At 36.2% G+C, this 69,974-nt stretch overlaps 6 protein-coding genes and 4 long non-coding RNA genes across 17 annotated transcripts; 9 read left to right on the top strand and 1 right to left on the bottom strand.

The window, feature by feature from the left end:
* Positions 1-1,023: 1,023 nt before the first annotated feature.
* On the bottom strand, positions 1,024-3,701 carry LOC126589275 (uncharacterized). The gene is made up of 6 exons (XM_050254527.1): positions 3,684-3,701; positions 3,579-3,587; positions 2,925-3,103; positions 2,744-2,842; positions 2,404-2,468; positions 1,024-1,400 (listed from the first exon to the last, which is right to left on the bottom strand). The coding sequence occupies exons 1-6, from the start codon at positions 3,699-3,701 to the stop codon at positions 1,396-1,398; spliced, it is 375 nt and encodes a 124-aa protein (XP_050110484.1). The 3' UTR covers positions 1,024-1,395.
* Positions 3,702-19,381: 15,680 nt separating this feature from the next.
* On the top strand, positions 19,382-24,833 carry LOC126588872 (uncharacterized). Its single transcript, XR_007611652.1, has 2 exons — positions 19,382-19,887; positions 24,652-24,833. It is a non-coding gene; the product is annotated as an uncharacterized LOC126588872 (long non-coding RNA).
* Positions 24,834-26,143: 1,310 nt separating this feature from the next.
* Positions 26,144-29,374, top strand: LOC126588857 (serine/threonine-protein kinase STY13-like). Its single transcript, XM_050254010.1, has 7 exons — positions 26,144-26,467; positions 26,876-27,071; positions 27,649-27,770; positions 27,961-28,172; positions 28,267-28,423; positions 28,645-28,779; positions 28,944-29,374. The coding sequence occupies exons 2-7, from the start codon at positions 26,963-26,965 to the stop codon at positions 29,148-29,150; spliced, it is 942 nt and encodes a 313-aa protein (XP_050109967.1). The 5' UTR covers positions 26,144-26,467; positions 26,876-26,962; the 3' UTR covers positions 29,151-29,374.
* A 7,871-nt stretch (positions 29,375-37,245) lies between these two features.
* LOC126589271 (putative disease resistance RPP13-like protein 1) lies at positions 37,246-49,216 on the top strand. Its single transcript, XM_050254522.1, has 4 exons — positions 37,246-37,516; positions 47,925-48,544; positions 48,588-48,725; positions 48,818-49,216. The coding sequence occupies exons 1-4, from the start codon at positions 37,261-37,263 to the stop codon at positions 49,214-49,216; spliced, it is 1,413 nt and encodes a 470-aa protein (XP_050110479.1). The 5' UTR covers positions 37,246-37,260.
* Positions 42,974-47,282, top strand: LOC126588858 (serine/threonine-protein kinase STY13-like). 4 transcript variants are annotated; one of them, XM_050254013.1, is made up of 8 exons: positions 42,987-43,128; positions 44,401-44,496; positions 44,917-45,112; positions 45,690-45,811; positions 45,995-46,206; positions 46,299-46,455; positions 46,580-46,699; positions 46,862-47,282. In XM_050254013.1, the coding sequence occupies exons 3-8, from the start codon at positions 45,004-45,006 to the stop codon at positions 47,066-47,068; spliced, it is 927 nt and encodes a 308-aa protein (XP_050109970.1). In that variant the 5' UTR covers positions 42,987-43,128; positions 44,401-44,496; positions 44,917-45,003; the 3' UTR covers positions 47,069-47,282. The 4 variants fall into 4 exon arrangements, with proteins under 4 accessions (XP_050109969.1, XP_050109970.1, XP_050109968.1 ...); XM_050254011.1 differs by having other exon boundaries at positions 42,989-43,128; positions 44,296-44,496; XM_050254012.1 differs by lacking the exon at positions 44,401-44,496 and having other exon boundaries at positions 42,974-43,128.
* Positions 49,217-49,321: 105 nt separating the features above from the next.
* On the top strand, positions 49,322-51,065 carry LOC126589270 (putative disease resistance protein At3g14460). Its single transcript, XM_050254521.1, has 3 exons — positions 49,322-49,985; positions 50,067-50,852; positions 50,950-51,065. The coding sequence occupies exons 1-3, from the start codon at positions 49,322-49,324 to the stop codon at positions 51,063-51,065; spliced, it is 1,566 nt and encodes a 521-aa protein (XP_050110478.1).
* Positions 51,066-51,231: 166 nt separating this feature from the next.
* On the top strand, positions 51,232-52,021 carry LOC126588871 (uncharacterized). The gene is made up of 2 exons (XR_007611651.1): positions 51,232-51,356; positions 51,472-52,021. It is a non-coding gene; the product is annotated as an uncharacterized LOC126588871 (long non-coding RNA).
* A 5,127-nt stretch (positions 52,022-57,148) lies between these two features.
* Positions 57,149-61,649, top strand: LOC126588867 (uncharacterized). 5 transcript variants are annotated; one of them, XR_007611645.1, is made up of 4 exons: positions 57,150-57,448; positions 60,832-60,965; positions 61,097-61,164; positions 61,413-61,643. It is a non-coding gene; the product is annotated as an uncharacterized LOC126588867 (long non-coding RNA). The 5 variants fall into 5 exon arrangements; XR_007611642.1 differs by having other exon boundaries at positions 61,094-61,164; positions 61,413-61,642; XR_007611644.1 differs by having other exon boundaries at positions 57,149-57,448; positions 60,832-61,089; positions 61,137-61,648.
* On the top strand, positions 57,457-60,823 carry LOC126588870 (uncharacterized). The gene is made up of 3 exons (XR_007611650.1): positions 57,457-59,072; positions 59,504-59,570; positions 60,412-60,823. It is a non-coding gene; the product is annotated as an uncharacterized LOC126588870 (long non-coding RNA).
* Positions 61,650-65,045: 3,396 nt separating the features above from the next.
* LOC126588860 (serine/threonine-protein kinase STY13-like) lies at positions 65,046-67,672 on the top strand. Its single transcript, XM_050254015.1, has 4 exons — positions 65,046-65,460; positions 65,872-66,067; positions 66,846-66,980; positions 67,143-67,672. Exons 2-4 carry the CDS (start codon positions 66,002-66,004, stop codon positions 67,347-67,349), a joined length of 408 nt encoding a protein of 135 aa, XP_050109972.1. The 5' UTR covers positions 65,046-65,460; positions 65,872-66,001; the 3' UTR covers positions 67,350-67,672.
* Positions 67,673-69,974: the final 2,302 nt, after the last annotated feature.

The raw sequence follows: 69,974 nt of genomic DNA, 5'->3' as shown, positions 1-69,974 counted from the left end.
AGAGGACTGGGAAAATTGGCAATTTGGTGAGGTGGATTGAAGTTACCCGGTCTCATTTGTATACCATGAAAAAAAAGTGAGATTCTACTATAAAACCAATTAGCAATATGGGAGTAAACCAACTGACTTATAAGCTGATGCAATGCCTCTCCTCCAATTGATGTGAGATTCATTCTCAACATAGCGTCCAAGGTTAAGCAATACCTAGATGAAGTTGTACTGTTATCATCGCCAGCAAACAACAATAAAAAGAAGGCAGCAAGAAGGAGACATTTGAGATGATCCCACGTTCTCTTCCTTAACCTAGAGAAATTACCCAGAAGCTTGTTGGCGAAAGTTGAATAAAAAATAGAAGAACATGTCTCCAAGAATTTGGCACGCTGCTGCTGCTCCATTCTTCAAAGAATAATACTCCAGAAAAAGGTGTAAGGTCCTCCAGATAACTTGAATGCCATTTACATGGTTATCATTTTGATCAAATATTGGGTAAAGCTTAAACAAAAGCATGGAGACAAATGACAGAAGCTACAAAACAAAAGTAAGGGGAAGAAAGAATTTAATACTGAAAAAAAAGAAAATGAAGAAATATGGGCAACCCCATCGCCTCCATTGTCACAAAAGGAATATAATTTTCAAAAGAAGACAAGCAAAACAAGTCTTCATTTTCTCAAAAGTTAACGAAGAAGAGAAGGGCTAGCGGGACTTCAAAGGTAAACAGGACTTCAGACTTGCTTTCAGAGACGTCGTGTCTCCCGCTCGCGCTATAGCGAAGACTATGGCGCGAGGGTTACTAGTGCGACCATGGAGCCCCGTGACAAAAATCGAAAAGGAAGAAAAGTTCAGCAGCACAGACCAAGAGAAGCAGGGGGTTTTCTTCCGAATATAAAGCCATGTCAATCAAAGAAGTAGAGCAATCCAAATCATAGAAAAGCTACCAAGTGGTTAATGAGATTCATATTCAAACCCGAATCCCCATTAACAAATCCAAGCCAAATTAGTTGGCCTTGTCGTCGAAACTCAAAATTAAGGTTAGCTAAATGCCAATTAGCTGATAACTGGTGGGAAACTCATACAAAGTCATATAAAATGGTGCATTACAATGCATATGTCAGATGGCAAATAGCTGACACAAAATACCTATCAAATTCCAAATTTCAAAATTCTCAGTTAGCAAATAGCTAATACAAAATACCCATCAAATTCCAAAGTTCAAAATTCTCAAATGGTACGAAGCCACACAAATTAAATTCCAAATCCATTTTCGAACTAAGTCAGTTTGAACCCGCTAAGAGTATGTAGGCAATCTAGACACTCAATTTAGATGCAACTAGCAAAAATGCCCGCGCGTTGCTGCGGGACTTGAATGCACCAGCCTTAACCACATGAATAAGACATTTAACCTGAAAAAAAAATTCAACATAATCATGAACGAACAAAAGGAATAGATGAGTGAAAGGTGTCGGCAAGATAAGCAGTTTGATTTTTATATACATTCAACCGAGTTGATTACAAAAGATACGATTGCGAAAAATGCTCTGTTTCCTGAGAAACATAAGCAACATGCATTTAACACTTATATTGCCCTTCAAGTTAAGATGGCAAAATATATGTCCTACAGGCCAGACACGTGTTTTAACAGCTAAACAACAAAGCAAAAAACATTTGTTATTCTTGTTTCAGCAGCTAATCTTTCAAGCACTAATGTATGGATTAATGTATCATCCACCTAATTCATATCACACATCCACAGATACTCGAGAACGCTTATTCAACTTCATAAATTTTTCTGAGGCTCCAAACGTTGAAGGGTAAGCGTTTACAATCATACAGGTCAGATTTCTTTTTTAAAATAATCATTTCAAAATGTCTTTCTTCAAGGAGAGACAATTACATAGAGAGAAAATACCTGTTTTTTATTAAGAAGGTAGCAAAATTCGTTAAAGAGTCGTCCTCCAAGCTTTTCATCTTTTATATCAACAAACACTAAAACTGGGCAGCTTGGTATATCAACAGAAGGTTTACCATCCAAATCATGTTTAAGCAACTCATTGTTTAAGAAATTCATTAGGTATATACATCTCCTTCAAGAGACGTTTGGACCTACAATTTAATCCGCATTATTCTTATTGCATGTAAAACTAATTTTGGGAACCAAATCTTGACAAATATAAGAATCACCCTATTTAGTTCACTTCTTCATAAGGGGTAATCTTATATAAAAGAACTTGAAACAAATTCAAGGTACAGCAGCATCAAATACTAAGCATTAGTCTACTCCACGAAATTCAATATTATATGTATGTAACACTATCACAATAAACGAGTTAAACTGAAGAATGAAATATAAAAATTCACCCATATATACAAAACCCATCAACGAAAAAGAGGGGTTTAGAAGAATACTCAATCTCACGAATCTGCTCCTCAGCTTCACAGAAAGGAAGATGCCTTCAAAATAGACCCAAATCCTAGACTCAATACACAGAGAGAGAAATATTTAGAAATTTTTTAGACAACAACTCTCACAGAAAGACAACAACGTTTTGGGACGACAACCCTCACAAAAAGAGAACATCGTTTGACGGCAAGAGAACACAAAGCAAAACAAAAATGAAAGTTAAAACAAAGAAAGATGCAGTCAAACAAAGCGGGAAGCAACAGAGCAAATTTCCGAGAGAACACGAACCCATCGCTGATATTAAAATTATATTTGGGTAAATTGGGTATGACTGAGGGTACTGACCTTCTCCGGACATCTCGTGTTCGAAATTGGAAGAGTTTAAGATGTGATTTTGGTGGAAAATGGGCAGCGCTGCAGAGAGAAAAAAGCAAGTCCATGTTTCTGTGGAATCCAAATTGCAGAAATCAAACGATGTAGAGGAGGATTTTGAAGATTATGAATCTAAGAAAGAGGAGAAATTTACCTTTGGGGAAGAGTGGTGGCCACTGCTGCTGAAACTGAAAAGATTTTGGCAAATAAGTCGAGAAGGAAGACAGTGGGAGTCGGCAACTCAGAATTTTCAGCCAAACATAAAGAGAATATGAAGAAAGAAATAGTTTTGTAAGATGCTGAAAAGAAAAACAGGGAACAATAGGGTTTTACCTAAGGACTCGAGCTGGGCTCTGAGATGTAGACCTCCCTCTCCCTTCCTCTCCCTGACATTCCACACCCTCCCCCCATCTCCATCTGTAACTAATCCAGCCCAAACAAAATGTACGTTTGCATGTATATCACTAATTGTAACGTTTAAATAAATGGAAAACTAACCAAAACACCCTCAAAAGTTTCACTTTAATCATCAGGACAAAACTTAGCAAAAATGCCAATCATGCCCTTCACACATCCATACAAGATTGCTTAGCAATTTCAGAAAAATTTTGCATGCCAAAGATAAGGTGGCAAACTTTGCAGCAACCAAGACAATATGGATTCACGTGGCTTTCAACAGCTTTCAGAAACAGTGCTGACAGCTTTCAGAAACAGTGTGTTGTCACCATCAAAAAGTTGTAAATATTGAAAAATTATTTTGTTGTTTAGGAATCAGCTTTTGTATATAAGGGAGTTTTTCCTCCCATACAGAAGACACCTGAATACCACACACATATCTCAATATCTGAAAACACCATACACTCAAGCATTCGTAGTCTTCATAGCATCCTTGTAAACACTTCTTTGTAATCACTTTCTTGTAAACAACCATCTCTGTAAACATTCCATATATCAATAAAAGTTCAAGTGTACATATTCAAGCAATCTTGAAGTCTTAAGTAAGTTTTCTTTTCCTTCTTTAGTGTGTTTGTTTAATTAGACTTCTAGTCCAAAACAGGGAAACACTATTGTGATTATATTATTAATCTGCTAAACTGACGATCATACTTTGTTCGAGCACTCTGTTATAGTTGAATGCTTGCCATACAAATAACTAGACATTAACCAGGGTACCTCTGAGTTCTTTGTACCTCTGAGTTCAGCCGTTAAGGCCTTATACTTGTACTGTGAGTGGCCGTCATGCTGAAACATGTCGAGTTCCATGTGCAAGGTTCTATGTCTAGTTGTTATAATGGTCATCTGACTATTTAACCATGCATGCTTTTCGAATTTGGTATCAGAGCCAAGTTTAGCATTTTAATAATATGATTATAATAGTAAAGTACCTTGAGGACGGAAGTCATTAAAGCAACTGATATCACACTTGTTTATTTTGTATGAATAACAGATATTATTGTCCCTGTAGACCTTGTCAACCACAATTACCAGGTATTTATTGTCCTAGACATCCAACTATAAATAGCATAAAGAGAAGACTATCATTTATATCCAAAAGAATTAGCAGGACCTTGAAGAAGCAAAAGTTTTATCTTGGTTATCTTGAACATCCTTCATTTATTAGTAAATATAATAACACTGAAGTGCAGCATAAAGTTTTAGAAGCAAAAAGAGTAACTGACCAAGTTTTAGAGACCCTGAGAGAAGAAAGAGAGGTTCTAAGAAACCAATTAGCTGTAACTTTAGAGAAAGGTAGACTATAGTATATGATAGATTATCTTAATTTAGAAATTAGTGAACCCCAAAAAAGAAAAATAACTTTAGACCAAAATAGTTTAGTTTGTTATTTTCCATCAAGAAAGCATAATCATATTTTGCACAGTGAAGAAAATCCGCAAGCCAATAGTATTATAGATCTTATTATTAGTCAAGCAGAAAATATAAAATTAGAAAATAATAAGCATAATCATTTGTTAAACCAGTTGTTAGAACATTTTCAGAAAAATTCCATAAAGATAATTAGACAAAATTTAGATTATATTACATCTCAGTTAGAAGATAATAATAAAAATATTCAAAGGTTTCCTAGCAAAAGAGAGATAAAAGAGCTTGTTGACCTCATAGATAGTAAGCCAAAGCAAGTAGAACTTAGGTCATTAGAAATAGTTGAACAACTAAAATTAGAAGTTCAAAAAATTCAATTCGTACAAAAGGAGTTGAGAGAACAAGTAGATAAGTTGCATAATAAAATAGACAAATTATTAGTTTAATGACAGATTCTAGAACTAGCAGAAAATATATTCAAGCTTTGAAAGAAATTAGTAAATTAGATAAAGAACCAGTAGGATTAACAGATTTTTCAACACAAGTATCCAGTAGTAATATTCCCATTAGGCAAAATAATTTGATTATCCAATTAGTTTTAAGTCTAGCTGAAAAATTAGATCAAGTTGAAGAACAAATAGCAGAAATAAACCAAGTTTTACATAACGCATCTTCATCACTTCCACCATCCTTGCTAGATAAATTAGAAAATTTAACTTTGAGTGCAAATAATAATAGAAGACCTAAGCTAAATCCTTTTGATAATAGAAAATGGAACTCTTTAGGAAAAAAGGAAAAGAAGTAGTTAGAGCGGAAGATATTTATCCAAATGAAGAAGAAGCACAAGAATTTATTCGAAGAGGTTTTGAGAGAACACAGAAAAATAAATATAACTTGTATCAACTAGGTTTATTTGAAAACAGAAGTAGAATTGTAAGCAGCATCAGTCAACATGAAGTTAGTTGTATTGATAAAGAAGTCACACTTAATCTAATTAGTAAAGAAGCAGTTACTCATTTGAGAAAATCACATTTTAGTCAGATTCATATAGGAACAATATTAATTGGAATAGCAGGATTAACCAGAGCACAAGTAGGTACAAAGGCTTTAGTATACATATATGATGATAGATGGGATAATCACCAACAAGCAGCAATAGCAACAGCTGAAGTAGACTTAAGTTCAAACTTAGCAGTCATAGGTTGCATTCCAAATTATGTTATGACGATTAATGAATTTAGTAAATATATTAAAGTGAGCATAAGAACAAAAAATTATAATATGAAAGGAGAATATAAAAATTTGTGTATTAGCTTAATGTATATAGGTAAAGTGTCTGATAGATATAATCATAAGTTTAATTTAGAGTTTCAAAATTTAGTCCAAACGTTTGGCAGTAAGCATGTAAATATGATAGAAGCAAAACCCGTAGATAATAGCTTTTTAGAAGGAACTCAGTGGACATTGCCCAATTTACAAGTAGCACAAAATAGACAACCAGATAAAGTACAAATATATGAAACTAGTACAGGTCAAGCAACAATTAGGTTTAGTAATTATAAACAACTAGAAAAAATAGAAGAGGATGAGAGTGAGATCGAAAATGAGAATATACATATGGCTTTTGATAATCTAGATATTAATTTAGTTGAGCAAAACTTTGATCATATTGTAGACAAGCTTATAGAAGATATTGATCATTTAGATGAAGAAAAGTATTTAGAAAAATATAAGACATATGATTTAGGACTACATAAAATTTTAGATGAGGAGATGAAAATTTTAATCTTAGAAATAGGAGTAGAACATATTTTAGGATCAAAAGAATATAATAATTTATTAGAATTAAAAGAAGAATGTAATCCAGCAGAAGAAAGTAGTACATCAGGAGTAGAAAATCCAGGACAAGCAAGTAGAACTGATCAACAATTTTTGAGACCAACAAATAAACATTATAATGAAGGAGCAAGAGTAGACCGCATAGAAGAAAGCATGATAAAACCTAGAAAAAATAGGATTCCGTATTTGAGAGGGTTAGAACAAATTAATATAGCTGGTAATATATTAAACTTAGACAATGTAGATCCACAAGATTGGGAGAGAACAATTGAAAGATGGGAAAAAGGTTGCGTACATGCAGCATTGATGTTAGATTTTAGTAATTCACAAAATATGCTAGATTATTTTGAGCATACTTTAGATGGTTTAGTTTTTGATTATTTCCAGTCATGGAAAGTCCAAAATCCAGAATAGCATCAGGCAGCTAAAACACATTTTAATATTGATGGTTTTGTTACTTTGATTAAACAAGAATTTTTAGATCATAATAGATTAGATGGCAGAAGTGAACAAGAGCAGAAAAGAGCAATTAGAAATTTAGAACAATTACAAATTTGTGATTTACAATATATAGCTGAATATACCACTGATTTCTTTAAATATTTAGGTAGAACAGGTAGAATTAGTGATATTAATTTATTAGATACTTATATGACAAAAATAAAAGGACCAATAGGAGAAAAGATTTGGAATGAATGGCAAAAGCATCCAAAGAAAAATGATATTGCAATAGGACCTAGAATTCAACATGTATACGATATACTTAGACAAGAGTGTAGTCAAATAAAAGCTAAGAGACAAATTAGGAAACAATTTTACATGAGTTGTAAAAACATAGATTTACCACAACAGTATGGTTGTCATAAGAAAAATAAGCATAAGAAAATACACAAAAAGAAATATAAGTCATATAAACCGTACAAACAGCATAAGAATTTTAGTATAAGACCTTCAAGAACATATAGGAAGAGAAAATATATTCCAAAACAATTTAGAAAAAGAAGTGGCAAACCTTGGATTAGAAAATATAAAGCACCAAAAGATAAGAGTAATTGTAAATGTTATTTATGTGGAGAAGCTGGACATATTAGACCTAAATGTCCAAAACTAGGTAAACAGTCAAAAGAGAAAGTACATTTGATGGAGTTACTTAAGCTAGAAGAAGATGAGGATATTCAGTCAATATACAGTTTAGATAATTTAAGTGATAATGAGAGTATTTATAGTATAGAGAGTATTAACATGATAGATTCAGACTCAGAAGATTCAAGTAACACAAATAGTGATTTAGAAGAGTATATGTGTGCCTTCATAGAAGAACAGCATGAAGAAGAATATAAATACATTAATTTAGGTTGGGCAGAAAAATGTCATAAGTGTATTAAATTAGTTGCAAATAAATACTATAATACATATTCAATATTGTGTGAAAATTGTTATAATAATAAGTTATTAGAAATTAATTCAGCAGAATCACAAGAAAGCACTGAAATATTAAGAAATACTGTTTATAGTATAGAAAAGCCAAAAAATAGTTCTTTAATTACCATAAATTGTGAAATAGAATTAGCAAAAGAACATAAGATACAAACAACAGCTATGATAGATACAGGAAGTACTAAGAGTGTCATAAGAGAGGAGTTAGTACCAGAAAAGTATAGACAAAAATTAGCAAAACCAGTGAAAATAACGCAGTTTGATGAAAGACCAGTCTATTTAACACATTGCATTAATAATGAGTCCATTAAAGTGGAAAAACAACAATTTAATCTACCATTAACATTTGTCTCACCAGTAGGATCATACCCATTCATTCTAGGTTTAAACTTTTTGAAAAGTTTACAAGGTTTTTTATTTATGAACCCTAGCATAACATTTTTCAAAAGAGGAATTACAATAATTGACCAAAGTAATACCATAGAAGCATACAAAAGTATAAGTATAGAAGAATCTAGTAGTCAAGACAATTATTATTTGGAAAATTCAAAAGAAAATGATGAGCATAATAATCTAAAAGAGTTTGCGTTTGATGAAGAAATATTTAAACACGAATATCCAATTATAGATGAAGGAACCCGTATAGAAATCTTACAGTTAGACAGACCAAAGAGTTTAGAAGAATTGTTACAATTAGCAGAACAAACTAGGATTATAGGAGAAGACCCACAGTTACATTGGAGCAAAAATAAAATACTAGCAAAATTAGATATAATTAACCCAGATTTAACCATTAAGACGGTTGATATGCCTTGTAGTCTAATAGATAAACAAGAGTTTGAGTAGCAAATAAAAGAGTTGTTAAATTTAAAAGTAATTAGACCCTCTAAGTCCAGACACAGATCATCAGCATTTGTAGTAAGAAAACATTCAGAGCTAAAAAGAGGAAAGGCTAGAATAGTTTATAATTATAAGAGATTAAATGATAATACATATAAAGATAGTTATAAGTTACCAAATAAAGATGAACTTATAAATAAAATTCAACAAAGTAAATATTTTAGTAAATTTGATTGTAAATCAGGATTTTGGCAAATACGATTAGCAGAAGAATCAATTGGGTGTACAGCTTTTACTTGTCCAGAAGGACATTTTGAGTGGCTTGTTATGCCATTTGGACTTAAAAATGCTCCATCGATCTTTCAAAGAAAGATGGATCAAATTTTCAAGAAATATGATAATTTTTGTAGTGTTTATGTAGATGATATTTTAATACATAGTAAAAATCGAAATGAACATAGGAAGCATTTAGAGATAGTTTTACAAGAATTTATTAATAATGGGATTGTGATTAGCAAAAATAAAATAGCATTAGAAAAGCAAGATATAGAATTTTTAGGAATGTATATCAAGTCAGGTACGATACAATTACAAGATCATATAGCTAAAAAGGTATTAGAATTTCCAAACAAATTAGAAGATAAGAAACAGTTACAAGCATTTTTAGGATTGCTAAATTATGCAAGAAATTTTATCCCTGATTTAGGAAGAAAAATAGCAGTATTACATAGTAAAACTAGCAAAACGGGACAAAAATATTTTAATAGTGAAGATATTAAATTAGTTCAAAAAATAAAAGAAGAAATTACTAAACTTAAGCCATTAACATTACCATTAGATGATAGTTATAAGATAGTCGAAACAGATGCTTCATCATTAGGATGGGCAGATATACTATACCAGAAAAAGCATAGGGAGTCTCCAAAGTCTGACGAACAAGTTTGTAAATATTCCTCAGGAAAGTTTAGTGATGTACAGTCAAGATTACCATCAACATATTTAGAAATTTTAGGGATAATTAATTCACTTGAAACATTTTCTTTATTTTTACATAATGAAGTATTTACGATTAGAACAGATTGTCAAAATATAGTTTCTCATTATAACAAGATACATGCTAATAAACAGGCAGCCCGAAGATGGGTTAATTTTGTTGATTCAATTACAGGAAATGGTTTTAAACCAATTTTTGAACATATAAAAGGTAATGACAATACATTAGCTGATATCTTATCAAGATTAATTTGTTGAACAGGTATGGAATATCGTGGACCATCATCAGCAAATAGCACAAGGCCGCAAGGCAGAAGAGTTTCTTTCAATGGCATGATGATGCACCATCAACCTCCACCATTCAGTGGATTTCAAAATAGCATGAGCAGACCAGCATCACCACGAGTACCCACGTTCAACTTTAATGGCAATACTGTTGAAGGAATCAGAAATCCAACTCTGAGATACAGGTCAAGGGTACCGGGGCTTTCTGATAGGCAGCAGGTTCTCTTAGATAATTTCTGGAATATCCAAATTAAGCAGCCAAGCATGAGGTTAGGTCATGAAAAATTAATTAGAGCCTTGGAACAAGAGTTTGATAGCTTTAATTTTAATTTCCACCAAAACCAGCAGCATATTTATTCTCTTGAGCACAATCTTCAAGCCATTTCTAGGGACCATGAGTCATTACTTGGTAAGTTTACCAAAATGAACCAAGAACTCCAATCTCTTAGAATGCAGCAAAAGGCAAGTGACACCTTGAAAAGAGAATTAAAAATAGGTTTAGAAATTGATCAGTATAAAGGAAAAGAGGTTATTGAACCCATAGAACAAGAGGCTAATGAACCCATAGAAGAAATTAAGATTGAGCTCTTAGAAGAAGACGTTGAAATGGAGCAACATCAAAGTAATGATCAACATCAGGTTCTGAGTGACAAAGAAAAACAAGAAAAATATGAAAGTTTTCTTAGAAATATATCTTCAGACTTAATATTAGACGATGTTTTATTAGAAGAAATTTCAAAAGCAAAACTAAGAATAATGCCAACAGATATGCAAAATGAGATCCTGAGCAGAGCATCACAGTCCATGAAAGAGTTACAATTACAATTACAATGCGCCTTGTATCAGTCCATCTTTGATCCAAAACCAGGGATGAATATTATTACAAAGATGTATCCTCCATGTCTTTGTGATAGTACAGAGAATTGTATTTGTAAACCAGAAGTTAGCGTAGCTGTGGCCAGGATTGACATGAGAGATTTTAAATCATGGCATTTTAGTTATGAGCATCAGAAAAAGCATAATGAGGTAGAAGTCACCCCTGCCTTACTATTAGAGTTTGGTTATCTCGATAAAATATTTATTAACCGTATTTCTCAACTAGAATCATTTCCTGAAAAGCTTATTAAAGTAGCAGAAGACTATCTAGAAAGGTGGAAAGAAATTTGCATAAGTTTTATTAGTAGTCCTCCAGATTGGTATGTACACATGCATAAGGAGAAAGCTAGGCATATAACCATGATCAATGAAGAGTTCTTTAGACTAAACCCTATCTCCTCACATAGGTGGACTCCTTCATACAAAGATATTTTAAAATTTAGAGGGATCCAAATGTTTGCTTTAGATGAGTTTGAAGATTTTAGGTATGATATGGTACTAGTAGCAGAAGAATAAGAGATGTATATTTACAGCAAGACAAGAATCAGTCATCAGCCTTATTGGAAGCCCCAAAATTTCAAAGAAGAAACAACGGAAATATATTACAAGGTGAAAGAAGATAGAGAAAGAGATGCGGAGCTAGTAAAAGGCGATGAACAGTATTGGAATAATTTGTCAGAAGAAGAGCTGCATACCATCGACAACATGATGGAAGCCTGAAGAACTAGCTGTAAATTAGCATAAGATGAATAGCATCATAATGTATTTCTAGACAGAAATGTCAACATCGTTGTGGTCCGCATGTAATGGCATAAGAGTAAATAAAGAGAAGAGTTTGATCTATTATAGACTTTTCATACATAAAATGTCCTTATGGTTAAGAATGAATAGTACCAAGCCCTTTTCATTAAAACTCCCTTAAATAAATACACAATCAAAACGTTTACTTAATCAAACGTTTAAATAAATGGTTGCAAATGACCTCACTGTTAAAGAGTAAATTCATAAGAACTTACCATGCACTTGAGCATTTTTCAACATTCCATTAAGCACAAACAAAATGTAATCAACACGTAGATGAGATAAGACATGTTTAGGTGTTAAGCCAAATGCAAGAAGTTAGATAAGTGAAGAAATAAGAACCTTGACAGCTCATCATTTCTTATACTTTGGACTCAGCATTGGAAACTTGTCTACCAGGCATAACATCTGAAACATTATTTATTCATATGAATGTGAGAATGATTACTTTCAATGGCATTCCATCTAGAATTGTAAAGGGGTAATTGAATTCATCTATACTTCACCATGTTCATGACTTGCAAATTTTCAAAACGACACAATAAATAACAGAGATTAGCGAGAGTTGAATCAAAGGAATCATTAATGTAAAACTGACAACATGCTTACAAATTCAACTCCAATTGTGCTGATGTAGCTATCCAAGTATGAATCATCCTGTTCAACGATTCTGAAGCTCAGACAAAAATTGCATGAGAAAATTGAGATTATATGCAATTGTATGTCAAATAACCTGAAGTATAACATATATCCCATATTAAGTGCATACACCTACAAACTAATCTTTATATATACTTTCAAATAATACAGATCAATGTAATCTAAAACATTGGAAACATTATCATACAATTAAAGAATCACAATGCAGAAAATTATATTTCCATTATTTTCAGATAACTTTTCACCCCACAACACCGAGACAGAAAGCATACCCAAACCAATAGTGGCGTTCCAACCACTGCGATTTCACAAACTTCGCAGTGGAGGAAGAGAAACACAAAATACACTACTTGATCACTTGTGGCTAAGCTTTTATCGCTGAACATGTCTTTATCTTTGTGTAGCTCTCTGACTAAAATATTATTCATATAAAATTTCATTACAGTATAAAGTATACCAACATAATAACCTTCTTAAAGCAACATCTTTTAAAAACATTCCATCAATTGAACATTACCTCCCTGTCTAAGAAAACTGATGACAATTGTAAGCTAAACTATGAAATACCAAATTAAATACAGAAACATCACAATCCCAAACCAAACAAAATCCCAAATCAATTAAAATTTAGGCCAAAAGAACCCCACACCTAACAAAACCCCAGATTCGCTCAAAAGGAGATTTATCTTATTTTAGAAAAATGATTTCCAACTGGTTACAATCAGAGTTGGAAAATCCTTTATGCAGAAACATGAAAAAGAACAAATCAGAGATGCACTTACACCACAATTCATGATCATTATCCAAAATTTGCAAAGCAAACATACAATCAAACAGATACCTCTCTATTTTTCATCTCTCACTCCCTGTTATTTGAATTGTGATAAGGTTTATGATAAACAATGATTTTACCAAAATTTAATAATAAAAAAACATCACAGTAGAAGTTTAACATGAGAGAAAGAGTCAATCTCTACCTTTGATGTGTTGATCCTACCGTCCCCTTGCATGCTTGATCTCTACATAAAAATAGAGTTTGGTTGGTGAGAAAATGCGGAGAAAACGAACAAAATTTAATGTAATTCTAAATTTACCAGTATTAACAGAACCAATATCTTAAGATCATTTTTACATCATTAATTAGTAGAAAACAATACATAAATACAGCCCAACAAAATAAACATACTGCATTCATTGCTGAAACAGGGAGCCAACCTCCATGCTGCTGTTGTACAAAATCCAGCAGAGGAATCATTGCAGACTGTTTGTAGTTGGATGGATAATGGGATAGTATCTCTTTCACCTAAAACTGAAAAAAAATGACACCTTTTAGAACTCAAAAAAACATAAAAATTATCTTGCAAGTGCCAAATAATGGATATATAATCAATGCTCGTGGTTTGACAGCTCAATTCAAGAACTTATATAATAGCATCATCATATGAATCAGTAAGATCACTTCCTAAAATGCAATAAATAACTTGAGGAAATTTAAACCTTATAGGACAATCCAATTCTAGTAACTCAACTTAGCAACGTGGTTGGAATGTTCAGCACCCCCTACACTTTAGTTATGTACTAATTCAAAACTGAGCATGTTTTAATTAAAGGTGCTAAGAAAATCCTAAACCTTTTATACACATCTTTGCTTAAATATAGGGGCTTGTAATGTTTGACATAAATAGCTCAGCCTAAAGCACACATTGACAACCAAATTACATAATCTTTCTCCTTTTTTCATCTTTTCACAACTACATGTCTTTCGCCAAAGTTACTGCATTGCATCGCCATTGAATAATATGCTACAAATTAATTAGGCAAATGGGTCGCTGAAATTCACTGCAAAAATGCTCCGCAGAATTATTAATTCCAACAAAATTGATAGAACCGAGTGGAAGTTTGTAAGACCCATTTGCAGGAAGGAGATGAGTGCTCTGTAGAAATTGAAAAGATGGAAAACTGATAGTTCATGATTTTGGTAGTCCATATTAGATTAGGTTTAGACTCTACTAGTTTATTGCATGCCTTTTATCCATAATTCATGTCCTAATTTATCTGTTTAGGTTTTAGTTCTTGCCTTTGGGAAAACCCAAAATCTCTACCTCAAACGCCCATCTGCAACCACACTCCTTACACCCCCTGTCTCTTTCCCCAACCCCTGCTTCACCAAATGACACACTCAGACCTCTCTCCCCACAGCCAAGGAGCAACCAAATTCAACTCCAATATAATAAAACTTAAACAAAATACCCGCTTTCACTCACTCCAATCCTCTAGGAACCCATAACTTTTTTTCAATCAGAAAAAGTAAAAATTAAGCATTGACTTAAATCCTGATAAAATGATTAAGTAATCAGCAACACCTGGTTCAAAATTTTACAAATTCACCAACAGTACACTCCAACACATCCCCAAACAGCTCAGAAATAGTGAAATTTGATTTGATTCAATTCAATTGAACTCGATTCGATACAATTAATTTCAATTCAATTAGTTCAATTCAACAATTATAATCATTATTATTATATTGGAACTAAATTGATTGATTGGACACCTTTAAAATCATAAATTTGATAAGCAATCTCACAATTAAAGCAGATTATGTTCATATCAAAATCCATACAGAAAAACAAATTTGGAAACAGAGTGTAAATTCCATCAACCAAAAACACAATACCCATTTAAACATACTAAACACAGAGTCACAAATTAACGAACTGAAAACCCACAAAAAGAACCCAAAAAAAAAAAAAAAAACTGACCTTAAAACAAAGAACAATACACAGAACAGAGAGATGCATCCCCAAAATGAGAGTAAATGACAGAAAACAAAACAAATAAAGGAACCCCCAAAACTTGACCCAACAGTGCAACAAAATCCGGAAATAATTTACAGCAAAAAGGCTGAAATGATGACAATCTATGCTAACAATAAAGAATCCAATAAAAAAAGGAACTTAGCTTTCGAAGTCCAGCCACTCATCAGACACGCAATAGGGAACGGACGATCCTGAGAGATTCATGGACTGAGAGACCTTACTCAGCTCTGTTCACCATCCCAACCCCTCCCTCTCTGTTTCTCTCTCTGTTCTCCGGACAACCATTCTCTCTTTCTCTTACTGTCACTCGCTCTTTCTCTCACTATCTCCGTTCCACTCTGCCATGCCAAGATCGGCATGGCTTTGAATGCGCCGAAGAAAGAACGAAGTGATGGGGGAAGGAACTAATGGCGCGTTTAATCCGTAATCAAATTGAGACGAATTGAATTGAGGAGGAATTGAAATGAGGTGGAATCAAAATCAGATTCCTGTTGAAGTTGTTTACTAAAACTGTCCGGAATCGGAATACAATTCCATAAAGCTGTTTACTAATTCAGCAGAATCGGAATATAAACTAGTCTGATTACTAAAATGCTTTTGTCTCAAATCAAATATTTTATATACTTTTTTAATAACATTTGATATAGTATATAATAGTAAGAAAAATTTTAAATCAATTTCACACTAGTATATATGTTTTAATTTACTTAAAATTCTAACTTCCATATGTTTATTTTCAATAGAACCTTTTTGTTTATTAAATAGTAAAAGCTGAACAGAAAAAAAAGAAAAAAAAAAGGTTAAGCTTCTGGAACCTCCACAGTTCCACAAAACCCATTATTCTCTCCCTCTGCATCCTCCTCAATTTGTTTCTCCGATCATCCCCAAACGCCAACTCTTGCCACTCCCGACGCGTCAACCTCCCTTTGCATCTCTCTCTCTCTCTCTCTCTCTCTCTCTCTCTCTCTCTCTTTCCTTTTTCGGATTTGGATATGGGGCTATCGGGGATCTGTTGGGTAGAATTTTGGGGTGGGTTGGTGATGGGTATTGGCAGTCTGGGAGGTGCTGCGGTGGTGTGCGTTGGTTCAGGAGTGGGGATGGGTGCGCTTTGGGTGGTTGAATCGCAGAAGGCAGATGGAGGAGTGGGGATGGGTGCGCTTTGGGTGGTTGAATCGCAAGAGGCAGATGGAAAAGGTTGAATATGAAAAGGTAGTTTCGGTTGAAAATTCTGATTCCGGATGTTGGCTTTCTTCCGGAATTCAAATACCTCATCGAAGTCGGTAATTCAATTTCGGGAATATCAGGAGTTTGATTCCTAATTTTGGGTGGAGCCCACTAATATTTTGCATTCCCAAAATTTGGTAAACGTCGGAATCACCCACGGAAGAATTCGATTCATTTTCTTCTACCTCCATTCCGGATGCGTAAACACGCCATAACCCCAATCTGAAACCCTATTGATAAAAAGACAATTATACCCCTCTAACTCATCATCCAAACCGTGGGATCTGAAGATGAGATGGGCAGCCTTGTCATTTTACACAATAAAAATTTTCTGGAACCCAGTGGCTGTTCAGAGACAAAATGAACCTCCAAACTTTTAAAAACTACCTTCCAACCCAGCCCCAAATCCCATGGTTTTGTTGTAAATAAAGCAAAATCGAGGGGGGAGGAATCGACCTCAAAAGACAAAATTACCCTCCTAACTTTTAGTAACTACCTTCCAACCCAGCCCCAAATCCCATGGTTTTGTTGTAAATAAAGCAAAATAATAATAAAAAAAAATTGAACAGTGTCTGCCCCCCCCTTCTACTTTAGAATAGATAATTTCCCTACAAAGTCAAAATCGAATCCATAGTTCATTTAGCCAAGTTCACTCAAATAAATCCAGAGTATTCAAATAAACCAAATACCAAATCTTTCTTTTTCAGTGAGTCATTCACTCATTGAAAATCCCAAACCAATTCATCAATTAACTACGCTGGTTTGATCTCGCCAATGGTACATAGGTAGTAGGGGTGGGTTCAAAAAACCGAAAACCGAAAAAACCGAAAACCAAACCGAACCGAGGCCGAAAAAAACCGAACCGAAACTGCCAAACCGAACCGAACCGAATCTGGTTGGTTTGGTTTCAATTTTTGAGGTCCGGAAACCAAACCGAACCGAACCGAACCGAAAAAAAAAATCATTTATAAAAAAAAAAAAATATGTTGGCCGCGTCAAGGTTTGAACCCCTGACCTGCGGGTTGGGGTAAGGTGCTGCTAGCCAACTTAACTGTAGACTTTGTGTTGTTGTAATTGTACCAGTAATATATTTATAGGTTTCTTATGTTTAATGCTTTATAAAATTTCTTAACTTTACAAACCCTAGCCGACGTCTCACTCCCATTTCATTTCAGATCTCACACTTCTTTCTTCCGTCCGCTGCTTCCTCAGTCTCTCTGTCTCCCTCTCTCTGTCTCCCTCTCCCTCTCCTTCCTCTCTTCCTCCAAATCACTTTCTCTCTAGGCTTCTCATGTCCTCCTCACGGATTCCTTCTTCCAAATCATGATTTTCGCTCGCCCCTTTCGAGACCCGACGAAAAGAGGAACTGTTAGAGCTTGCGATGATCATGGCGATTTTGCTGCAGCAAAGGTTGTGGGTTTTATTTATTTGTCAGTTCATGGGTTTTTAATTTTATGATCATGGCGATTTTATGGTTACCCATTTGAAATTTATGTAATTTAAGGTGAAAAAGTTTGTATTTTTCTTTGAATATGTTTCGGAATTTTCTAGATCTATTGTGGACTTGACTATGAATTTGAATGTGGGCACTGGGCATGCGATATTGGAGTCCGATTATGACACTTAGATGAACTTATTTGCTTTTTTTTGTGTTTCGATCTGCATCTTAATTTGTTGAATTATTTCATGATTTTGTAAATTTTAAATTTTTAGAATTTTGAATCCTGGCGATGTACTTGAAGAATATATGTTTCTGTATTTGCTTAAGTTTTGAAAATTTGAACTCGATCTGCTTGATCATAAGTAGTTGAATTACTTGAATATATTCGGGATTTTGAGGTGAGAAAATGTATATGTTTGGTTAGTGAGAAAATGCATGAAGGTGAAAGGTTAGTACCTAAAATTGCTGAGTTCAAGTTTTTCGGTTTGTTGTAAAGTTTTAGCAAAGACCCATTGGGATTTTCATATGGTTCTTCCTCTGTGTAGTCTTAAAAAGGGAATTAAATTCTTTTGCGTCTCTTATTTTGTTTATGGCTTTGTATTTGTTTTCCATAGAGGAAAGGCTTCTTTGAACAATGACCCAAATACTAGGCACTCTGTGAACCAAATAAAGAAATGGATGCTTGGCATATAACTCAAGTAATGTTGTGGTTGTTTTGCATTTTTTGGAGGAAAAAAAAAAAAAAAAAAACCGAAAAAAAACCGAAACCGAACCGAAAAAAAAACCGAACCGAAAAAAACCGAAAAAAATTTGGGCCGAACTGAACCGAACCGAAATTTCGGTTTGGTTTCGGTTTTGGCAAAAAACCGAACCGATAAGAACCGAACCCAGCCCTAATAGGTAGTTTAGTACCATACTATAGATACAATCACAAAACCAAAATACCAAATCAAATTTCTGGTGTATATATAAACCAAATTCACTCCAACACATCCAATGTTCAAATAAACCAAATACCAAATCGTTTTTTTTTTCTTCAGTGGGTGTTCACTCACTAAAAATTTCAAATCAAAACATCTGAGGATTACGAGTGAATCTCTCCAAAAAGGTACATAGGCAATCTAGGGCTCAACCTAAGGGTACACAACTGGAGTTAATAGCACAAGACGAGTTCTTCCACAACAATACTAATCAATGTCTTCAATATATTAGGATCTAGAAGTGCCAAAATCTAAAATCCTTACTGGATGGCTTATGCCACCTCATCAATCTTCAAACGTTGAATATTTATCACTATGGAAGTCTTGTTTCCATCCCAAGAATGAGTGGGGGGAGATAAGCCTCCAGCTTGAGAGAGGTCGAGATCACCGATTGTGACAAATTGAAGGCGTTGCCCAAATACATGCACAATCTCAACTCTTTTGAGGAAGGGGTGTGATATCCACACACCCTTTTTTACTTCTCTCACATCTTTTTAGTTTTCGGCCGTCAAATCGGATGAATTGAAGAACATCAACGTATATAAATTAACAAGGGGTGTGTGAGAAGTAAAAATGGGTGTGTGGATAACACACCCCTTGAGGAATTGATGATTGACTACCGTGAAGGTTTGAGTTGCTCCTTTCCCCCCAACCTCACATCACTTACAATTTGGAAGGTCAAGAGATGTAAGTCATTCTAAGAGTCAGAGTGGGGATTGCACAAACTCACCTCTCTTAGAAAGTTGTGGATCTACGACAATGATCCGGATATAGTGTCGTTTCCACCGGACATGGTCTAATTAGATATGCTCCACCCCAAATCTCTCACTGATCTCCGAATACATAGCTTCCCAAATCTAAAGAAACTGAGCAGCAAGGGCTTCAATTCTTCACTTCCCTTCAATCTCTGAGCCTTTTCAAATGTCCAAAGCTGGCATCCATTCCAGATGAGTGTCTACCTTATTCACTTAGGCAACTTTGGATCTATGGGTGTCCTGTGCTAAAAGAGAGATGCCAAAATATCCCACATCCCTTACATAGACATGGTTGGGAAAAGGATTTGAAGCTGATGGTCAATTCGATCCAATTCTCCAGGTCCAGGTATCATCTTCTCTAGGAATGTTTTATTATTATTAATTATCTTTATTCTCGTAAGAAAAGTAATCCATAATATTTCTCAAGTTGTTAAAATGTTTTAAAGATTTTGGGGTTTCAGGAAGCCTTCATTAATTTGGCTGACATAGTAGGGATGGTTTTGTCTTGTTTTGAGAGCAATTCTTTGAAGACAATCTTTCTAGGCTAAGGTTTTCTTCTCCCGCTTTCCTCGCAAATCCTGAGAGTAATCCAACATACTTTAAACTCATGCAAGGTTCCTCTTCCCATCAGTGTAAGATTTATTTTCAACATAGTGTCCAAGGTTAAGCATACCTTTATAAGCTTTACTATTATCGTCATTCATTTAGGACTTCAAGATGACTCGTAATGTAGCTACGAAGTTGTGATAGAAGAGAATGCTTTGAAGTTATTTTCATTCATCTCAAGGTGAGGTATAATATACGACCTTAATCCTAACCAAATAAGGAAGAATAATTACGTGAGATTTTAAAGAGATTTCTCCCAGATTACACGAGATCCATCCTAAACTAGGGAATCCTAAATTATAGGAAACTATACAAGTCAACACTCCCCCTCAAGTTGGTGTACATGTCCAACTTGTCTAAAACTTAGAGAACATTTCACTAGAAACTGCTTTGGTGAGAATGTTAGCTATTTGATCTTCCTTTCCGATTAGAGGCACTTCAATTATTTTACCTTCTAGCTTTTCTTTAATAAAGAACATGTCAACCTCCACATGTTTAGTTCTATCATGTTGCACCGAATTATGAGCAATATTGTGAGCAGCCTTATTATTACAAAACAACTTCATCGGTTGACTATGTTTGACACCCAAATCTTGTAGTAGTAGTTTAAGCCATAAAATCTCACAAATACCAAGGGCCATACTTCTGTATTCCACTTCTGCACTAGACCTTGCTACTACTCCCTGCTTCTTGCTTCTCCAAGTAACCAGATTTCTAACAACAAAGGTAAAGTAACCTAATATTGAGTGCCCATCATCACTCGAACAGGCCTAGTCAGCATCCGTATAACCTTCAATACTAAAATGACCATTCTTCTTAAATAAAATCATTTTCCCTAGACTTCCTTTCAAATAACTCAATATTCTCATCACTGCATTTATATGTTGTTCTCATGGATATTGACTAACGACACTCAAGGCATGAGCAAGGTCTGGTCTAGTATATATATGCCAAATACATTAATCTTCCCACTAACCTTTGATACCTTCCTTTATCTACCAGTACTTGGTTTAGATCAATGCTCAACTTCATTCATTTTGCCAACGGAGTAGTCACGGGTTTGCATGCTGACATGCTAGTTTCTTTTAACAGGTCAAGAATATACTTTATCTGTGACAGGAAGATTCCTGACTTGCTCCTTGATACCTCAATCCTGAGAAAATATTTCAGATACCCAAGATCCTTCATCTTAAATTCTGTACTAAAATATTTCTGCAAGGATGCATTCTCATCCGGATCATTACCGGTAACTACCATGTCATCCATATATACAATGAGTGTTGTAAGCTTTCCATTCCAACATTTCAAGAATAGTGTGTGATCACAGTTACTTTGCTTATATCCAAATGCTCTTATAGACTTGGTAAATCTATTGAACCACGCTCTTGGGGACCACTTTAACCCATACAATGATTTTCGAAGCCTACACACCTTTTGTCTATGCATATCTGTAACATTACTGCCTGGTGGGAGTTCCATGTAAATCTCTTATGTCAAATCCCCATGCAAGAAGACATTTTTCACATCGAACTACTGTAACGGCCAATTAAGATTTGTAGCCAAGGACAACAAAACACGGACTGTATTGATCTTGGGCACATGGGCAAATGTATGTGTCTAGTCAATTCCATATTTTTGAGTGCATCATTTTGCTACTAGTCTTGCCTTGAAGCGATCCACCGTCCCATCAGCTTTGTACTTCACCGTATAAACCCATGCATCCCACAGTTTGTTGCCAGCTGGCAAGTCTATGATCTCCCAGGTAGCATTCTTCTTCAAAGACTTCAACTCTTCATTCATTGTTGCTTTCCAACGTGGATCAGTTAAAGCCTCTTGCACATTGTTAGGAATAGATACAATAGATAATTGATGCATAAATAACTTATTTGATTATGACAGGTGGCTAGTATACATATAATTACATAACGGGTATAACACATTAGACTCAGGGTTAGGCTTACTCATCGGATACCTAGTTTTGCATTTAGGGTCAGCTTCATAAGTAAGGTTCACGCGATCAGGGAAACGACGTGGTGGTGGTGCATCCAGGATCAAAGACGATTGATTATGGTTATTGTGACTTAAGATCGACTGTGAGGTAGCTGGCAACACATGACTGTCCGGTGGTGAGGAAACTGACCGTGAGCTATCAGGCAGTGAGTTATCTAGCGATGTCGAGTCGTCCCTTTCAAAGTTTTCAACATTGTTTCCATGTGAATAATCACCACTTGTCTCCAAGACATTACCACTTAGTTCCAATTCATTCACATTGACAGGGCTCGTTCTCGATGTTCGAGGGACATCGAGATGACCACGTACTCACCGACACCCGAGGGTGATGCAAGCCATTTAATGAATGCATATGCCGAGAACATGTGAAACATGCATATAAATTTTGCTCGAATTATAAAAGTATAATATTCAAATGCAAACCTTACCAAAATAATATAATAATATTCAAATATTAATAAAATGATAGTGATAATGCATGACATGTTTAGAGCATACATCTAATTCAGAATACAAGCAAAATGTGCTATTACAATGATGTCAAAGCAGAGAGGATGACACGATGTCACTAGTAGGGGAATGCCTCGTAGATCGGATCGTATGCCTCGTTCTTATGTCATGAGGGGGCGCAAAACAAACATAAGTGGACGAAGTTGATATATATAATTGAAACAGTTATTCATCAACGTACTAATCCCCAAAGTTTCATGAAAACTCAATAGTATAATATGTATTAGGTTTTTCCGAAAACCCTAGCATGCCATAAAACATTTCATAAAACGTATATCGTATATAATGTGCTAAATAGTGGTATCATAATCTACCGAAGCCACTACATCACCCGACCTTTAGGCCAAATATATGAATATCTTCTGATACATAGGCCAAATAAATATCTTCCATCCCGTAGACCACTAGATAGTGGTCTACATCACCCAACAAATACTTTAAATAAACAATCAAATCTTTATGTATTGCGAGATGTAATAGTGGTGGTTGTTATCATTACAAAGTGATGAAAATGAGAATGGTCAACAGTACACCCTGTTTTAGTGTAAATAATAAATAAATATAAATATGTATAATAATGTTGATCACAATTGGAAAGCTGCACTTGTTTTTTCTACCGTTGTGAGATTTTTCTTCCGTTAAATCAGGCTTTTGTTAGGTGTGTGAGAATTAGTGTTCTGCCTAGGCGCTAGGCGGAGGGTGGCCAAGGCGTTTTCTTGCAAAACGGTGGGAAAAAGTGGATGGGCTCTAGGAGGCCCTAGACGGCACCTAGGCGGGCTAGGCAGCTCTAGGAAGAGCTAGATTTTTTTTTTTTGAAATTGAAATTGAAAAAAAAAGTCCTATCTTTATTCTAACTTTCTAAGTTCCCGTTCCCTACACGCGCCTATGCTTATACCTTGAAATTTTGTTAATTTTATAGAGTAGGTGTGTATCAACTTAAATTCCGAGATGTTAAAGACAATTACTATATTTCTTTATTTTCCTCCTATTTTGCATTTTATGTGGTTTTAAATTGTGAACTTGTTGTACATGTGTCATCCTACAATACTCCTCACTATGATTATATGGCATATATGCTTAATATGTTTTTAAATTTTGGACTTGTTGGATACTCTTTTTGCATTTTATTGTTCTTTTATTATTTTATCCTTAGATTTCATACAAGTATATTTTTTTGTAAGTGTCAATATACACTTATTTACAAGAAATTTACCTAAATCCGCCTAGGCGCTAGCCCGCCGCCCGACTAGCGCCTAGCGTTTTTTAGAACCTTAGTGAGAATGTGAAAAGTTTGCCTCTTTGTGTGATTTAACTGTTTTTACTTAATAGGCTTATATCAAACAATATTAACAACTAGACATTTGTCGTATTAGTAATGTTAGTACCCACATAATGACTTTGGACATTTATTAAATGGGATGGTAGGTATTGGTCTCCTTGCCTTTTTTGTGTGTATTTTATGTTGGCAAATAGGAACAATGGGGTTGTACGAAGAAAAGATAGGTGGTCAACAGTACACCCGGTTTTAGTATAGAAATAATAAATAAATATAAATACATTTTTGTTATATGTTATGATTTGTTGTATAGAGAATTGAGAAAAAAGTTAAAGAAAATTTCGTGTTTTTGAGTTATAGCAATTAGTAAATATATAATGACATTGATTAGTTCACTTAAGAGTTTAATCCTTCGTTGGTTTATATGTATTGTGTGCTTGAGAATGAAAGCAATGGACACACTATGGAATTGATTTTCCTTATAATATCCATATGGAAAAGGAATTGTTCCATTTATTAGCAATTATATGAAGTAGGCATATTATACAATACAAGTTCTACATTCATTTAGTAAATATTGAGTTTATTTTTATCGAATAGTGACATTTGATTCAGGTTTAAGCTTCTTAATTGTTTGTATTTTGAAAATTGATTTCAATGGTCCTTTATGAATTTTTTTTTTGCTTACATAATTATGTGCTGCTTCAGGGACCCCTATTGCAGTGGGCACAACTTATTAGACTCAGAAGGAATGACAATTGCTCCTTCCTCTTCTAGATGATCCCGTGCTTAATGATCGTGAGTTTGAAAATCTTTGGCAATGATTTCAAAACAAAGAAATTTTTTGTTGTTAGTATTCCATCGACATTTAATGAAGGTTTGTTGTAATTTTTTTCTCTGTTGGATGTGTTCTAATGTTATGTTTTCCATTGCACAACTGATGAATTGTTCTCTTATCTGTCAAACATAATCTTCCATACAATTTTCAATCCCGCAGTAGAGCGCGGGTTGAAGTTTCTAGTTTTACCTAAACATTAAAATAGTAATGAAGCTCAAAATATTCCCTAATCACCGAAACCCACAATACATGTCGTCTACCCAACAAAGATAAATTAAAAATAACAATTGCAAGATCAATAAGGACTTTGTGAACTGCAACGATTAAAAGTGCTGGAAAAACACTAATCTAGATAAACAAAAGAAAGTGCACACATTAAAGAGCACCAAAAAGCGAAACACTTGCAAGTAGGGGTGGGTTTGAAAAACCGAAAACCGAAAAAAAACCGAACCGAAAATCAGACCGAGGCTGAAAAAAACCGAACCGAAACTATCAAACCTAACCGAACCGAATCTGGTTGGTTCGATTTCGGTTTCTGAGGTTTGAAAACCAAACTGAACCGAAATATATTTTAATTATTCTGTGTACTAGTTAAGAATTCTTCGCATGGAGTTTTTTAATTAATTTTTTTTCGTTTTGGTCTTAGCTTTCAATATTTTTTTGTTGGTTTGTTGTGAACTTGCAGCTTTGGCTTTGAAGGTAAAAATTATTGATTTGTATCTTTGTATTTTTTTTCTATAATTTTTTTCATAGCAAAAACAAAGGAAAGAGGACAATAGCAGGTTGTTGCTGGTGTTCTTCCAAATGAACACAGATCAATTTCAGAATTAAAAAAAAAATCAGTGAAAAACCAAAACCGAACCGAAACCGAAATTAAACCGAACCGAAATTAACCGTAACAAAACCGAACCGAACAGTAACTTCGGTTCGATTTTCGATTTTGGCAAAAAACCAAACCGATCGGAACCGAACCCACCCCTACTTGCAAGGCTGTCAAACAAGTTTTAGTTCAAAGGTTTGAACCCAATGATCTAACTACAAACATACAAAGGACAGGAGAAAATGCAGAAGAGAAAATCCAAAAATAAGAATGCCCCCATGATTATATCTTGCATTTATACCAATTACATATTTAAAATCTAGGCATGAAAGCTTTAGAAAGATAAATAAAAAATTCATATAACTAAATAGGCTGTGAATATGCAATCAGGGCACATAATTATATACCTAAAAATGGTAATGAACCAGCTTCTTCCTCTCAAAACCCGAGTTTCTAAAATTTCCAAAAAAAATAAATTCTTTAGCAATTCAGAAAAATTCGAGGACCAAATTTGATTAAATTCTAGTTAAATGAGCAAAATGAGCAAAAGTCACAGATTCCCACCGTCTCCCACCAACTCCATATTAAGTGGAGGTTTGTCTGGCCAAAACAATTGTAATACCGTATCGGGTGGGCAAACGGGACTTGGGTGCACCGTTGACTTCCCACTTCTCTCACAACTCCCACTCTCAGTCTGTCTCTCACTCAGACCTCGATTCTCTGTCTCTCGACTCGACTTGGACTCTGGACTCTCAGACCCAAATTCGCAGCGCAGAGCTCCGTTCGTCCGTCCAACCACCACCATCGTATTTTCTCAACTCGAGCACTCCTGACCACTATCTGTGTTCCGAATCTTCAGTTTTAAGGTATTCAAGAATTAGGGACTTTGAGTTCTTGACCTCTGTTCCAAATATTGTTTTTGTTTTCATTTTGGTTGAATTTAGGGGAGAACGAATTTAATGATTAACTTGCTGCTGACCCTTAAATTTCCTGCTCTAACCTGCGCGTAAATTTTCCTATGTATTATTTTTTTTGTTTGATTTTTTCTTTTCACGATTCTATTCACTCTTTCTAATGGTTCTCTCCCTCTAGTTTAATACCCAAAACTCTATTTTTCTATATTTTTTCTTCCTTTTTTCCTATCCCATTTTTTTCTCGATTTGGTGTGATTCTTCAGCTCCAAGATTCTGGGGGGCCTTTTATATTTTTTCAGTTCCGTTGTCAAAGTTTCGATCAAGTTTTCGGGGGTTTAAGAATTTTTTTATGTTGTGAAGGAGTGACAATTTGAGATTTGGCGGGATATCCAGTTGGAGAAGCACTTGAGTAGGGGTTGGGAGAGGGAGAGGGAGGAGAACGCAAAGATGGAAGAGTGGGAGATTGATTTGGCACAGTTGGATATAAGAAATGTTATTGTTCATGGAACCTATGGCACCGTGTATCGTGGCGCATATGGCAGCCGAGATGTTGTAGGTACTTAGATTTCTCTGAAGGCTTCAATTCGTTTTCAATTCTTTTTCGTTGTTGCAATTTTGGTGATGTGCAGGATTTGTTTGCATGCCTAAGTTTTCCATGTTTGAGACTTTAAAACATAGTTTAGTGGTCAATGGGTTTCACCAGAAATGAAACGGAATTGAGAAATTTTACAGTTTGTTGAGTTGGTGGACGCCTAGACGGTAAGCCATCATCTATAATTGTTTAGTATAGTATCATGGGCTCGTTTGGGATTGTTGTATTACAGAATTTGCTGTAGTGACCGTGTATTAGATGGTTAATGAATCTATTGGGAATGGTTTTAGCATGCTGAACTCAGATTTCAAACTTTCATTGTTATTAGACTTAGGGGTTTACTTCATTGCACAAAAGAATACATGTGATTGTTTGCCTTAGATACAAATTTACAACTACACAAATTTTTTTGATTGAATGTAAGAAAGCGGTGTTATTTGATTGAATAATGAACTCCCAACCATAGGTTACCCTGTATTTTTTATTTTTTATTTTTTTTGTCAATATTCTTCTCATGGACTGTGTATTCTTGATATTATAGTGAAGATATTGGATTGGGGGGAGGATGGTATTGCCACAGCAGCTGAAACTGCTGCTCTTTGGGCATCATTTCAGCAAGAGGTTGCTGTTTGGCATAAGCTTGACCACCCAAACATTCCAAAGGTAAATTTAGTATATATTGGTTCTTCATCTCAGTTTGCGTCCTATAAAGTCACGGTAGCTTCAGATGAAATTTTGATACTGTTTAAATGTCAATTTTCAGGTTTACTTTATGTTCATTTGCTGTTATCTTCTCCTATGGTTGAGATTTATGATTTATCTATTTAAACTGTGGCCATTATATTTGTGACAGTTTGTCGGAGCTTCAATGGGAACTTCCAACCTAAAAATCCCTGTTAAAAACACATCAAACGATAGCCATAATTCTCCTCCTTCAAGAGCTTGTTGTGTTATCGTTGAGTTTGTTCCTGGTGGTACGACGCTAAAGAACTTTTTGATCAGGAATCGAAGAAACAAACTTGCCTTTAAGGTTGTGATTCAACTTGCCTTGGATCTCTCCAAAGGGTGAGTTGGGTTCATTTTTGGTGCTTTGATTTAGTTCAGTTTTTTTTGTTGGGTTTCAAACTAAAGGATTGTTCTTGGTGTTTCATTCTCTCAGTTTGAGCTATCTTCACTCGAAGAAAATTTTACACCATGATGTCATACCGGAAAATATGTTGGTTGATAATCATGGAACATTGAAAATTGTTGATTTTGGCGTTACTATAATAGAAGCACATAAACCAAGGGACATGACTGGGTACATGGCCCCAGAGGTACCTACTTTTTGTAAATTATTGCCAAATCTAGTTCTAAACAAATTTGAAGCGAGTGACATTCTTTTATTTATAGATTCCCATAAATGGGAGTAAGGCTAGCCGACATTCACCTCTCCCAGACCCTGCGTAAAGCAGGAGCCTTGTGCACTGGGTACGACCTTTTATAGATTCCCCTTGCTGCAAATTGGATTAGAATTCTAACATCAAGGTTTTTGTAGTTCCTTGATGGCAAGCCGTACAACAGGAAATGCGATGTCTATAGTTTTGGTTTTTGCTTGTGGGAAATCTATTGCTGCGACATGCCTTATCCTAATCTAAGTTCTGCTGATGTCTCATCTGCAGTAGTGCGACAGGTTGGTTTGTTGTTGCACATATACTGCTTTAATTTCCTTATGAGATTTTACTGCACATTTGTTTTGAAGTAGTGGAACTGATGTAGCAAAACTTGTCTGTCTTTGGCTTTTAAGTAATGTTGATAAAAAATTGTTAGTCCTAATATTTTATGCTTGGATGGCAGAATTTACGACCAGAAATCCCAAGATGTTGTCCAAGCACATTGGCTAGCGTCATGCGAAAATGTTGGGATGCAAACCCGGATAATCGCCCTGAAATGGAAGAGGTAGTGAAAATGTTGTATGCAATAGATAATAGCAAGGGAGGCGGCATGATACCTGAAGACCAGTCTACCGGCTGTTTCTGTTTCAGCACACCTCGCGGTCCATGACCTTCTTTGTTTCGTGTAATATACTTTTATAGAGTGTGCAGTGCATATTAAGACCAGTTACCATTTCAGTGTTAGACTGCAGACAGCGGGCAGTCTTTGAATTATCAGATCACATCTCTGAATAATGCACCAACAGCATTTTTGAAAACCCATATTGCTTGTGGCTCCTTCATTCTTATTGTAAATTAGTTTGGAAATCAAGTTTTTACTGCAATTGTGCTTTATTGATTTGTTGCAACCCTAAAGAAAAATGTCTTGTAGTTTTATTATGTTAACATACAGACTATGATCTTGTATGAGTGTTTCAATTAATGTATAAAATACTGAAGAAAGGAAGAGAGTAAGAAATCTAGAGAGAGAGTGAGAGAATTCAGCTTGAGGAAGAAGAAACGAACTCTGCACTGTTTCATTCATTCACACACACTTAGCACATGTAGCAAGAGGAAATATTAATTAATCTAAGATTACATCTTAGCTGCACACTTGGACTATGATCCAAGGGCTGATATTTAAAACTGACTTCTTATTATATTTCAGCAAATACACTTATAAACTAACACTCCCTTCTAAGTGATGTGCTGAAATCACTCCCAAAGCTGTCCTCAGTACTTCAAATCGATCCCTTGCCAAAGCTTTAGTGAATATATCTGCAACCTGCTCTTCAGTCTTGCAGTATACCAGATCAATCTCACCATCTTGAAGTGCATCTCGGATGAAATGAAATTTCCGATTAATGTGCCTGGTTTTGTGATGATGAACTGGATTCTTTGATATGGCAATTGCTGAGGTATTATCACACAACAACTTAGTTGGTTCTGCTTGTTCTTCCCCGAAATCAGAGAGTACAAATCTTAGCCAAATGGCCTGTGCAGTAGCTTCTGCTGCACTGATGTACTCTGCCTCTGCAGTTGAAAGAGCAACACTGCTTTGTTTGATTGAGGCCCAAGAAAACACACCAGAACCAAGATTGAATGCATAGCCAGATGTACTCCTCATATCATCTTCACTTCCACTCCAATCACTATCACAATAACCAACCAACACTGCTCCTTTTCCCTTTTCATAGACAACTCCATAGGTCACAGTGCCTTGTATGTATCTCAGAACTCTCTTAGCTGTCCCCATATGCTTCTTGGTAGGATTGTGCATAAACCTAGCCAATAAGCTTGCTGCAAACATAATATCTGGCCTTGTTGCTGTCAAATATAGCAAACTTCCCACCATTTGTCTATATAAAGTCTCATCTGCCAGATCACTTCCATCTACTTTTGTAAGTTTTTCATTCATAGCTAATGGTGTTGCAACCGGCTTACAATCCCTAAGTCCAAATTTCTCAAGCAAAGTCTTTGCATATTTCTTTTGATGCAAGAAGATGTAATTATCTGTTTGCAATACTCCAAGACCAAGGAAATGATGAAGTAATCCTAGATCAGTCATCTCATATTGTCTCATCATCTCACCTTTAAACTCAGCTATCATCTCCTTTGAACTCCCTGTGTAAATAATATCATCTACATACAGTGACACAATAAGAATGCCACTGTGAGATGTCTTGATATAAAGAGTAGCTTCACTCGGACTTCTGTGGAATCCAGCCTTTGCAAAATAGGAATTTATTTCTTCATACCAAGCTCTTGGAGCTTGTTTCAAACCATATAAAGCTTTCCTGAGCCTGTACACTTTGTCTTCCTTGCCCTGTATAACAAAACCAGATGGTTGATCCACATACACCTCTTCATTCAACACTCCATTTAGAAATGCAGACTTTACATCTAACTGAAATAATTTCCATCCTTTCTGTGCAGCAAGGGCTACCAAGGTTCTCACAGTATCAAGTCTTGCCACAGGTGCAAAAGTTTCATTGAAATCGATTCCAGGCTTCTGAGAGTACCCCTTTGCAACTAACCGTGCTTTGTTTTTCTGCACTGAACCATCCAGATTTAGTTTTGTTTTATAAACCCATTTGACTCCAATGATTGGTTTATCAAATGGTCTATCAACAAGATCCCAAGTATGATTCTTCTCAATCATAGAGATTTCATCTTCCATAGCCTTCTGCCATGATTCATCCTTGGCAGCCTCTTCAAAACATTCGGGTTCTATTATGCACAGATTACACTTTTCATATATTTCTGCAATGTTTCTGTACTTGAGAGGAGTGTGATCAAAATCCTGTGGACCTGTCACTCTTTCTTGATCAGATAGCTCAGTAACTAAATCTGACCCAACATTCTCTTCACTGACTTCACATTGTGTTTCAGAATCACAAGCACTTCCTTCACAGTTTTGTTCTCCTGCAGACATTTCAATGATCTGGATACTCTCCCTTCTTTCCTTCTGTGCATTCCAATCCCAACATGCTTCTTCATTAAACACAACATCTCTGGAAATAGTCACCTTTCCAGATTCAATGTTATACAGTCTATATCCCTTCTCACAACTACCATATCCCAAGAAAATACACCTCTTGCTTGCCAAATCGAGTTTTTGTCTCTGTTGACTTGGCACATGAGCATAACACAAAGAACCAAACACTTTTAGATGCTTAATTCCTGGTTTTCTCCCACTGTAAGCTTCAAAAGGTGTCTTCTTATGTAAGGCTTTGGTTGGGCATCGATTCAGAATGTACACAGAGGTATTGACTGCCTCAGCCCAGAATTCAAGTGGAATCTTCTTCTCCAACATAAGACACTTAGCCATTTCCACGATGGTTCTGTTCTTTCTCTCTGCCACACCATTTTGCTGTGGTGTGTATGGAGTGGTAAGTTGTCTTTCCAGGCCTATATCTTCAACAAATCTGTTAAATTCCATTGAGGTGTATTCACCTCCTCGATCACTCCTAAGCTTCTTCAGTTTATATCCACTCTGCAACTCTACAGTAGCTTTGAACTTTTTAAACACATTGAGAACTTCAGATTTATGCCTTAGAAAATAAATCCAACACATCCTGGTGCAGTCATCTATAAAAGTGAGAAAGTATCGATTTCCAGCTGTTGTAGTTGTCTGCATTGGTCCGCAAATGTCACTGTGTATAAGCTCAAGAGGAAATGATGCTCTAGTAGTGGCTTCTCTTGGAAATGCTTCTCTGCATTGTTTGCCAAGAACACAGCCTTCACACACTCCTTTAATTACTTTGATCTCCGGTAACCCGACCACCAATTCTTGTTCCTGCATCAATTTCAAACTGCTCATGTTCAGATGACCCAATCTTCTGTGCCACATAGCAGTAGAAGGACATACATTTGCCCTGTAGGCAATATGTATTCCAGACTGTAACTTCATTGGAAAACTTCGATTTCCCTTCATTGGTACTCTGGCAATCAGGTTGGAATATGAGCTATCATCATAGATCTCTACTTTATGACCTCCAAACACCAAGTAATAACCGTGCTCCATCATTTGACCTACACTGAGCAAATTTTCTTTCAATCCAGGCACAAGCATAACCTCCTTGATATATCTCTTGCCTATTTTAGTTTCAACCATAAGACTTCCTTTACCAGTTACATCAACAAGTTGTCCAGTACCCATTTCAACCTTTGCAGTCACATACTTGTCAATATCAACCAGTAGATCCTCCCTTCCAGTCATATGATTACTACACCCACTATCTACATACCATACATCTTCACATCCTTTTACACTAGTATTAGTTTGATTACTAGCATAAAACATGATTGGTGTAGAGTCTACCTGAGTGGCATAATTAAGCTGTTGCACTGCCTTCTTGCTATTACAGTCCCTTGCTAGATGACCAAACTTATCACAGTTGTAACATTTTGGTTTGCCTTTGAATCGACACTCACCAAAATGTAGCTTGCCACAATGCTTACAAGAATTTCTAGCCCCATCTGTGGGTTTGTTATCCCACTTCTTGCCTTTGTCCTTCCAATTCTTATGGTACTTGGCATTTTGATTTCCAGTAAACTTAACTGGTTTGGGATTCACACTAAGGCTAGCAAATGCTCTCTCAGTTTTATTTTCAGAATGCCTATCAATCCTTAACTCAAAACTCTTCAAAGAAGCCACCACCTCTTGTACCTCAATCACATCCAAATCTTTCGAATGCTCAATAACAGAACATATAGAGTCATAAGCTGATGGCAAACTAATTAATAATTTCTGAACAACTCTCTCTCGAGATAATTCCTCTCCATAGCTCCGCATTTGATTTATCAGATCAAATAGTTTTGTAAGATAAACAGAAAGTGATTCATCATCTCGCATTCGGGTATATTCAAATTCCCTACGAAGACCTTGCAATTTAACACTTCTAACCTGTTTATCACCATGGTATTCTTGCTGCAGAATGTCCCATGCGCCTTTTGAAGTTTCTTCATGAGAGATTCTGGGAAATATCTCATCTGAAACAGCGCCCTGAATCAGACCCAGAGCTTTAGCATCCTTCATGAGCACCTCAACAAGCGTCATCCTCCCAGCACCACTAGACTCTTCTTTGTCTTTCTTCTTCACCTCAGATTCATCAATCTTCTTCAGATCTGATTCATCGAAACCCTTTTCAACCAGATTCCACAATCCGTAGGACTTGAAAATGGTCTTCATCTTAATACTCCAGAACTCATAATTTTCACCATTGAAAATTGGTGCTCTCACCTCACCACTACCCGATCCTGCCATGTTAGACTCAGATCGCAATCAACTCGATCGCAGCTTTGAGTTGCTGGGTAGCTCTCTTCACAGATCCAAACGCCCAGTATCAATTGATCGAACACAGCTCTGATACCATGTTAACATACAGACTATGATCTTGTATGAGTGTTTCAATTAATGTATAAAATACTGAAGAAAGGAAGAGAGTAAGAAATCTAGAGAGAGAGTGAGAGAATTCAGCTTGAGGAAGAAGAAACGAACTCTGCACTGTTTCATTCATTCACACACACTTAGCACATGTAGCAAGAGGAAATATTAATTAATCTAAGATTACATCTTAGCTGCACACTTGGACTATGATCCCAGGGCTGATATTTAAAACTGACTTCTTATTATATTTCAGCAAATACACTTATAAACTAACAATTTTTACTGTCATGGTTTGGTAATATCTTGATGAGGTAGTTTTTCTCTAAACAAGACATTTCTTCTTTATTAAATAACAGAATGTTGATATGATATAAATAAGATGTCGATCATAATGGTCGTTAACAAGTATGTTTTATCGTGTAAATATTGGCATTAACACTGTAAAATCAGTCCATTAAGGAAGATTAGACACCGTGCAAAGAGAAAGCGGAGGCAATTCTTTCTTGTTTAAAATTAAGAAAAGAAAGGATATTACTAGAAACCCAAAATCAAATTGGTTTGCACATGTTTGTGGTGCAAAGCATACCTACCTAATGTTCCTCTAGAAATCCCAAAGGACACCGCCCCCTACTTTTGGGTTTGGTGGGTAGGCGTCACCCCTCCCGCTCTCTAAGAGCAACTCCAGCCTTGCTGGTTGCTCGGGGGACAGTGGAGAGGAAAGGGCCCGAGGCGCTGTGGACTGAGCTCCAGCCGTGTGGAGCCCGAGCGACGGTGGGAGCCCGAGCGAAGGGGGGGTGGGGAGTCGACGGGCCTGTGGCCCGAGGGCTTTGCAATTTTTTATTTTTTTTTGTGTCAGAGAGAGAGAGAGAGAGAGGGGGGGAGGGTGGGTCGTCGCGGGGGGGGGGGGGGGGGGGTGGGTCGTCGCGGGGGGGGGGGGTGGGGGGTGGGTCGTCGCGGCGGGTGGGGGGGGGGGAGGTAGCTGGGTTCTGGTTTTTGCAGGGGGTTCTCGGGGGTGGGAGGAGAGGTGGAAGAAATGGATCTGGGTTCGGGTTTCTGTTTTTTTATTTTTTATTTTTTTAATTGGATTAATATTATAATATTTTTAATGTATAAAAAATTATTTATTTTTACCAAAGATTCTGAAAAGATAACGACACATGACACGATAACATTGGATAAAAATCTTATCGAAATCCTTCGCTAAATAATTGTTTTTTTTTTTATAAAATGACACGTGGCGCAACGAGAACGATTTAAGAATTCTTATCCGAAATTACAAATAATTTTATTTTGTATTATTTAAACAAACAAAAAAAACTATTATTTTAATTGCCTATTGCCTGGGGGGAGGGCTCCAAGGGTGGAGATGCAAATGGCAATTACTGTTCATTAATGTCAGTTACTATTCATTTAAGGCAGTTACTGTTCAAAAGGGTGGATTCAATAGTGCATTGCCAGGGGGGAAGGCTCCATGGGTGGAGTTGCTCTAATGGTAGCGGGTGGAGAGATTTTATTATAGTCAGAATTTAGCACACAAATGTATAAATATTAGTTTTTATAAAACAATTCAAATATACTCAAGAATGTTGAAAACATTGGCAGTATTGAAAACATTGGCAATGTTGAAAATGTTGGCAGATTAATGAATGAATGCCATAGATTTTAAATACGCACACAAAGTGATGTAGACTTTGGAAATAAAGGAGATCGTATTTTCAAAGTCATGTGCTGTAAATTTCAAAATGTAAGAATATGTTTGTACGGAGTTGCTCTATAAATAGAGCATTCCGACTGCTATCAAAACACACAGAGAAAAAGGAAAGATAAATAACATTCATTATCTATCTCTCCATCTTTTATTTGTCATCCCCTTGTGTTATAGTTACAATGTGATATTTTACACCTGCTTTGCTCCTGTCACTAGTAAAGGCTATCTCTCTAACTTTTACCTATTTATAGCAAAGAAACGTAGGATTGCAAGGATCCCTACAGTTACGGGTAATCCCAAAACTGACCCATTTTTCCGTTCAACATGTTATGAAAATAATATATACTATTATATGATTTTTGCAATATTGAGTTCTTCTTTTTCCTGGTCTTTCAAATTTATATGTTGTGTTTTTTGTACTTTGTTACTGAGTAATATCATATGACATTTTTTTTTTTTTACAAATGATAGTGTTGTCGGTGAAATTGTTAGTTGTTAAGGGGAGGGGATCGGTGGAGATCAAACCCATAATGGGGTGGATAAATATGGTTGCTTTCCGACATTGCTGTAAAGCGCCATTAATATGGTGTGTTTTATTGTGCTTTAGACATACAACATCAGGTTGTTAGATTATTTTGTATATAACAAGGAAAATAATATTTCCATAAAACGAAACAGGGACGGTATACATAGTGGCGGGACGGTTATCAAACTTATGATGTAGGCAACCTTGATCTGAATCCGCCATGTTGCCATCCCAAGTCTCAAATTGGCACCTCTAGATATGCTTACTAGGAGTCCATTGATTATTTCACCTTTACTATAAATTTGTATATGATTGCGCAGGCATCAATAATTAGTTCGTATCATTTTAATTTATGCAGTTGTGAATATTTATGAGTCTCAAGAGATCAAGTTTCCAAATTTGCAAGGAACTAGGCTTTGACTGTTACTCTTCCTTTCGTTGAGTTCTGCACCTCAATATTGCTCAAGAACGGTTCGCTGTTTCTTTGATTGCTTGGAGGTCAGTTCACGCTTAATATGGCACTGGGAGAGATTTTTCTTGCGGCATTTCTACCGTTGCTGCTCGACAGGTTGACCGCTCGCGAGATTCTCAACTACTTTGGAAACTTCCGGGGCGTCAGAAAGAAGCTGGAGAAGTGGAGGACCACGTTATCTACAATCGGAGTGGTGGTCAGTGATGCCGAGGAAAGGCAACTGACTGAGGGTGCTGTCAAACTGTGGCCCGATGATCTCAGAGATTTGGCTTATGATATCAAAGACATGTTGGACAAATTTGCCACACAAATGTTGAAGCGCATGATAGAGGGACGTGAACAAGCCAACACAAGCAACAAGATATGGAGATCATTTTATAAAGTTAAATTGAGGTTTGATATGAACTCCGAAATGAAGAAGATTAGAGAGTGGTTGCAAGACATATCTGTACGGAAAGAAAAGTTTGGCTTGAAAGATACTGGGACGTCTGATAAGGAATCACGAAGTTTACAAAGTGCAGGCGTGTTAGATGAAAAGCTTGTTGTTGGAAGAGATGATGACAAAAGGGAGATTATCGAATTGTTGTCAAGAGAATGCGAGCATGCAGGTACTGTCAATTTTGGTGTAGTAGCTATAGTTGGGATGCACGGAGTCGGGAAGACGACACTTGCTCAACTTGTATTCAACCACAAAGATGATGCCATGAAGGAGTTTGAGCCTAAGGTGTGGGTATCTGTGTCTGATGACTTCGATCTTGTGCGAGTGACTAAAGCAATTCTTGAATCAATCACATCCCGACCTGTTGAAGTCGAGGAGTTTAGTAAAATGCAGCATGATTTGAGTGAGCAGTTAAGAGGAAAAAAGTTTTTAATCGTTTTAGATGATATTTGGAACAAAGGTGACCATGATCTATACGATCTCTGGACAAGACTTCAATCCCCTTTTGGCGTTGGAGCTGGAGGAAGTAAGATACTTGTGACAACCCGTGATGTGAATGTTGCAAAGATTATGGGAGCCGCTGGAGTCCATAATTTGGAGTGCATGGGAGATGATGATTGTTTGGAAATATTTGAGCGACATGCATTCGGGGAACTTAACGATGGAAAACCAGTAAATTATGAGTTAATTCGAAGAAAAATTGTCGAAAAATGTCGTGGATTACAATTAGCTGCAAGGACTCTCAGTGGCCTTTTACGTTGCAAAGAAAAAGATGAGTGGGAAGAAATATTGAATAACAAATTGTGGAATATAGCAGATAAGAGTGGCATTCTCCCCATACTAAAGTTTAGCTATCACTATCTTCCATCAAATTTGAAGAGGTGTTTTGCGTATTGGTCAATACTTCCAAACAACTATGAATTTAGGGAGAAGCAACTCGTCCTTTTGTGGATGGCAGAGGGTTTGATTCAACTTTTGTAATTCCTCCCTATGATGGATGTTTATGGGATCACCGTTTTCCTATCCCCGTTTATTTTATTTTAGCAATTTGTGACTTGTGAGTGAGTAGTTCATTTAATTTAATGTGTCGAGAATTAGGCAATTAACAAGGAAATGGAAAGGCAAGGGGCTTATTGCTCAAGTGGGTAAAAGAGTGTTTTTAATCCTTCTGCATTGTTGCTTGTATAAGAAATAACAATAGTAATAAATAGATCATTCTCTTGCTTCTACATGTTTCCCGGATTACCTCCCTGCTAATGACTCGCGGAATTGGGCAAGAATGGATCATAAAGTTGTCCTCCTTCCAGAGGCAAATGCGAGATTGTTGCTGAACTGTTGATTAGGAGCCCGTGGGATCTCGTGTCGAGTTGAGTGAGCAGGAGAGTTTTGTTGAATTTGAATATGATTCCTTGGCCTGTGAGGCAGAGGACTGGGAAAATTGGCAATTTGTTGAGGTGGATTGAAGTTACCCGATCTCATTGTATACCATGAAAAAAAAAAGTGAGATTCCACTATAAAACTAATTAGCAATATGGGAGTAAACCAACTGACTTATAAGCTCATGCAATACCTCTCCTCCAATTGATGTGAGATTAATTCTCAACATAGCGTCCAAGGGTAAGCAGTACCTTGATGAAGTTCTACTGTTATCATCGCCAGCAAACAATAACAATAAAAGGAAAGCAGCAAGAAGGAGACATTCGAGATGATCCCACGTTCTCTTCCTTAACCTAGAGAAATTACCCAGAAGCTTGTTGGCAAAAGTTGAATAAAAAATAGAAGAACATGTCTCCAAGAATTTGGCACGCTGCTGCTGCTTCATTCTTCAAAGAATAATACTCCAGAAAAAGATGAAAGGTCCTCCAGATAACTTGAATGCCATTTACATGGTTATCGTTTTGATCAGATATTGGGTAAAGCTTAAACAAAGGGAAGAAAGAATTTAATACTGATACTGAAAAGAAGAAAATGAAGAAATATGGGCAACCCCATCGCCTCCATTGTCACAAAAGGAATTTAAAATTCAAAAGAAGACAAGCAAAACAAGTCTTCATTTTCTCAAAAGTAAACGAAGAAGAGAAGTGCTAGCGGGACTTCAAAGGTAAACATGACTTCAGACTTGCTTTCAGAGACGTCGTGTCGCCCGCTCCCGCCATAGCAGCAACTCTCTTAGAAGTAACTCCAGTGAAATTCAAAGAGGAAAGCGAAGACTATGGCGCGAGGATCACTAGTGCGACCATAGAGCCCCGTGACAAAAACCGAAAAGGAAGAAAAGTTCAGCAGCACAGACCAAGAGAAGCATGGGGTTTTCTTCCGAATATAAAGCCATGTCAATCAAAGAAGTAGAGCAATCCAAATCATAGAAAAGCTACCAAGTGGTTAATGAGATTCATATTCAAACCCGAATCCCCATTAACAAATCCAAGCCAAATTAGTTGGCCTTGTCGTCGAAACTCAAATTTAAGGTTAGCTAAATGCCAATTAGCTGATAACTGGTGGGAAACTCATGCAAAGTCATATAAAATGGTGCATTACAATGCATATGTCAGATGGCAAATAGCTGACACAAAATACCTATCAAATTCCAAATTTCAAAATTTTCAGTTAGCAAATAGCTGATACAAAATACCCATCAAATTCCAAAGTTCAAAATTCTCAAATGGTACGAAGCCACACAAATTAAATTCCAAATTCATTTTCGAACCACGTCAGTTTGATCCTGCTAAGAATACGTAGGGAATCTAGAGACTCAATTTAGATGCAATTTCCCTACAAAGTCAAAATCGAATCCCTGGTTCATTCAACCAAGTTCACTCAAATAAATCTAGAGTATTCAAATAAACCAAATACCAAATCTTACTTTTGCAGTGGGGCATTCACTCATTGAAAATCCCAAACCAATTCATCCATTAACTACACCGGTTTGATCTGGCCAATGGTACATAGGTAGTCTAGTACCATACTATAGATACAATCACAAAACCAAAGTACCAAATCAAATCCATGGTGTATATAAACCAAATTCACTCCAACACATCCAAATTGTTCAAATTGTTCAAATAAACCAAATACCAAATATTTTTTTTTTCTTCAATGGGTGTTCACTCACTAAAAATCTCAAATCAAAACATCTAAGGACTACGAGTGACTTAATTTCTCCAAAAATGGTACATAGGCAATCTAGGGCTCAACCTAAGGGTACACAGCTGGAGTTAATAACACTAGACGAGTTCTTCCGCGACAATACTAATCACTGTCTTGAATATATTAGGATGTGGCAGTGCCAAAATCTGAAATCCTTATCGGATGGCGTATGCCACCTCATCAATTTTCAAACGTTGGATATTTATCACTGTGGAAATCTTGTTTCCATCCCAAGACTGAGTGGGGGTAGAAGAGCCTCCAACCTAAGAGAGGTCGAGATCACCGATTGTGACAAATTGAAGGCGTTGCCCGAATACATGCACAATCTCAACTCTCTTGAGGGATTGATGATTGACTACCGTAAAGGTTTGAGTTGCTCCTTTCCCCCCCCAACCTCACATCACTTACAATTTGGAAGGTCAAAAGTTGTAAGTCATTCTGGGAGTTGGAGTGGGGATTGCACAAACTCACCTCTCTTAGAAAGTTGTGGATCTACGACAATGATCCGGATACGGTGTCATTTCCACTTGGCATGGAGAGGCTGAAATGCTTCTGTAAATTTTCTCAGTTTTAAAAAAATAATCTGTTATGACAAAGCCACCAACTAATCTCTTTAAAAAAAAATAAAAATCAAATCCCTAACCATGCAATTGGATCATGATCTCGTCAAGTAGTACTCTCACGGACCATTTGCCCCTAATATTAATTAATGCTCGAATTTACAATAACATCTTATTTTAAGTGGCATAAAGGACAGGACATGCCTGGTCAATTGGTCATTTCCCAAAGTCCCCAAACCCCTTAAATAATTAGAAAAGCTCAAAACTACCAAAGCATGGGGGACAGGGTGGAGCCTAGGTGAGGCCCATAAATTGATTCAGACACTTGTATTTGTGACAAATTACATCGAAATAATTGAATTCCAATAAAAAAAGAAAAAAACTTAATAATTTGCAGGAAGAGGGAATTGATTTTGATTTATGATTCGTTTGAAAGTGTTTCTAGAATGATTGAAAGCATCTTAGATAAAATTTATTTTGAATTTCAAAAGCTTTGTGGAAGAAGCAACACATATGCTTCTTAAAATGAAGAAGCACTAAAAGGCTTTTACATGATTTACTTGAATTTTTATTAAGTATTTGTTTCAAAAATTAAAAATATTTTTAGTTATTTTAAAAACACTTCTAAACGACCTTATATTTTATATTATGTGGTGAGGAAACTGAATTGAACCAAATAATTCACATACCATAACAATTTGGAATCGAACTCACCTCATTATAAAAAATAAAAACATCAAACTTAAAACATTTTATTTATAAATAAAAAATAAAACCCTAATAATAAAAGACAGAGGAAAACAACTTAATAACAAACAATAAAATAAAAAAAGGCTAACTTTAGCGGTATGGCTTTGACCCGTTTTCACTCTCTGTCAAAGACTCAAAGCCTCAATACATGGATGGTCATGGTAGTAGGCCCCCCAGACCTTATTCTCTCTCTCTCTCTCTGTTTTTCTAATCTGACTCACTACTGTACGTTCTCTCTCTCTCTCTCTCTCTCTCTCTCTCTCTCTCTCTCTCTCCGCACACGTTTCAGGAAAAAAGGAGCTCTTGCACATAGAGGTGAATTGTCTGTCATTCCATTTCACTCTTCTCATCTTCTTCTATTTTGTGTGGTTACAGTTAAGCTATGTCAACATTTTATATTTTTATTACTTTTTATTTTATTATTTTTATAAAAAATAATATAAAATGTTGACATGGTTTAACTATGACCATACAAACAGGAGGGGATGGAAAGAGTATGGAAATGGGAGGGCAAACAATCCACCTCCCTCGCACATTGCTCTCTCTCCAGGGCCGGTCTAAAGATTTTTGAGGGCTGAGGTGACGTCAAAAAATGTGCCATCACTTCATATAAAAAATTATTTGTTTTCACACGTAAGACATCGATAAAATTATATTTAGAAAAACACTTTAAACTCAATAATTTAGAAACACGGAATAACTAATTTATCTTGTATTGAAAGAAGGAAACCAAAAAACTTCAGCCTTACAAGTAAATAGATTATGAGTTTTGTTTTCCATTCGAACTTTTAAAGTGTTTTTGTATAAATCGTGAGCTATTTTTTCTTATTTACTAACCTTGTCAATATAAGACTAAAATAATAATAATGTTTTCGAGTCTTTAAGGATATGTATAAGTAATGAATGAATATTAAATTAAATTTTTTGATGACACGTAATATTATTTACAAATTTGGTCTAAAAATTTAGTCTACTCATTACTCTTTGTTGAAGATTAGACTTGAATTGGAACATATATTTAGCAACCCACATAGCTACTAGCTAGTAAATAAATAAATTAACAACCAAACAAAAACTTGTAAAAATTGAAAACAATAAACATGCACATAGCATTTCGAACTTATGACCTCTCGTTAATTTTAAACAATAAAAACCATTGCTTCTTATTAAACTTCTTGATCATTTAGCCAATTTGTATAAATTTATACTGTTATGAAAAGAAATTTGTAAAAATTAGAATGTAAATAAATACGCATGATGTTTTGAACCTAAGACCTCATCATTAATTTTAAACAACAAAATAATCAATTCTAGTTAAATTTCTTTGTCACTAAATCAAATTTTATAAATTTATACTCTTATAAAAATATATGCAAATATATCATCCTAATAATTTTGATACATCTAATTTTTTTAGACTTGGACGGTCGCCCTGCCGCACTGGATCTGGGCCTGGCATGTCTCTCTCTCTCTCTCTCTCTCTTTATCTCCCTCAACAGTTGTGAGTGCTCTTTCTTTCCTTTCCACTCTGTTAAAAGCAAAACCAAAGCAAGAAACCCTTTCAAAGTTCTGATTTTTGGTGGAAGGCTCTCTCTCTCTCTCTCTCTCCCAAGCCCAGGTATCTATCTTTTTTGGGTTTCCTTTTCTGTTCACTTTTAACTGGTCCTGATATGTTTGGTGATTTTTGCTTCTCTATTGCACTCTATCTTGTTTTTTTAGCATCTGGGTCTTTTGGATCCAAAGTGTTGGGTCCCTGATTGAGATCTGTATGAATCTCTTTACTTTGCTTCTTATCTTTTGCTATAGATTATGGGTTTTGTCTGTATTTATAGATAATTGATAGATACACACTTACATACATTCAGTTGAGTTTTTTCTTTAGCTCCCATGGCTCGTTGATCCATGGCATTTTTTTCTGTTGAAAGTTTTGTGCTTTCATGGAAAAAGGATTGGCATTTTTGAGGTAGATAACTGTGACTCTTGTACTCTTGATTCAGTTTTGACCCATCACTTGTTGGGATTTTAGATTGTTTTATAGCTTGATGCTTCTGGGTTGTAAATAGCGTGAAATCTGATGGTTTTGTTGTAAATAGAGTGAAATCGAGTGGCGAAAGTTTAACTGTAGCTATGCTACGGTCAAATCCCTCCTCAATTTTAGAATAGATAATTACCTTCTTCCCTTGTGGCTTTGTAGAAAGCAATGGATTCTTTTCCGCTCCCAAACAGTTTTAATATTTTCTTAATAGAGTAAATTGCAGCTACGGTTCCTTAACTTTAACTCAATTGGAGCAATGGTCCCTCAACTAAAAATTCATTACTGTTGGTCCTCAACTCATCAAAATATGCAGCTATGGTCCCTCAACTAAAAATTCATTACTATTGGTCAAATTCATTACTATTGGTTCCTCAACTCATCAAAACATGCATCTATGGTCCCTCAACTAAAAATTCATTACCATTGGTCCCTCAACTTTAATTCAACTAGAGAAATTGTCCCTTAACTTTAACCCAATTGTAGCAGTGGTCATTCTAACATAACTCGTTTTGACAAAAATTTTGACGTAGTTGACGAAAAAGATTATAATTATACACTTTGATGAGTCCCTAATTATATAAATGGTTATTCCAACTTAACTTATTTTGACAAAATTTTGACGAAATTGATGAAAAGGACTATAGCTACACATTTTGATAAATTGAGGGACTAATGGTAATGAATTTTTAGTTGAGGATCTCCAATTTGATTAAAGTTAAGGGACTACAATTTACTCTTTTTAATATGCAGAAAGAATGATACAATCAAAAGTCACAGATTCCCACCAACTCCCACCAACTGCGTATTTTCTCAACCCGAGCACTCCTGACCACCACCAACTTCGTATTTTCGCAGCGGAGAGCTCCGTTCGCCCGTCCGACCACCACCGTCGTATTTTCTCAACCCGAGCACTCCTGACCACCGTCTGTGTTCCAAATCTTCAGTTTTAAGGTATTCAAGAATTGGGGACCTTGAGTTCTTGACCTCTGTTCCAAATATTGTTTTTGTTTTCATTTTGGTTGAATTTAGGGAGAACGAATTAATGATTAACTTGCAGCTGACCTATAAATTTACTGCTCTAACCCGCGCCTAAATTTTCCCGTGTATTATTTTCTTTGTTTGATTTTTTCTTTTCACGATTCTATTCACTCTTTCTAATGGCTCTCTCACTCTAGTTTAATGCCCAAAACTCTATTTTTTCTATATTTTTTTTCTTCCCTTCTTCCTATCAGGTTTTTTTTTTTTTTTTTTGTCGATTTGGTGTGATTCTTCAGCTCCAAGTTCCTGGGGGGCCGTTTATATTTTTTCAGTTCCGTTGTCAAAGTTTCAATTAAGTTTTTGGGGGTTTAAGAAATTTTTTATTTTGCGTAGGAGTGACAATTTGAGATTTGGCGGGACATCCAGTTGGAGTAGCACTTGAGTAGGGGTTGGGAGAGGGAGAGGGAGGTGAACGCAAAGATGGAAGAGTGGGAGATTGATTTGGCAAAGTTGGATTTAAGACATGTTCTTGCTGTTGGAACTAATGGCACTGTGTATCGCGGCGCATATGACGGCCAAGATGTTGCAGGTACTTTGATTTCTCTGAAGGCTTCAATTCGTTTTCAATTCTTTTTCGTTGTTAAATTTTGGGTGATGTGCAGGATTTGTTTGCATGCCTAAGTTTTCCATGTTTGAGACTTTAAAACATAGTTTAGTGGTCAATGAGTTTCACCAGAAATGAAATGGAATGGAGAAATTTTACAGTTTGTTGAGTTGGTGGACGCCTAGACGGTAAGCCATCGTCTATAATTGTTTAGTATAGTATCAAAGGCTCGTTTGGGATTGTTGTATTACAGAATTTGCTGTAGTGACCGTGTATTAGATGGTTAATGAATCTATTGGGAATGGTTTTAGCATGCTGAACTCAGATTTCAAACTTTCATTGTTATTAGACTTAGGGGTTTACTTCATTGCACAAAAGAATACATGTGATTGTTTGCCCAAGTATAGATACAAATTTACAACTACATAAATTTTTTTGATTGAATGTAAGAAAGCGGTGTTATTTGATTGAATAATGAACTCCCAACCATAGGTAACCCTGTATTTTTTTTTTATTTTTTGTCAATATTCTTCTCATGGCCTGTGTATTCTTGATATTATAGTGAAGATATTGGATTGGGGGGAGGATGGTATTGCCACAGCAGCTGAAACTGCTGCTCTTCGGGCATCATTTCAGCAAGAGGTTGCTGTTTGGCATAAGCTTGACCACCCAAATATTCCAAAGGTAAATTTAGTATATATTGGTTCTTCATCTCAGTTTGCGTCCTATAAAGTCACGATAGCTTCAGATGAAATTTTGATACTGTTTAAATGTCAATTTTCAGGTTTACGTGATGTTCATTTGCTGTTATCTTCTCCTATGGTTGAGATTTATCTATTTAAACTGTAACCATTATATTTGTGACAGTTTGTCGGAGCTTCAATGGGAACTTCCAACCTGAAAATCCCTGTTAAAAACACATCAAACGATAGCCATAATTCTCCTCCTTCAAGAGCTGGTTGTGTTATCGTTGAGTTTGTTCCTGGTGCTAAGACGCTAAAGAACTTTTTGATCAGGAATCGAAGAAACAAACTTGCCTTTAAGGTTGTGATTCAACTTGCTGTGGATCTCTCCAAAGGGTGAGTTGGGTTCATTTTTGGTGCTTGATTTAATTCTGTTTTTTTGTTGGGTTTCAAACTAAAGGATTGTTCTTGTTGTTTCATTCTCTCAGTTTGAGCTATCTTCACTCGAAGAAAATTTTACACCGTGACGTCATACCGGAAAATATGTTGGTTGATAATCATGGAACATTGAAAATTGTTGATTTTGGCGTTACTATAATAGAAACACATAAACCAAGGGACATGACTGGGTACATGGCCCCAGAGGTACCTACTTTTTGTTAATTATTGCCAAATCTAGTTCTAAACAAATTTGAAGCGGACATTCTTTTATCTATAGATTCCCCTTGCTGCAAATTGGATTAGAATTCTAACATCAAGGTTTTTGTAGTTCCTTGATGGCAAGCCATACAACAGGAAATGCGATGTCTATAGTTTTGGTTTTTTCTTGTGGGAAATCTATTGCTACGGCATGCCTTATCCTAATCTAAGTTTTGATGATGTGCGACAGGTTGGTTTGTTGTTGCACATACTGCTTTAATTTCTATATGAGATTTTACTGCAAATTTGTTTTGAAGTAGTGGAGCTGATGTAGCAAAACTTGTCTGTCTTTGGCTTTTAAGTAATGTTGATCACCAAATGTTAGTCCTAATATTGTATGCTTGGATGGCAGAATTTACGACCAGAAATCCCAAGATGTTGTCCAAGCACATTGGCTAGCATCATGCGAAAATGTTGGGATGCAAACCCGGATAATCGCCCTGAAATGGAAGAGGTAGTGAAAATGTTGTATGCAATAGATACTAGCAAGCGAGGCGGCATGATACCTGAAGACCAGTCTACCGGCTGTTTCTGTTTCAGCACACCTCGCGGTCCATGACCTTTGTTTCGTGTAATATACTTTTATAGAATGTGCAGTGCATATTAAGACCAGTTACCATTTCAGTGTTAGACTGCAGACAGCAGGCAGTCTTTGAATTATCATATCACATCTCTGAATAATGCACCAACAGCATTTTTGAAAACCCATGTTGCTTGTGGCTCCTTATTGTAAATTAGTTTGGAAATCAAGTTTTTACGACCCTAAAGAAAAATGTCTTGTAGTTTTATTATGTTATTTTTACTGTCATGGTTTGGTAATATCTTGATGAGGCAGTTATTCTCTAAACAAGACATTTCTTCTTTATTAAATAACAGGGTGTTGATCTGATGTAAATAAGATGTCGATCATAATGGTCGTTAACATGTATGTTTTATCGTGTAAATATTGGCATTAACACTGTAAAATCAGTCCATTAAGGAAGAATAGATGTCGTGCAAAGAGAAAGCGGAGGCAATTCTTTCTTGTTTAAAATTAAGAAAAGAAAGGATATTACTAGGAACCCAAAATCAAATTGATTTGCACATTTTTGTGGTGCAAAGCATACCTACCTAATGTTCCTTTAGAAATCCCAAAGGACACCACCCCTTACTTTTGGGTTTGGTGGGTAGGCGGCACCCCTCCCTCTCTCTAGTGGTAGTGGGTGGAGCGATTTTATTATAGTCAAAATTTAGCACACAAATGTATAAATATTAGTTTTTATAAAACAATTCAAATATAGTCAAGAATTCACTTAAGTAGACTTAACTACATTCAAAATTAAAAGCTAATTACACCTAAAATCAAATGGAGTATTTTTGCTGATCACCATAACTATAATGTATGCCCATCATTTTAGATGATATTTGGAACAAAGGTGACTATGATCTATACGATCTCTGGACAAGACTTCAATCCCCTTTTGGCGTCGGAGCTGGAGGAAGTAAGATACTTGTGACAACCCGTGATGTGAATGTTGCAAAGTTTATGGGAGCCGCTGGAGTCCATAATTTGAAGTGCATGAGAGATGATGATTGTTTGGAAATATTTGAGCGACATGCATTCGGGGAACTTAACGATGGAAAACCAGTAAATTATGAGTTAATTCGAAGAAAAATTGTCGAAAAATGTCGTGGATTACCATTTGCTGCAAGGACTCTCGGTGGCCTTTTACGTTGCAAAGAAAAGGATGAGTGGGAAGAAATATTAAACAACAAATTGTGGAATATAGCAGATAAGAGTGACATTCTCCCCGTACTAAAGTTGAGCTATCACTATCTTCCAAAAAATTTGAAGAGGTGTTTTGCCTATTGCTCAATACTTCCAAACGACTATGAATTTAGGGAGAAGCAACTCGTCCTTTTGTGGATGGCAGAGGGTTTGATTCAACAAAAACCTGAAGACAATAAACAAATGGAGGATTTGGGCCGTGACTACTTTCAAGAGCTATTATCAAGGTCGTTGTTTCAAGAATCAAGCAAAAACAATTCACGATTTGTAATGCATGACCTCGTTAATGATTTAGCATAATGGGTAGCAGGAGAAATATGTTCTAGGTTGGAAGATAAGCAAGGTGATAACTTGCAACGCACCTGCTTTCGAAGGGCTCGCCATTCATCTTTCATTGCTGGTCAATTTGATGGAGTTACGAGATTTGAGGACTTTTCTAAAGTTGAACGTTTGCGAACATTCCTGCCACTTTCACTTTCAGATTCCAGGTAGTGGAGTAAATATTTGTCTCATAAGGTTATTTTTGAGTTACTACCACAGTTGCAATACTTACGAGTGCTCTCTTTGAATGGCTACAAAATAACTGAGCTGCCAAACTCAATCGGTAATTTGAGGTTGTTGCAGTATCTTGACCTTTCCTACATAGATATAACCAGTTTGCCTGAATCAACAAGCACTCTTTACAGCTTGCAAACATTGATATTGGAAGGTTGTTCTAAATTGAAGTCATTGCCTGCGAACATGAGTAATCTAATTAATTTGCGCCATCTAAACAACTCGGATGCATATTCGTTGGGAGGAATGCCTCCACAACTGGGTAGATTGGTGAATCTCCAATCATTGTCTAATTTTGTGGTCAGTGGTGGTAGTGATCAATCAAGGATAAGAGAGATAGAGTTCCTATTGCATCTCCGCGGGACATTGTGCATATCAAGATAGGGGAATGTGATTGATGTCGAGGATGCTCGGAGGGCCAACTTAAAATACAAGGAGAGGCTTGATTCGTTGGTCCTAGAATGGTCTCATTCAAGCGACACAAGAGAAATGGAATCTGCTGTGCTTGACATGTTACAGCCTCATACAAAGCTCAAGGAGCTCACCATCAAGAGTTATGCCGGAAAGGAATTTTCATCATGGGTTGCAGTTTTTTTGTTCTCTAATGTGGTGCTTGTGCGGTTAGAGGAGTGTAACAATTGTTTATCGTTGCCACCTCTTGGACAATTGCCTCATCTCAAAGAACTTTATATTAGAGGAATGAATGCAGTGGAAAGTGTTGGTGCTGAGTTTTATGGAGAGTGCATCTCGCCTTTTCCGCTATTAGAGACTCTTGAGTTTGTGGATATGCAGCATTGGAAGGAATGGCTTCCTTTCCAATTGGATCATGGAAATGGTGTTTTCCCTTGCCTGAAAACGCTCTTTGTAAAAAAATGTTCAAAACTGGGGGGTAAGTTGCCAGAGAACCTCAATTCTTTAGCAAAGCTTGGAATTGTTAAATGTGAAGAATTAGTGGTTTCAATTGCCAACTACAAACAACTTCGTCAGTTAAACATTGACTGTTGTAAAGTGTTGGTGCATACAGCTGCTAAGGTTGAGTTTGAGTTGTTAGAGTCCTTGTGCCTTTCAAACATTTCAGAGCTGATGTCTCTGCAAACAGGGGAATTGTTCCAGAAGGGATTAAGCAAGTTTAGAGATTTGAAGATTAATGGATGTGAGGAGCAGATGTCTTCATTGTAGAATGACGGTAGATTATTGCAGCAGTTGACTTCTCTTGGCCGTTTGGAAATTGAAGACAACTCTCCTCTAGTTGAAGAATTGGGAAAAGAAGCAGATGAGTTGCTGCAATTGCAAATATTGGAGTGCAAGCTTGAAGGACTGGAGCCAAAGAGGTGCAAAAATATTTTAAAGCTACCAAAAGGGTTAAATCAGTTGTTGTCTCTTCAACAGCTTTGCATACACAAATGTCTACGTCTAGTTTCTTTTGAGGATGTTGGTCTGCCACCTTCTCTTAAAGACATCAAGATTACAGAGTGCCATTCGATGATATATTTGGCAAAATTTCAGATTCCCCAAAATCTCGGAAGAATACAGATAAGTGACTGTAAAAGTTTGAAATCACTAGTAGATGAGGAGGTTGTTGGTTCTTCTCTGTTGTCTTCTCACATTTGTCTTGAATACTTGAAAATCCAGGAATGTCAATCTCTGACGTTGTTATCATTGAGCGGCCAGCTTCTTAGGACACTTAAACACCTTGAGATATACGATTGTTTACAGCTGGAGTTAATTGTACAGGACGGGTTCTCCCACTACAACACTAATCAGTGTCTTGAATATATAAGGATCTGGAAGTGCCAAAATCTGAAATACTTACCGGATGGCTTATGCCACCTCATCAATCTTCAAACGTTGGATATTTATTACTGGGGAAGTCTTGTTTCTATCCCCGGACTGAGTGGGGGGAGAAGAGCCTTCAACCTGAGAGAGATCAAGATAACCGATTGCGACAAATTGGAGGTGTTACCCGAAGCCATGCACAATCTCAACTCTCTTGAGGAATTGACCATCAACTACCGTGAAGGTTTGAGTTGCTTCTTTCCCTCCAACCTCACATCACTTACAATTTGGAAGGTCAAAAGCTGTAAGTCATTATGGGAGTTAGAGTGGGGATTGCACAGACTCACCTCTCTTAGAAAATTATGGATCTACGGTAATGACCCGGATACGGTTTCGTTTCCACCCGACGTGGTCCAGAAGGAGCCGCTCCTCCCCAAATCTCTTACTGGACTATTAATTTGTGGTTTCCCGAATCTGAAGAAACTGAGTAGCAAGGGCTTTCAATCCCTAACGTTTCTTGAATCTCTGCATCTCTCCAGTTGTCCACAGCTAGCATCCATTCCAGATGAGGGTCTTCCTCCTTCACTTACACAACTTCTTATCTCTGGGTGTCCTGTGCTAAAAGAGAGACGCGAACGAGGAAAATGACGCTACTGGCACAAAGTATCCCACATCCCTTACATAGCATAGAGAGATTTTAAGATGATGTGAAGCTGATAGTCGATTCGATCCCAGTCTCCAGGTCCAGGTATCATCTTCTCAATAGTATTGTTAATCGTCTTTATTCTCGTAATTAAAGTAATCCACAATATTCCTCAAGTTGGTAAAATGTTTTAAGTTTTTTTTTTATTTGTGTCCTCAAGATTTTGGGGTTTCAGGAGTGACTGTTTTAAGAGGCATTCATTTGAGATTTGGCTGACAAACTACTGTAGGGCTGGTTTTGTGTTTGCATTGAGAGCGATTCTCTAAAGACAACCATGCCTATTTCTAGGCCAAGGTTTCTTCTCCCGTGCTGCTCACAACTCTAGTGTATGAGCTCTCCAGATTTGTAATATAACTGTGGTACTCTTTTCTAAGTTTGGAGTTTTTCCCACTGGGTTTTCTCCGATCAAGATTTTAACGAGGCCACTTAAACCTGAACTTTTGTAATTCCTCCCTATGATGGATGTTCACCGTTTTCCTATCCCAGTTTATTTTATTTTAGCAATTTGCGACTTGTAAGCGAGTAGTGCATTTAATTTAATGTGTCGAGAATTAGGCAATTAACAAGGAAATGGAAAGGCAAGGGGCTTATTGTTCAAGTGGGTAAAAGAATGTTTTTACTCTTGTACCTCAGGTTTTATCGTCGAATACCCCTTCCGCATTGTTGCTTGTATAAGAAATAATAATAGTAGTAAATAGATCATTCTCTTGCTTCCACATCTTTCCCGAATTACCTCCCTGCTAATGACTTGCGGAATTGGGCGAGAATGGATCATAAAGTTGTCCTCCTCCTCCAAGATCAGATGCCGACTTTCCCGTGGCAAAATTGAGCGAGTAGTCAGCATCCGTATAACCTTCAATACTAAAATAACCATTCTTCTTAAATAAAATCCTTTTCCCCGGACTTCCTTTCAAATAACTCAATATTCTTAAAAATGCGTTCATGTGTTGTTCTCCTGGATCATGCATGTATTGACTAACGACACTCAAGGCATGAGCAAGGTCTGGTCTAGTATATATATGCCAAATACATTAATCTTCCCACTAACCGTTGATACCTTCCTTTATCTACCAGTACTTGGTTTAGATCAATGCTTAGCTTCATTCCTTTTGCCAACGGAGTAGTCACGGGTTTGCATGCTGACATGCCAGTTTCTTATAACAAGTCAAGAATATACTTTATCTGTGACAGGAAGATTCATGACTTGCTACTTGATACCTCAATCTCAAGAAAATATTTCAGATACCCAAGATCCTTCATCTCAAATTTTGTACTCAAATATTTCTTCAAGGCTACACTCTCATCCAGATCATTACCGGTAACTACCATGTCATCCACATATACAATGAGTGTTGTAAGCTTTCCATTCCAACATTTCAAGAATAGTGTGTGATCACAGTTACTTTGCTTATATCCAAATGCTCTCATAGACTTGGTAAATCTATCGAACCATGCTCTTAGGGAGTACTTTAACCCATACAATGATTTTCGAAGCTTGCACACCTTTTGTCTATGCATATCTGGAACGTTACTCCCTGGTGGGAGTTCCATGTAAATCTCTTATGTCAAATCCCTATGCAAGAAGGCATTCTTCACATCGAACTACTGTAACAGCCAATTAAGATTTGCAACCAAGGACAACAAAACACGAACTGTATTGATCTTGGTCATAGGGGCAAATGTATTTGTCTAGTCAATTCCATATTTTTTTTAGTGCATCCTTTTGCTACTAGTCTTGCCTTGAAGCGATCCACCATCCCATCAGCTTTGTACTTCATCGTATAAACCCATTTGCATCCCACAGGTTTCTTGCCAGCTGGCAAGTCTATGATCTCCCATGTAGCATTCTTCTTCAAATACTTCAACTCTTCATTCATTGATGCTTTCTAACGTGGATCAGTTAAAGCCTCTTGCACATTGTTAGGAATAGATACAATAGATAATTGATGCACAAATGACTTATTTGATTCTGACAGGTGACTGATAGACATATAATTACTTGACGGGTATAACACATTAGACTCAGGGTTAGGCTTACTCATCGGATACCTAGTTTTGCATTTAGGGTCGGCTTCATAAGTAAGTTTAGGAACACCTCGGTTGACGCGATCAGGGAGACGACATGGTGGTGGTGCATCAGGGATCGAAAATGATTGATTATGGTTATTGGGACTCAAGATCGACTGTGAGGTAGCTGGTGACACATGACTGTCCGGTGGTGAGGAAACTGATTGTGAGCTATCAGGTAGTGAGTTATCTGGCAATGTCGAGTCGTCCCTTTCAAAGTTTTCAACATTGTTTCCATGTGAATGATCACCATTTGTCTCCAAGAAATTACCACTTAGTTCCAAGTCATTCACATTGATAAGGTATGTTCCCGATGTTCGAGGGACATCGGGATGACCACATGCTGACCAACACCCGAGGGTGATACAAGCCATTTAATGAATGCACATGCAGAGAATAATATAATAATATTCAAACTTTAATAAAATGATAGTGATAATGCATGACATGTTCAGAGCATACATCTAATTCAGAATACAAGCGAAATGTGCTATTACAATGATGTCAAAACAGAGAGGATCACACGATGTCACTAGTTGGGGAATGCCTCGTAGCTCGGATCATATGCCTCGTTCTTATGTCTTGAGGGGATGCAAAACAAATATAAGTGGACCAAGTTGATATATATATAATTGAAACAATTATTCATCAACGTACTAACCCCTAAAGTTTCATGAAAACTCAATAGTATAATATGTATTAGGTTTTTCCGAAAACCCTAGCATGCCATAAAACGTTTCATAAAACGTATATCGTATATAATGTGCTAAATAGTGGTATCATAATCGACCAAAGCCACTACATCACCTGACCCGTAGGCCAAATATATGAATATCTTATGACCCGTAGGCCAAATAAATATCTTCTGTCCCATAGACCACTACATCACCCAACCGAAGCCAATATATGTATCATCACCCATAGGCAGAACAATGACCACTAGATAAGCACAAAACCATTGAATATAGTCTTTCCAACATAAGTACATATATATCAAAGCATCTTCATAGTATATAGTCATCCATCATATATACTATAGAGAACATAAATTTGATAAAGTATGGTATTCCAAAATATTCTCAGTAAAGCATGATAATCATAAAGTATAAATCTAATTTACTCATAACACGTTTCATAAAATGTAACCATTAAATCATGATTTTCATGTATGCATTTTTACTATTAAAACATGCATTTTAGAAGGGGTTCACTTACAGATACTCCGTCTTTGAAGAGCCGTGCGAAATAGGAATGATGGAAATGCCGCTAATAAACACACCTAAGCACATAAAGGGTCCAATTTATAAAACTCAATCATAATGATTGAATTTCGAAAAAAGAACATTATAAACGGATTCAAGATGTCGAAACACGTAAAGGGAGACCTAGGGTACCCCCACGTGCTGCCATAGATCGCCAGAAAATTGGCTGAAAAAGTCACCGGTGTCATCATGGACGGCAGATTGTGTGCTCCACGTGTTGGCACTGGCTTGGCCTCACGTGGGCCCATGCGCAGGCCCACGCGCGGCCAGGGTTCTGGGTTGGACCGGGTTTAGGCTTAGGCCTAAAGGGTTTCTATGCTTGGATTCCTTGGGCCGAAGGCCCAAGCTTGCATAACCCAAAGGCCTGGGGTCACTTGGGTTTTGGGCTGGGCTATGAAAGGGATTTGGGCTTGGTTTCAATGAGCCGCAAGCCCAATGGTTTGGGTTCAAAGGGCTTTTGGGTTTGGGTTCTAAAGGTTTAATTGGGGTTTTGGGCTGGGCCTTAGGGTTTTGGGCTAGTAGCCCGGCCCAAAAGAAATCTAGGTTCAAGGGATTTTGGGCTTTCGGGTTTGGGTCGTTTGACTAGGTTTCGACAGAAAAGAAGGTTGAAGCTTCCTAAGCTTTGTTTAACTCCGGTACTCAACCTTAGGGTACGATCTAAGTACCAAAATGAAGTGCAAGATGAGAGGAAGAGTTTCATACCAAATACACGTCGTGAGGTGGCCTGAGTCAGCCAGATTTTGGCTAGAATGCCATAGGGCTCACTGGAGGAACTTTCTGGGTTTCTTGGGCTTCATAGAGGAAGGGAAGAGAGAGAGACTCACTTAGTGGTTTGTGGTGTCGTCGTCGCTGTCGATTTCTTCGTTTTTGGGCGTATATAGGCGTGTATGTAAATCAGGGAGAGGGATAGAGAGTTTGTGCTAGAGAGAGAGTGAGCTGAGAGAGAGCTCAAGGGAGAGAAGAGAGAAAAAGATGGGTGTGGGGGAGCTGCCACGTGGCAGCTAGAGAAAAGGGAAGAATTTGGAGAAAATCCAAAAAGGAATGGATTGGGTAAATGATAGAAGGCAAGCTGGTAATTTTATAAATTCGTGAATATAAAATTACATAGTTTGGGACGGGTTTCACAGACATCATTATTTTCGTGTGAATGATCACCACTTATTTCCAAGACATCACCACTTAAATCCAAATCATTCACACTATCTATATTTGGAATGGTATAATCAAGAGTTTGAACTTTTATCTGATTCTCCCCCTGAAGTGAAGACTCGAGATTGGAAAAGTGTATGTCATTCTCATGAAAGATAACATCCATAATGACAAACAATTTTTTCATTGGAGGGTGATAACAACGATACCCCTTTTGATTTGAGGCATACCCCACAAACACACACCGTAAGGCCGAGGTTCAAGCTTACTTCTTTGTTGTTTATGAAGATGAACGAAGGCCACACAGCCAAACACGTGAGGTGGAAGATTAGGAACTGTAGGAGCATCAATAAATGAAGAAAGAGTTTGGAGCAATGTCTGAAAGTTGACTAATTAATGTTCATATAATGTGATAGTATCATTAGCTAAGAGGCCACATAGAATGTCGGTACTGCATGGCACAAAAGCAGTGTAAAATCTACATGTTTAGGCAATATCATCACACTTGAGAATTGGAAATGCACAAACACTGACTGCACACACATTGCACACACTCACACACCGAAATTCATATTATGATCCAGAAGCTTTCAAACTATGCATCAAAAGCAAAAGCTAGATATAAGAAATGAAAATGAAAAAAAAAAACAGAATGAAAGCTAACATATGTCTTGGCCAACATTTTTGTAAGATATAGATACCAATCCATTGGACTCCAAACACCAAATAGTTACGAATTTAGCTAAAGAGTCTTAGCCACAAAAATCCTATTAATGAATCTCAAAATTATATATATATATATATATATATATATATATATATATATGTACACACACACTAAATGAGTAACTTTTCAGTTAATTTCGTTTGTGTCATTTTCACTGTTCCTTCGCCAGTGTGTTTCCCTTTTTACCCTTATTTTGTTTCTGTGGACACTGTTTATTGTACATTGTACTTGCACTTTTACCCTTGCTTCTTTCTTTCATTCCACTTCTGCCTGAAGGAGGCTTCAGAAACTAGACTCTTCCAATTTTGTCCCTTCTTGGTTTTGTTTACTTCGTTTCTGCCACAACAGACATCTCTCTAAATTTTTTATATAATTTTGATTTTGCCTCTTCTCGACTCTCACTCTTCTGCTTCATTTTTGTCTCCCTAGGAAGGGAAAGATCTGGATGTACACGTGTGGATCATCTAGGAAGGAAAAGAGGTTAAAGGTACGCGTGTTGATCATCTGGGATGGAAGGGAGTCCCTCTCATTCCACTCTCTCTCAAAAATCTCAAAAGTAAAAAGGTACCCACATGGAAGAGACATCCTAATTATCCCTCTAATTGTTTTATACCATTTCCTCTCTGCCTGTGCCCACAATCAAATACACCACCTCTACCTCTCTCTCCGTGTGGGTCTCTCTTCTCATCCAAGGAAGATGCAAAAACTGTCAGTAGAGCTTCCAACAACACAGACTATTTCTCACTGTGAACCATCAAAGCATTCTGATTTGCAATTTGACAGCCTGCAACCATCAGATGAAGATTTAGATGAAGAAAAAGGTTGGAATTTGGACGGTTGTTTAATCTGATTGGGTTTTTTTTTTTTTAGGAAAATTGGTGTGCGAATTTGAGGGTTTTTGTGTACAACCTTGCAAACCCCTTCTGATTAAGGTCTCTGAATGTTTTTTCTTTCAAATCTTTTCTTCTTTTTTTTTTTTTTGATGATTTGTGTGTGGCTGTTCCATCTAATTCGATTTTTCGTTTTAGGAAATCTTCCTCGATTGATGTAAAATTACGGAAAAATTAGGTTCTCATCCTTCATTTTTCAATTTTTGATCAAAGTCCTTAGGTATTACTAACATCATTAATTATTTCAATAATAAAATATTTTTTTTATTTCTAAATATATTCATTTAATGTTAAAAATATTACAATTAGTATATTTATATTTATGACTAAATTTTTTTATCATATATTTTTAGTTTTAGTTTGTACCCATTTTTTATTTGTAATTCTTTTTTAATTTGTACCAATTTTCTTTTCAGTTTTAATTTGTACCCATATATTAATTTCTTTTTGTGCCCATAGTTTTTAAAGTTTATTTGTATTTGTACCCATATTTTTTTTATATTTGTACTTTTTTTTTTGCTAAATGTACCCATGCTAATTATATGTACCCGTTCATGTAAAACTTTTTAATCTTAAAATGTACTCATTCTTAAATATTTCAATTTGTTATATGTAAAATGTACCCCTTTTTATATAAAATCTATTCAATTTTTTTCTAATTCATTTTTAAACTTATATGGGTACATTAATTCTTTTTTCTTTGATTTTAAAATGTATCCATGTCAAGTTTAATCGAAGAAATTTATTAATGTTATTAAGCCTAATATCTTTTTTTTTTGTGATTTTGAAGAATGTACCCATGTTTTGATACAATAATTTTTTTGGTTAATTTTGATGAATGTACCCATGTTTATATATATACACACACAATAGTATATTTATATTTTAATATTTTTAATCCCACAAATTATGGTTTTTTATTTGAAATCTCATTTATATAAACAACTAAAATTTCTAATTTTTAATTTAAAAAATATAGTAACGTACGTAGAAATAAATTATCATATTAATTTCAGGGTCCTTGATAAAAAATTAAAAACCAACAAGGTTTTAATCAAAGTGTCACAGCCCGTCCCGAAATAAATTATCGAGGACATGAATTGACTATTTTACCCTCGGATATGAGCGTTGTGGTGTATTATATATGTAAGTATTGGTCCAAACTTGTATTTCCCTAATCTTTGGAACAAAAATTGGAATTTGGTTTTGTGGTTTTGGTTGGTGACCACGTGGACCACACACACACACACAAATTCCTTCTCTCTCTTCTCTCCCGTGCTCTCTCTCTCTTGGACCCTCTCTCTCTCCTTCCCTCACGTACGGACGAACACCATACTCGCACTTCAAGCATGGATTGACGTTAAGAAGGTAAGATTTGAACTCCTTGCTTGTCCCTGAGTTCATATATGTCATTTTTAGGACTTGAAACCGTGAAAAACCCGAGAAACCATAACCTCCGATTTGAGGTATTATTCATGCAAACGTAAAATCTCATGTTTTTGTGGATTTCAAGCTTATAGGTAGCTTAAGGAGGTCTTCACGAGTCTAGGAGTGGTTCATTGGATGATTTTGGACGTCGGAATAGCGAGAACGATGAGTTTTAAGTTTGGCCGGATTATCGAGGCTTTTTCCGGCGAGTTTCCGGCAAGTTCAAGGCTCAACTCAAGTACGGTTTGATTCGTCTTGGTGAGATCTTCAAAATGGTTCAAATTTCATTAAGTTTGGTGTTGAAATGAAGGAGAAATAAGGGTTAGAAGTTTTTCCAGAAACCGGCGAACAATCGCCGACGTCTGGTGACTCGTCGGGGAAGAAGGGGTATATTCCGTCAGTTTTGATAGAATATGCTAACGGCGTAAGGTGACGCTGTTAGTTTTAGACGGAATATTCTCTAACGCCGTTACTGCCACCGTTAGTGTGCCAGGCACGTGCTCTCGAGTGGGTGGTCGGAAATTTTTTCTAAAAATATGGGGATGTTCGTGGAGTTATGTAGATCACATTGGTATATTCAAACATCTCATTTGAGCATTGTATGAGAAGTTATTAGTTAGTTTTGTCTATGTACTTTAAATAACGTTTTTATAGTTAATTCGCATACAGGCGAGACTTATCCCGATGACGACCGCGTTCAAGGGCGACTCGAGGGCTACGATCCTTCGACATACCAGTGAGTGGGCTTTTGGTTTTCAATATATACTTATATACTTGATAATTTCCTAGAAAAATACGTTTAAATGAAGTATGCCTTGAATGCCATGCATATAAATTTATATTTGGTATATGAATTAGTACATGATGCATATATATAATTGTGGTGATGTGGACGCTCAGGTAAGCCCAGGTGAGTTATGAATTATGAATGTGAATAACGGTTGTGATTATTTGAGAAGTATTAAGCTCATAAACCTGCACCTAGGGTGTTAATGATTAGCCAGAGATATGGCACATGCCTGTTATTATTATGTCACCTCCCACACCATATGCTCACATTGGATCCAATTTAGGTGCACATTCTTGTCGTACAGACCTTTACTATCGTTTCGACTCGTAGGTGACTAGCGAATTATCGTCCAGCTAGCATGAGAGAGTATAATTGAGCATAATTATATTACACTTAATCTTGTCGTACAGATCCCTTTTTAGTGGTTCCGACTTATGTGCGGTGTAGTGCCGTATATGTCATAGTAGTGACTCCGGCTAGATTGACTAATGAGCTATGAATTCAGCCGTACAGACTTATGCAAGGGTTCCGGCTAATATGATACCTTCCATGAAATTATTCTCACCTGAATTACTTATTTCATTTTACGTTTTGGCATGGCATACTTATGAATATGATTATATGAGGCATGATTTGAATTGATATATATATATGCATATGCTTATATTCTAATTCTGGGAAAATTATACATGTTTTATGGCAAGGGATTAGAAATATTGAGAAATGAAATGGTTTTGTAAAACATTTGTTTTTGCCCACTCACATTTTTTGTTTTGCGTCCCTCCAGGTTTTAGGTAAGCTTGCTGTTGGTGGCTTTGATGACTTTGGCAATTCTAGCATATTAAAATAATTGTAGGACATCTTATGGTACTGTATAATTAGTACTTGTCCTACTGGACTGCACCTAAACTTTATATGCTCTGCTTAGGAGTATTTACTTTTGTATCTCACTTCTAACACCTCTAGTTTATTAGTGCACTTTAGTAACTTTGGTTTTTATTTACTCGAATATTTCTTACCTTAATTGCTTCCGCACTGTGCACATATCTACGTCACTCTCATGTGACGACCAGCATACCTTGATCTCGGTCGGGGTGTGTCACAAAGAATATTCATAGCTAAGGACCGCATCCAAAATCTTCCTAAAATTAAAGTCCTTTGTTTTTTCTCTCTAAAACTCTATTTTACCGTGTTGTTTCTGTTGCAGCTGGCGGTGTTTGCTTGGTTTTGTGCTCTGGTCTCAGAAATTGAAGTTTTTTTTTTTTTTTGTGGTTTCGTGCTATCTTTAACTCCAAGTGGAAAGTCCAGGGAGCAAAAAATGGACAATCACAATTATTATTGGTATTTATATTTAATTTTTAACTCAGTTTAATTAATTAATTTTTTCACCAATTAATTTGAATTATGTGGTGAAATGATCATATATAATTAAGTTTATTAGTTTGCTATTTTTTTTGCGTGTGTTGTAGTAGGGGGATCGAATTTCAAGTATTTTTTAGGGTGTGTAAAAAGGTTGAGCGGAGGCACGAAAATTCCTTGGGTAAAGCTCCTCTACCCTTCTCCATCTTTTAAAACGAAGCCTTTAAGCACACAACTTCGTTTTTCCAAGTATTTGTTATGTGCTGTTGTCAAGAGTCATCAGTTTTTAGGTACACAAGTGATCGTATGGATTAGAATTTGATGAAATTACATTGATTGTACAACTGTTATTTCTTTAGTTACTGTTGATTGTACAATGTGATTCCGTTTTTACCCCTTTTTTGTTTCTTTGGTCTTTTCGCTCTTTAGTCTTCTGCTTGGTTTTTGTCTCTCTGAGAAGGGAATAATCTAGATGTACACGTGTGGGTCATCTAGGAAAGGAAAGGTAGAATATACACGTGTTCATTCATCTGGGGATGGGTGGGAGACTAGACAAGTTGGCTAATAAAGAAATTATTTGGTCTTTTTTTTTATCATCTACTTTTTCTCCATGTAGACAAAACACCCTACTTATTGGCACTATCTTGGGAATGTCTCCGCCTCATCTTCTTTTTCCGTTCGTCTTTCCTTGAGCCACTTTCCTCATGCCTGCTCTTCTCTCGCCTTGAGCCATTTTCTTCATATATGATCTTCTTCCCCACCTCCCCATTTTCTTTTCCTTTCTTACTTGACTTCTCTTTAAATGAAGCTTTCTTCTTCTTTCTTAATGATTGGCCATTGTCATTTGCAGCAGAATCATGTCCCCGCTGCAGGGGATCATCTTCATTATCTAACTGCCAATTGCCCAGTAATTCCCTCATTTCAAAAACAACCAAATCAAAGTTCAAATCAAAGTTGAAAAAATGAAGCATTCATTGGAACAAAGCAGTTGAAACAAGTTCAAAGAAGTTTAATAGCAAAAACCGGCGAAAAAATGTCTTGGAAAAAAAAAAACCAAAACATAAAACTGTTTCTGGAGAATAAAAAACATAACACTGTTTTTGAACAAAAAAAAAAACTCAGATATAGTGTTTGTTTTGTTTGTGCACAAACACTATATCTGGAAAGAAAAGAACCAAAATCCAGAAACAGTGACTTAAATTCTAGAAATAGTGACTTAAATTTTAGAAACAGTGACTTAGATTCCAGAAACAATGATTTGATTCCAGAAACAGTGACTTAAATTCCAGAAATAATGACTTAGATTTCAAAAACAGTGATTTAATTTCAGAAATAGTCTATGTTTTAATCTTTGACTGTTTCTTTTCTTTCATGCATCAATTGATTATATTTAAGAAATATGGTGTTTATTTTGCTTTGAATCCAAATATAGTGAATTTCTCTATTTCTTTTCTAGCTTACATTTAAGAAACAATGATTTAGATTCCATAAACAATGATTTAGATTCCATAAACAGTAACTTAGATTCCAGAAACAGTGTTACTTAAAATCCAGAAACAGTGACCCGTCATTATTATTGAATAGCATGCAGATTTCAAATTTATTTTCTGGAGAAACAAACGATGAACTCCACTGGCGATGAAAAATTGAAAAACGATACCTCGAATACACTATGAATAATAACGACAATCACATTTCAACGAAATAATACAAAATATAAATTAAATAACATGATGATCTATATTTTTGTTTCAAAGAAAAAGAAGAAGGTTTGCAAAACAACGATGAACTCCATTAACGACGAAAATCTGGAATCAACTTAAAAAAGTTAGGGATAAAATCGACAAATCATAATTTATTATAGTTGGACTATTTTTCGTTGGACTACTTTAATATGGGTCTTGTACTAATCATTAAACAAAACTTATAACATGGTTTTTTTATTAAAACTAAAACTTTTCAAACCCTTTTCATTAGTTCTCTTATTTTTAAAAGCCAACAAATACTTTAAATAAACAATCAAATCTTTATGTATTGTGAGATGTAATAGTGGTGGTTGTTATCATTACAAAGTGATGAAAAAGAGAATGGTCAACAGTACACCCTGTTTTAGTGTAAATAATAAATAAATATAAATATGTATAATAATCTTGAATTGGAAAGCTGCACTTGTTTTTTCTATCCTTGTGAGATTTTTCTTCCGTTAAATCAGGCTTTTGTTGGGTGTGTGAGAATCAGTGTTCTAAAAAACGGCCTAGACGGCCGCCTAGGCGCTAGGCGGAGGGTGGCCGAGGCGTTTTATTGCAAAACGGTGGGAAAAAGCGGATGGGCTCTAGGCAGAGCTAGGCTTTTTTTTTCTTTTTTATTTTGAAATTGAAAAAAAAAATCATATCTTTATTCTAACTTTCTAAGTTCCTGTTCCCTACATGCACCTATGTTTATACCTTGAAATTTTGTTAATTTTATAGAATAGGTGTGTATCAACTTAAATTCTTGGATGTTAAAGACAATTACTATATTTCCTTATTTTCCTCCTATTTTGCATTTTATGTGGTTTTAAATTGTGAACTTGTTGTACATGTGTCATCCTACAATACTCCTCACTATGGTTATATGGCATATATGCTTAATATGTTTTTAAAATTTTGGACTTGTTGAATACTCTTTTTTCATTTTATTGTTCTTGTATTATCTTATTCTTAGATTTCATACAAGTATAATTTTTTGTAAGTGTCAATATACACTTATTTACAAGAAATTAACTAAATCCGCCTAGGTGCTAGGCGCTAGCCCGCCGCCCGACTAGCGCCTAGCATTTTTTAGAACCTTGGTGAGAATGTGAAAAGTTTGCCTCTTTGTGTTATTTAAATGTTTTTACTTAGTAGGCTTATATCAAACAATATTAACAACTAGACATTTGTCGTATTAGTATCGTTAGTACCCACATAATGACTTTGGACATTTATTTTATTAGCAATGGACATACTATGGAATTGATTTTCTTTATAATATCCATATGGATAAGGACTTGTTCCTTTTATTAGCAATTATATGAAGTAGGCATATTATACAATACAAGTTATACATTCATTTAGTAAATATTGAGTTTATTTTTATCGAATAGTGTCATTTGATTCAGGTTTAATCTTCTTAATTGTTTGTATTTCGAAAATTGATTTCAATGGTCTTTTATGAATTTTTTTTTTTTTTGCTTACATAATTATGTGCTGCTTTAGGGACACCTATTGCAGTGGGCACAACTTATGAGACTCAGAAGGAATGATGACTGCTCCTTCCTTTTCCAGATGATCCCGTGCTTAATGATCGTGAGTTTGAAAATCTTTGGCAATGATTTCAAAACAAAGAAATTTTTTGTTGTTAGTATTCCATCGACAGTTAATGAAGGTTTGTTGTAATTTTTTTTCCTCTGTTGGATGTGTTCTAATGCTATGTTTTCTATTGCACAATTGATGAATTGTTCTCTTATCTTTCAAACATAATCTTTCATACAATTTTCAATCCCGCAGCAGAGCACGGGTTGAAGTTTCTAGTTTTACCTAAACATTAAAATAGTAATGAAGCTCAAAATATTCCCTAATCACCGAAACCCACAGTACATGTCGTCTACCCAACAAAGATAAATTAAAAATAACAATTCAAGATCAATAAGAACTTTGTGAACTGCAACGATTAAAAGTGCAGGAAAAACACTAATCTAGATAAACAAAAGAAAGTGCACACATTAAAGAGCACCCAAAAGCGAAACACTTGCAAGGCTGTCAAACAAATTTTAGTTCAAAGGTTTGAACCCATTGATCTAACTGCAAACATACAAAGGATAGAAGAGAAAATGCAAGAGAAAATGCAGAAGAGAAAATCCAAAAATAAGAATGCCCCATGATTATATTTTGCATTTATACCAATTGCATATTTAAAATCCAAACATGAAAGCTTTAGAAAAATAAATAAAAATTTCATATAACTAAATAGGTTGTGAACATGCAATCAGGGCACATAATTATATACCTAAAAATGGTAAGGAACCAGCTTCTTCCTCCCAAAACCTGAGTTTCTGAAATTTCCGAAGAAAATAAATCCTTTAGCAATTCAGAAAAATTCGAAGACCAAATCTGATTAAATTCTGGTTAAATGAGCCAAATGAGCAAAAGTTTCCCATCATCTCCCACCAACTCCATATTAAGTGGAGGTTTGTCTGGCCAAAACAATTGTAATACCGTATCGGGTGGGCAAACGAGACTTGGACCTGCACCGTTGACTTCCCACTTCTCTCACAACTCCCACTCTCGGTCTGTCTCTCTCACCTCGATTATCTGTCTCTCGACTCGACTTGGACTCTGGACTCTCAGACCCAAATTCGCAGCGCAGAGCTCCGTTCGTCCGTCCAACCACCACCATCATATTTTCTCAACTCGAGCACTCCTGACCACTATCTGTGTTCCGAATCCTCAGTTTTAAGGTATTCAAGAATTAGGGATTTTGAGTTCTTGACCCCTGTTCCAAATATTGTTTTTGTTTTCATTTTGGTTGAATTTAGGGGAGAACGAATTTAATGATTAACTTGCTGCTGACCCATAAATTTACTGCTCTAACCCACGCGTAAATTTTCCTATGTATTATTTTCTTTGTTTGACCTTTTCTTTTCACGATTCTATTCACTCTTTCTAATGGCTCTCTCACTCGAGTTTAATACCCAAAACTCTATTTTTCTATATTTTTTTCTTCCTTTTTTCCTATCCCATTTTTTTTCTCGATTTGGTGTCATTCTTCAGCTCCAAGATTCTCGGGGGCCGTTAATATTTTTTCAGTTCCGTTGTCAAAGTTTCAATCAAGTTTTCGGGGGTTTAAGAAATATTTTTATTTTGTGAAGGAGTGACAATTTGAGATTTGGCGGGATATCCAGTTGGAGAAGCACTTGAGTAGGGGTTGGGAGAGGGAGAGGGAGGCGAATGCAAAGGTGGAAGAGTGGGAGATTGATTTGGCAAAGTTGGATATAAGACATGTTATTGCTCATGGAACCTATGGCACCGTGTATCGCGGTGCATACGATAGCCAAGATGTTGCAGGTACTTTGATTTCTCTGAAGGCTTCAATTCGTTTTTAATTCTTTTTCGTTGTTGCAGTTTTCGTGATGTGCAGGATTTGTTTGCATGCCTAAGTTTTCCATGTTTGAGACTTTAAAACATAGTTTAGTGGTCAATGGGTTTCACCAGAAATGGAACGGAATTGAGAAATTTTACAGTTTGTTGAGTTGGTGGACGCCTAGACGGTAAGCCATCATCTATAATTGTTTAGTATAGTATCAAGGGCTCGTTTGGGATTGTTGTATTGCAGAATTTGCTATAGTGACTGTGTATTAGATGGTTAATGAATCCATATATTGGGAATGGTTTTAGCATGCTGAACTCCGATTTCAAACTTTCATTGTTATTAGACTTAGGGGTTTACTTCATTGCACAAAAGAATACATGTGATTGTTTGCCTAAGTATAGATACAAATTTACAACTACATAAATTTTTTTGATTGAATGTAAGAAGGCGGTGTTATTTGATTGAATAATGAACTCCCAACTAGACTTGGCATTTGTGTCGTGTTTTCCGTGTTCGTGTCGTTTTCGTGTCATACCCGATATCTTAACGGGTCGTGTCGTGTAACACCCGTTAAAATAAACGGGTAAAATGACCCGATCCAAAATCGACCCGATAATATTAACGGGTAATATGACCCGACCCGTTACCCGTTAAGGAAAATATAATTTAAACCAATAAATAATTAAATAAAAAACATAATAGATTCCCCTTGCTGCAAATTGGATTAGAATTCTAACATCAAGGTTTTTGTAGTTCCTTGATGGCAAGCCATACGACAGGAAATGCGATGTCTATAGTTTTGGTTTTTGCTTGTGGGAAATCTATTGCTGCGACATGCCTTATCCTAATCTAAGTTTTGCTGATGTCTCATCTGCAGTAGTGCGACAGGTTGGTTTGTTGTTGCACATACTGCTTTAATTTCTTTATCAGATTTTACTGCATATTTGTTTTGAAGTAGTGGAACTGATGTAGCAAAACTTGTCTGTCTTTGGCTTTTAAGCAATGTTGATCACCAATTGGTAGTCCTAATATTTTATGCTTGGATGGCAGAATTTACGACCAGAAATCCCAAGATGTTGTCCAAGCACATTGGCTAGCGTCATGCGAAAATGTTGGGATGCAAACCCGGATAATCTTCCTGAAATGGAAGAGGTAGTGAAAATGTTGTATGCAATAGATACTAGCAAGGGAGGCGGCATGATACCCGAAGACCAGTCTACCGGCTGTTTCTGTTTCAGCACACCTCGCGGTCCATAATCTTCTTTGTTTCGTGTAATATGCTTTTATAGATTGTGCAGTGCATATTAAGACCGGTTACCATTTCAGTGTTAGACTGCAGACAGCAGGCAGTCTTTGAATTATCAGTCACATCTCTGAATAATGCACCAACAGCATTTTTGAAAACCCATTTTGCTTGTGGCTCCTTCATTCTTATTGTAACTTAGTTTGGAAATCAAGTTTTTACTGCAATTGTGCTTTATTGATTTGTTGCAACCCTAAAGAAAAATGTCTTGTAGTTTTATTATGTTATTTTTACTGTCATGGTTTGGTAATATCTTGATGAGGCAGTTATTCTGTAAGCAAGACATTTATTCTTTATTAAATAACAGAATGTCGATATGGTGTAAATAAGATGTCGATCACAATTGTGAAATCCCATTCCTAGATTTCACTGTTATAATCTACGTATTTGTATTATTGAGATTTTATATTATTTTTCGAGAATTTATATTAATTTATTTGAATTTAAATTTCAATTAAACTAGTTACGAAGTTTGAAGTTTGGAAATTAATTATTTAAAATCCGTAGACCTTTGGAGGTCACAATTTATATTTTCAAATATATCTCGAAACCACGAATGCATAGGCGAAAGCCGTTTGCGAGTCCGGATTATAACGGTATAGTTACAGACGTTTGGAATTGTGTTACTAAACTATAGATTTTAGAAATTATTTAAACTCTCACTTTGAGGGAAAAAGCCCAAGAAGGTATGTGCTTTTGTGGCCAATCAGAAGTAAGGTTGAAGGGAGGACCAATCAAATTAAAAAGGGGGAAGGTTTCTTCCAAAAAAAAAAAAGGGGCTGCTGCTAACCTGTTTTGGGGCAAATTAGACCCGTTAACCTACAAACTTGACCCGCTTGTATCTCCTTCATCCGAGCTCCATTTTGGGTGATCTTGGTGTCCATGGAAAGCTCTTGACGAGCCCTACATATTTATAGTGTTAGATTTTCCATTTTTCTTATCCATTTTTCCAGTTTGAGACAGCAAAGTTCTGTGGGTTTCCGGCGATTTTGTCATTTTTTCGGTGATTCCGGCAACTATTTCCTTCGAGTGAGGTATGAAACTTCATCTACTCTTCATAATATTCAAGTTGATATGCTTGGTTCGTGCTTTTGTATTCATTTTAGAGATGGGTGTTTAGAACCCTAGAAATCCAGTTTTCTCCGGTGAATTTGGATGGTTTCCGGTTAGAATTTATCGTCGGTCTAGTTGTGAAAAGTATTTCCCTTGTTGAGCTCTAGCTACCATGTAAATTTGAGCTCATTTAGTTAATGTTGAAAATTCGGGGTTTCGAAACCCTCCACCTTGGCTACCACCGTGTGTGGCGGTGCGTGGGACCGTCCACGAGTGTTGTCTAAGTACCAAATACCTTCTAGTGACCCTGTGAATCTATGTCTAGCTCGGTTTCCCAAAATTCAGTTGTTTGGTGTGGTGATCAAATTGGACAGCCACTTGTTTGTGTAATTGACGACAATCCAACCGTTGGATCATAATGAAATTTAATATGTTATTCTAAAAGCATAATGTGACTTTGGGAAGTCATGGATCAGAAATCCGATGTGTGGATCTTTAGGATCAAATTACGTATAGTTGTGGACCCTATCGTTGACCGAGAGTTGACTTGTGGTCAACATGTCTCGAAACGTTCTAAATAATAAAATTAGTACTACGAGACTAATTGAAGTCTAGTGGGCCTATATTGGTTACATAGTGACATGAATATATGAGATATGATTATTATCTTAATTTCTTATATTGGTATCATTTGTGAATATGATTTGGTTTTATAAATATGATTTCTATTAAAATGTGATTTTTATATATTTAGCCATAGACCTATGCTTATTACATATGATTTGGCTTGTGTATTGATGTGTTTGTGATACATAAGTGTTTTGTTGATGCACAAAACCGGAGGGGTCTTGGAACAACGTAAATCCGACCGTGAATCTGCAAGAAAGTAAAGAACACAAGATGTATCGTGGTTCACCCCAATGTTTGGGCTACGTCCACACTGATATTGTATTTCTCTGTTTGTGAGAGGATGAGAGGGTGAGAGCTTCTGAGGGTGAGAGAGTTATTTCCCATGGCCTAAGAATTGGCCTCCTTAATGAGGAGAGCGAGGAGTCCTTTTATAAAATAAGGGCTCCTCACTTATTACATATTTGCCCCCTTCATTTATTACATAATTACATTTGAGTCCCCCGAGTATTCATACAAGGTCTAGATACGGAGGCCCTAAGTATGGTACAAACAGTAGTCCCACCAAGTCTTCAGCCAAGATAGTCTTTTGGCTGGAGACTTGAAATTTAGTCCATGTGTGGGCCGAAGTAACTAGATGTCGTCTAGAACTGATACTCGATATGAGGCGGTGCTCAATCTGAAATGATGTTTAACTAGAAGTAGCACATGTTGCGAGGCTGCTCGGTTTGTGGCTTATGTTGCCTTGGTTGGCTCGGCTTATGGCGTTAAAGGTGAGGGAGTCCATTTTATAGAATAAGGGCTCACTCATCAATACATGAATGATGGGCTAGAGTTGATGCTCTCTAATGATGGTGAGGGAGTCCCTTTTATAGAATAAGGGCTCGCTCCTCAATACA

The sequence above is a fragment of the Malus sylvestris genome, chromosome 11 (assembly GCF_916048215.2).
Source record: "Malus sylvestris chromosome 11, drMalSylv7.2, whole genome shotgun sequence".
Classification (NCBI taxonomy): domain Eukaryota; kingdom Viridiplantae; phylum Streptophyta; class Magnoliopsida; order Rosales; family Rosaceae; genus Malus; species Malus sylvestris.
Note: the sequence above shows the minus strand (reverse complement) of the source record. Positions and strands in the feature narration are given on the sequence as shown.

Bases quoted from the DNA above. Each gene is read 5' to 3' on its own strand.
- LOC126588857 (XM_050254010.1), top strand. From the start codon at position 26,963: ATGGAAGAGTGGGAGATTGATTTGGCACAGTTGGATATAAGAAATGTT. The intron at 27,771-27,960 runs GTAAATTTAGTA...TATTTGTGACAG, and splicing joins ACCACCCAAACATTCCAAAG to TTTGTCGGAGCTTCAATGGG. The intron at 28,173-28,266 runs GTGAGTTGGGTT...TCATTCTCTCAG, and splicing joins GCCTTGGATCTCTCCAAAGG to TTTGAGCTATCTTCACTCGA.
- LOC126588858 (XM_050254012.1), top strand. From the start codon at position 45,004: ATGGAAGAGTGGGAGATTGATTTGGCAAAGTTGGATTTAAGACATGTT. The intron at 45,812-45,994 runs GTAAATTTAGTA...TATTTGTGACAG, and splicing joins ACCACCCAAATATTCCAAAG to TTTGTCGGAGCTTCAATGGG. The intron at 46,700-46,861 runs GTTGGTTTGTTG...CTTGGATGGCAG, and splicing joins GTTTTGATGATGTGCGACAG to AATTTACGACCAGAAATCCC.
- LOC126589275 (XM_050254527.1), bottom strand. The intron at 2,843-2,924 runs GTAAATTTCTCC...TGGATTCCACAG, and splicing joins GCCACCACTCTTCCCCAAAG to AAACATGGACTTGCTTTTTT. The intron at 2,469-2,743 runs GTCAGTACCCTC...TATTGAGTCTAG, and splicing joins ACACGAGATGTCCGGAGAAG to GATTTGGGTCTATTTTGAAG.
- LOC126588860 (XM_050254015.1), top strand. From the start codon at position 66,002: ATGTTATTGCTCATGGAACCTATGGCACCGTGTATCGCGGTGCATACG. The intron at 66,068-66,845 runs GTACTTTGATTT...AGGTTTTTGTAG, and splicing joins CGATAGCCAAGATGTTGCAG to TTCCTTGATGGCAAGCCATA. The intron at 66,981-67,142 runs GTTGGTTTGTTG...CTTGGATGGCAG, and splicing joins CATCTGCAGTAGTGCGACAG to AATTTACGACCAGAAATCCC.
- LOC126589270 (XM_050254521.1), top strand. From the start codon at position 49,322: ATGGAATCTGCTGTGCTTGACATGTTACAGCCTCATACAAAGCTCAAG. The intron at 49,986-50,066 runs GTGAGGAGCAGA...TGGAAATTGAAG, and splicing joins AGATTTGAAGATTAATGGAT to ACAACTCTCCTCTAGTTGAA. The intron at 50,853-50,949 runs GTTTGAGTTGCT...GGGATTGCACAG, and splicing joins GACCATCAACTACCGTGAAG to ACTCACCTCTCTTAGAAAAT.
- LOC126589271 (XM_050254522.1), top strand. From the start codon at position 37,261: ATGCACGGAGTCGGGAAGACGACACTTGCTCAACTTGTATTCAACCAC. The intron at 48,545-48,587 runs GTAATGCATGAC...AATGGGTAGCAG, and splicing joins GCAAAAACAATTCACGATTT to GAGAAATATGTTCTAGGTTG. The intron at 48,726-48,817 runs GTTTGCGAACAT...TTACTACCACAG, and splicing joins GGACTTTTCTAAAGTTGAAC to TTGCAATACTTACGAGTGCT.